Source organism: Oreochromis niloticus, linkage group LG10, assembly GCF_001858045.2.
Source record: "Oreochromis niloticus isolate F11D_XX linkage group LG10, O_niloticus_UMD_NMBU, whole genome shotgun sequence".
Classification (NCBI taxonomy): domain Eukaryota; kingdom Metazoa; phylum Chordata; class Actinopteri; order Cichliformes; family Cichlidae; genus Oreochromis; species Oreochromis niloticus.
The window spans coordinates 26,172,671-26,244,415 of NC_031975.2; the positions used below are offsets into that span (position 1 = coordinate 26,172,671).

General features: G+C 39.6%; 4 protein-coding genes across 10 annotated transcripts in view; 2 read left to right on the forward strand and 2 right to left on the reverse strand.

Moving 5' to 3' along the window:
* Positions 1-16,061: 16,061 nt before the first annotated feature.
* On the reverse strand, positions 16,062-31,488 carry elmod1 (ELMO/CED-12 domain containing 1). Its single transcript, XM_013276649.3, has 11 exons — positions 31,347-31,488; positions 30,843-30,914; positions 27,591-27,736; positions 26,481-26,509; positions 26,230-26,327; positions 25,939-26,068; positions 24,179-24,312; positions 23,901-23,969; positions 22,213-22,263; positions 21,378-21,511; positions 16,062-20,297 (listed from the first exon to the last, which is right to left on the reverse strand). Exons 2-11 carry the CDS (start codon positions 30,857-30,859, stop codon positions 20,122-20,124), a joined length of 984 nt encoding a protein of 327 aa, XP_013132103.1. The 5' UTR covers positions 30,860-30,914; positions 31,347-31,488; the 3' UTR covers positions 16,062-20,121.
* A 2,910-nt stretch (positions 31,489-34,398) lies between these two features.
* slc35f2 (solute carrier family 35 member F2) lies at positions 34,399-42,823 on the reverse strand. Of its 2 annotated transcripts, none has more exons than XM_003453735.5 (9): positions 42,672-42,823; positions 42,091-42,190; positions 41,075-41,247; positions 39,699-39,826; positions 39,077-39,236; positions 38,632-38,788; positions 37,390-37,442; positions 37,105-37,259; positions 34,399-36,064 (listed from the first exon to the last, which is right to left on the reverse strand). In XM_003453735.5, the coding sequence occupies exons 2-9, from the start codon at positions 42,177-42,179 to the stop codon at positions 35,858-35,860; spliced, it is 1,122 nt and encodes a 373-aa protein (XP_003453783.1). In that variant the 5' UTR covers positions 42,180-42,190; positions 42,672-42,823; the 3' UTR covers positions 34,399-35,857. The 2 variants fall into 2 exon arrangements, with proteins under 2 accessions (XP_003453783.1, XP_013132088.1); XM_013276634.3 differs by having other exon boundaries at positions 42,664-42,823.
* A 4,525-nt stretch (positions 42,824-47,348) lies between these two features.
* LOC100691133 (cullin-5) lies at positions 47,349-63,021 on the forward strand. Of its 2 annotated transcripts, none has more exons than XM_003453715.3 (19): positions 47,349-47,434; positions 50,782-50,891; positions 50,978-51,077; positions 53,037-53,213; positions 53,315-53,456; positions 54,684-54,829; positions 55,057-55,137; positions 55,705-55,843; positions 57,004-57,134; positions 58,083-58,190; positions 58,279-58,343; positions 58,436-58,568; positions 58,868-58,999; positions 59,237-59,360; positions 59,875-60,050; positions 60,393-60,554; positions 60,709-60,827; positions 61,678-61,801; positions 61,956-63,021. In XM_003453715.3, the coding sequence occupies exons 1-19, from the start codon at positions 47,411-47,413 to the stop codon at positions 62,148-62,150; spliced, it is 2,388 nt and encodes a 795-aa protein (XP_003453763.1). In that variant the 5' UTR covers positions 47,349-47,410; the 3' UTR covers positions 62,151-63,021. The 2 variants fall into 2 exon arrangements, with proteins under 2 accessions (XP_003453763.1, XP_003453762.1); XM_003453714.4 differs by having other exon boundaries at positions 55,705-55,798; positions 61,956-62,150.
* Positions 63,022-66,600: 3,579 nt separating this feature from the next.
* capn5b (calpain 5b) overlaps positions 66,601-71,745 on the forward strand; it is a 65,046-nt gene continuing 59,901 nt past the window's right edge. For 4 of the 5 annotated variants that reach the window (XR_003221923.1, XR_003221924.1, XR_003221925.1 and 1 more), the window contains exon 1: positions 66,998-67,247. The gene's annotated coding sequence lies outside the window, so the exon portion shown is untranslated. Of the gene's footprint in view, positions 66,617-66,997; positions 67,248-71,745 lie in introns of those variants that run through there. The other variant, XM_025910874.1, reaches the window with a different exon arrangement.

Genomic DNA, 71,745 nt, shown 5'->3' on the forward strand with positions numbered 1-71,745 from the left:
AAAGTCCAAATTAAAATCTACCGCATCAATTACATTTTCCAGCATGGAAAAGTGTCTGCCGAGGTTGCCTCGGGAGGGTCTGAAAAGCTTTTGATTTTGAAATTATAGCGTTAGCTTTGGACCTCATCATCCCTTTGCCCCTTATCTCATTATTGTGATGTCCCTCGGTTTCAAGCTTTATATTCTGCAAGCCCTCTGATCATAGCCCTCTATAGGTATTTTACCTAATGTTCTAATAGACTTGATGGATTTTTAAACAGGGGGGAAAAGTTTTTAAAAGTCTCACTATTCTGTCAAGTACTTCAAGCACATAGAGATTGAGAGTACATTCAGAGCAGTTTGAAGCCTGACATTTTAGGGTTTATAATCGACCCCTCTTTAATTATAAGTTAGTAAAAGTTCATATTTAATGAACTGTGCACCTACCCAACTAGTAATGAAAAGGTTGAGATATATTTTAAAAATAATAGAAATTCCGAAAGTGTCAAATTCTGTGCATTATAAATCACAGAAGCTCTACAAAAGCACAAAAACTTCAGATGCAGAGTTTTTCAAACTAAATAACTATATTATTTTATTCTATGTCATGAGTTTTAGAATGAGGACTCAAATACACACGTGCAGGCAGACGGGGTAACAGAAAGCAATGCTCTTACTATGGCAGCTAGAAGGTCCATCACAAACAAGTGCCTACATGTGAAAGTAAAACTTGAGCAGGCGGGGAGGTAGTACGTGTAACTTACAAGAGACATGAGCAACGGCAGGTGCACTCATACAGATTTTGTGCAGGTTTGGAAACGTGTGTACACAATTCTAATTTTTTTTAAAAATGCGTAGGTAATTAATTACCTGATTATGTATCCATGTGTATTTTGTGCCATTATGCCTATGCCTATATTTGCCATGTGACAGCGAGATGCTTAGCTGTAAGAGGTAATAGATGAAAAATATTTGTTGGCTATAGTACATGTCAAAGGCGAACAATCAGAGAAGGTTATGTCCACTGTGACTACCTGTATTGATAACTCAGATATCATCATGTTTGCTCTGCGGCAGCTGTTGTGGTTTCTGCACACCTTCACCTTCCTTTCCTCCTGGTTTGATGGAGTCATTGTTTGCTGGATGGTAAGATGACAGTATTTTACACCTGCACACTAAATCATTCTCTTCTTGGTTACAGTGCTACAGATGGCACCCTTCTCCTGCAGTCTTGAGTCAATAATCCGATCCAAAAAAATATATCTAAACAAGTTGCTGCTGTCGAATTTTGCTCTTATCTTTCTATGCATTATAACTTCTCTTCACAGTTGAACCCGAGGAGCATTTTTCTGTGAGAAGATTTAAAACCTGGCAACTACACAAGTCTCATGAATATACATTAATAATGCCATCAGAGCATGAAGTAGTCTTTTCAACATGTATTGGGTTTTAGCTGGTATAGACTATATTTCCTCAAAGAAATCCTCCAAAGTTAGCTTTCAACTCTAATGATGGTCATGATTTATGAAATGCACTTAATGTTTTATTCAATATGTCCTATAAAGCATATAAAGTCTTCAGAAAAACTGTTTCTAGAGACCACAGAGCAAAGGAGCCAATGGCTGTTTCCTCATAGACTTCTATACAGGGGAAGTCGTTTTTGCAGCCAGGGGATATGCCCCTAGTGGTTATTAAAAAGAATGCAGGTTTAAGGTGCTTCCATGGTGGCTTCCCTTTCAGACTTGAAGGCTGTGTCTATTTATGATGAGAAACACACTAAATAAACCACAAAAAACAGGGTCATGGGCACTAAAGTCTCACTGATGCACATGGAGAGTGAACGCTGGCCTTTCTGTAGTTCAAATTCATGAAAAAGTTTGGAGCTGGGTTGTTTTGTATGAGGTTACACAACTGCAGACCAGTCAGGGTGGCCATTCTGACTTCTGTCCACCTCCGAAATGCTAACAAGGACGTAAGCATCGGAGCGGGCCCATGGAGCAATGGAAGAAGGAGGCCTGGTCTGATGAGTCATATTTCCTTTTACATCACATGGATGGTCAAACACCTGGCAACAGGATGCATTATGGGAAGCATATGTCTGTGAAATGTCTTGGCTGGTGTGATCAGGTAGAGGATCAATAGGGGGTCCATGACCCTCTTATGGACACTCCCATAGGGCTTACAATCTGGGACTCTCCACCAATTGCTCTTAGAACTGAAGAAGTTTCTCAAATGAGAGGTGAAATGTCTTGAAGGAAACTTAAAGAAGTCCAGATGGTTTTCTTTCCAAGCTCCTTAGATTATGGGAAGAAGTTAAACCAGCAGAGTTAGTGCAATGCTTTTGGCAATGTTCTGCTGCGTAACGTTGGGTCCTGCAGACCATGTTCACCCTTTTGTGGAAACTGATGACTGTGACCTGTTTCAGGAGGATAACATGCCTTGCCACAAAAAGGGTTCAAGAATGGTTTGAGGAGCACAACAACGAGTTTGAAGTGTTCACTTGGCCTCCACATTCCCCAGATCTCAATCCAGTTGAGCATCTCTTGGATGTGATTGACAAACAAGTTCAATCCATGGAGGCACCACCTCTAACTTACCACAGCACACCTTCAGGGGTGTAATGGAATGCATGCCTCTATGGGTCCGGGCTATTTTGACAGCAAAAGAGGGACCACCACAATCTTAGGCAGGGGATCATATGTCATCATGTTATGCCTCATCTGTGTATGTGATATATTATTTGCTGTCTGTTAGAATCAGAAGAAGATGCTGATTCGCTTGGTAATTTGGTAGCAGTCACTTTTTTCCACAGACCATCCGGTCACTTATTACAAAAAAATCACATCAGTTAAGAATAGTGTCATGTGAGGAGGACTTTAGTGACCATATGCTGCATATGAAAAACTAATAGGATATGCTTGGTGTCCCGAAGTTTCTGTCATGGGTTCGGACCAGTGGTTGCTGACTCATGGATTACATCGAGGCAATCCCCTTCTATGGAACCACAGTGTTTTCATTTCTTCCCGTTTCATCTTTCTTCTCACAGGGAGGCTTCCTGGGATCATTATTGGGACATTTACAGCGGCTCTGTTTTCACACATCAGTTCTGCTGTGTTGTGTGAGAGCACACAGGCGCTGTGCACTGTGCTGCTTGAGCAGATAATGCAACGCAAATACAATCAGCTGCTGCTGCCAGTGAGCAGAAATTAGCATTTGTGCATGCTAATTACTTATTATGATAAGGACTGCAGAATTAACCAAGAGTGATGAGGAAGATGAGCTGTAACAATGATGACATCCTGATGGTGATAACGACAGCGATCCATTTATTCCTGATGGTACTAGTGATGAAGAACGCCGGGTTACTAGAAACGACTGGATTATTATAATGCCGATGTGCAGCTCCATCCAGCATATTAGCTCATCCTCCACTCTGATAAGCATGTACAAGTGCAGTGGTGGGATTATGCAAATGGCCAATTGAAGAAGCTGCCAGTTCCCTGGCAGTCGACTTCAAAGCGGCCAGGACCGGAGATGGAATTAGTGCTCTGCCTAATCCCACTGGAGGAGGGCGGGAGGGGGAGCTGCACTTTATTAATGCACCAGCAAGCTTAATCAGAGAGGGAGAGGAGGGGGGGGCAAAAATGTATAAAAAGCTATAAAATAGTGGCAGAATGAGAAAAGATGGGGTGTACAGGAGGTGAAGGAGGACGATGAGAACAAGAGATACAGAGTGTAGTGTGCATGATGTGTTTGTGAACAGGGAGAAAGAGAAGTGCAACATAACGAGGAGATGATCAAAGAGAATTTTTATGGCAGACCTGGAACGTTGTGATTTCCACAGTTTCCAAAACAGAGATCCTTTTCCTGCCAAACTACCACACCTGAAATTCACTCTAACAGCAGGGTGCAAACCGACCCTTAAGGGCAGATCAATACAAACACTGCAGATACTTGCATGTACACTTTTATGTGGGGAAGTTGTTCTCGGTGTACCAGCACCGACTCCCTAACACAGACTCGCAGAAACAATGTGCCTGTTCTGCCCACGAGTTTCCTGTTAAATTATGCAGCATGACTTTTATTTTTGGTGGGATAATTAGAGATTATTGTTCAGCATCTCCATGTCTTTTAGAGAATGTAGGGCGCCATTCTGTACTGAGATTTCCGAAATCTCACTGTGACCTTTACAGTCCAAATGATAAACTATGGTTAAATTTCTACTGTTCATGAGACTGCAGTCACACAGGAGGAGTTCTTTTTTCCATTTCGTATTGCTCCACACGTTATCTTGTGCGCTGCTAAAGGCATAGCAGAAAGGATCACTAAGTCAGAGATATCCCAAGAACTACAGGCTAGATCATAATGAGCTATAGACGGGATATACATGGCCCTGGGGAGATGTATCCTCGTCAATTTGGCTGTAGCCAAAGTGTCAGTTTTGCTTAAAACGGTTCTTAACTTACAGATTGTTTTACATAGCCCTACATGAAAAAGCAACTGCCTCTATTTGTTAAATCAAAGGTTACCTGTGATTAAGCACTTTTTTTGGAGTTTACTTATACTAGCCTCACCTGGGCGATTTTTGGGAGATTTGAGTCCCATTGCATCCAGAGAAAAACTAACACAGGATTTCATAAAAAGAACCTTACAGCAACAGTCAAACATGGTGGTGGTGATGGTAGTGTGATGGTCTGGGTCTGCTTTGCTGCTTTGACCTGGACAAATTCTGTTCTCTACCAGAAAATCCTGAAGGAGAATGACCAGCCATCAGTTTGTGCCCTGAAGCTCAAGCACACGACGCAGCAGGACAATGATCTAAAACACACCAGCAACTCCACCTCTGAATGGTTAAAAAAAAAACAAAATGAAGGTTTTAGAGTGGCGTAGTTAAAATCCAGACTTACATCTGATTGAGATGCTTTGACGTGACCTCAAACAGGCCATTCATGCTCGAAAACCCTCCAGTGTGGCCGAATTAAAACAATTCTGCAAAGAAGAGTGGACCAAAATTCTTCCACAGTGATGTGAAAGACTGCTTGATATTTATCACAAATTGTAGTCCCTGCTGGCACAACCAGTTTAGGGAATTTAGGCTATTATGTTTTTCAAATAGGAGCAAGTAGGTTCGGGTAGCTTTCTCCCATTAAGAAATGAAATCTTTTAAATACTGCAATTTGCATTTAGTCTTATCATATCTTTGTCTAATATTAAATTTTGTCTGATCTGAAACATGTAAGTGTGATGAATATGCAAAGAACTAAGAAATCAGGAAGGGGGCAAATACTTTTCCATTGCACTATATATCCTTTTCTTTGTATTCCAGTGATTCAGATTTAAATAGCGTGCTTAAGAGGAAGACAACTGGGGGAAACACAAGTATTACTGCCTGCTGTACTACTTCACCTTGTTTTAATGATGAATCGGGCAGATGTGAAAGTAATGGACCCCTTCGAGGACTTCTCTTATACTTCAGCATCCACCATGTTGTCCTTGGAGTGCTGTGACCTCGCTGATAAGTCACAAAAAATTAGTAGGCACATGGAGTTTGCAGGCACCCTCTGCTGATATAATTTAAGTAAGTGCGAGGAAAGTGTGCTTCAGCCTTTCTTGATTTCTTTACGATAGACAAGGCTCTTCTTTACAAACAGACAAGATATGACCTGACCGTTAATATTAGAGGATAAACAGTCCTATTTAAAGTAAGGCAGGCAGGACAGTGCTGCAGTGGCTTAAATTAGTGGACTGTGAACCAGGATATGGATGTTTGTGTCCGATAGGCAGATTAGTTTTTGTCTTTTGGTTTGACTTCAGTTTAGACACAAAAACTACTTGGTAAGGTTTAAAAAGTTGTCATGTGCGATAACCCTGGATGCTGAAAAAAAGACTTTATTTTATTTCAATGCACTGTGTACTGTGTACCCTCATTTTGAGAGCACAGGGTTAACTATTCCCCTTGGCAGCAGCATTCAAAGCAACACACAATCCACAGCCCACGTCAGCCACAGCAACATTCAAAGCACAGTCAAGTGAATATTTCAAGGTGTTTACTGAGGTCAGTGCTGGCTCTAAGGCTATTTTATGTGTAGCAGTAATAACAATGAAGTCTGTCTTTCAATAAAATAAGGCATTATTTTTATTTTAATGATATTTTTATTCAAATATTATTACTATAAATGAAATGTCCTGTGGTAGCGCTAAAACAATTATTTTCATAGCGACACACTAAGTCTGATTCATGTTGATAACTATGATTGAACAGGAAGGGGACACTGAGCAGCCATGCTCAGTGTGATAGCCAATTATCTGGTTACATATTTTCATACCACCATTGGTAATAACATAAATTGTGGAATAAGTATTTTTATTACGGAATAATTTGTGTCGTGATTCAGTTTAAAGTTTGGTCATGTTCCTTAAGGCTATGAAGTCAGCATACCCAGGATCTCTTTCTGTTGTCTTCACATACCCTAATGTGGGCAATAAGGACATTAAGCGAACTCACTAAGGTAACCCAGGGTTTCACCTGCACATGTACATTAAAGCAGCATCTGACCAATCACAATTATGGACAATTAACTGTGGGGCTGATTTTCCAAAGGAAGATAAAAACCTATACTGTGGGAAAAGTGAATGTGTATGTGTGAAATAATAACTTAATAATAAAATCTAACCCACTTGAAGCAAGGAGGGAAACCAGCAGAAGTGCCAGCTGTGTAAATTAACAGACATATCAATATATAACAACTCTGTTATTAAGACATGGGGCATCTGATGGAATATAATTTGCTTTTCATTAAAAAAATGCTTAAAAGACAGGTTTAGTTTTTTTGTTTCAGCCTCAGCCACACGTAGGCTACAAATATGTGCTTTAACCTGTTTTAGGATCATATATTATTGTTTATAGAACAACAAAATAGCTGTAAAAGTCTTTGAATTAAGAAATAAAGTAATAAAGTTGTTGGAGGAGGCACATGGGGTAAGGTTAACTGACGATTTTAAATTGACCATAGGTGTGAATGTGACCCTTCCAGGATGTACCCTGTCTCTCGCCCTATGGTAGCTGGGATAGCCTCAAGTCAGCCGCAGCACTGAACTGGATAAGCGAAAGATGAATGGATGGAATAAAGTTGTGTCTAAGAATTTATATTTCTTACTGATGCTCATCAGGGAAACACACAGATATTAGAATCTACTAGGAAAAAAAAAACTTTCGACCCACCTTGTGCTTGTTCAGCACACGGCGGACAATTAGATCTTTCAGGAATGGTGACCTTTTTTTTCCGGAAAAACTGGTCAGCAAGTGTTGAATTCTAATCTAGAGATGATTAGGTTCACAAAACAAGTTACCATGACAAAGTACCCCGGTAAGATGTGAAACACCACTGTAGTGCAGAAAATGCATATATATTTGTGGTATCCGCAATGTTATAAAATCCTTCCAAAAGTTCTTTGACTCCAAAAGTTGATCACTTCTAATTTTCTGTCCAAACCAAAATAAACGCATAATTTCGTTATTGAAGGTGGTAATAATAATAATAATAATAATAATAATAATAATAATGTATACTTTAATTTATCCCCATAGGAAAATTACTCTCTGCATTTAACCCATTCACTCTGAATGTGAAGCAATGGGCAGCCAATCCAGCGCCTGGGGAGCAGTGTGTAGGGAGGGTACCTTGCTCAGGGTAGCCATTCAGTGGATTCGAACCCCCGACCTTCCATAGGGGGACCACTCTACCTACTGAGCTATCCCTGCCCTTGTAACAACCCCTGTAATAAAGAGGGATAAAAAGCAGCTTGCAAATAATATAGTTAGTATTGTTTTATTGATATTATAAATGACTTTAAAGTAACTATATTTGTTATAAATGTGTAGCATTCAGAGGACTTTTTTTTTTTAAATCCTTAAAATTTAGGATTAACTCAGCAAATGTTCGTCATTTCATCCTTTCAGTTTCTGTGCAGCTTTAGTTTTCAGAACCATCTTTAAACGAACAGCAGCTCAAATGTATCAAATAATCATAGACAGATCGGCAAATTTTCAAACTTATGTTTAATGAACCCACTGTGCTGCTGAGTCTGACACACACACACACACACACACCCACACACACACACACACATATATGTGGGTGAATATGTGTCTGTTCAAATCAAGAGAATATAGAAAAAACAGTGTGTCAAACTGTCAGACTGTCTTTTACATTTGGCTTTACACTTTGCTTTATATGAATGAGGTGGAGGTTGGGCAGGCTGTTGCTGGCTGAAACTGAAGCAATGAATTGTTGCCCGCCAGCACCTTCACATGGACGTTTGAAGCTACTGTGGAAATAACTGTAGCCTGACATCATGCTAATGTTAAGCTGCTAAACCCAATGAATGTGTTAGTAGCCTGTGGACACAGAAGGAGGAACGTATTGACGTGCCATCCTGGAGGAGATGGTCTACCTGTACAACCTCTGCAGGGTCCAGGTATCACCTCATGCTACCAGTAGTGACACTGAGCCTCACCAAATGCAAAACTAGTGAAAAAAAACTGTCAGATTATGAGGGGAAAAAATATCAGTGCCCCCCACTTGTGTGTGATTGTTGTGTCACATTTCACCATGCTGTGATTTTAATTCAAAGTAGCCCCAAATATATTTTGTTATGTCACAAGCACTGTTAAAGCTGTGATCGTAAAGCCCAGCTGCATTTGAGCTATCACAAAACAACTGATAATGCAGCGGTCTCAGTCATCATTTTCAAAATAAGACATGACTCCTCTCTTTCTTCGTGTCTCTTCCTCACCTCCTCTGCTTGTGTCTCTGGTGGGAGGGACTAAGACATGAGTGGAGGTGTCAAGGGTGTGGCAAATGGAAACAGGGGAGTATTTACAGTGGAGAGAGTGGTTAACTAAACAGGCAGAAAATGGGTGAGGAAAGAAGCAAGGATTACAAAATGAAAAAGCATTCTGATGCTTTGTTTCTGTGTCAACACTCACCCCCTCTAAAGAAAACCAAAATGTTTCAGAAATTACTCACTGTATCCCGAGTTTGCGATTTTGTATTTGTAGCGCTGGCAGAATATATTTCACAAACAGTTACAGCCTATAGTGAACTTAAAGTATCGCACAATGCCCTGTGATTGGTAATACACAGCTGATGTAAACTGTATCACATTGCAATTATAAACTGTTTTCAAGGGAAAAGTGAGAAGGTGTTTTTTTATGTAGTATTTTGAGAAAACATGCCACTAGTGATGAATATTTATCAGACATTATGCGTGTTGGTTTTAATTTATTTAGCCACTGTTTTGTCATTTATCAGTTCTCTGATTAATGGTTCTGAGAAAAATGCCTGAGTAGTGTCGAAAAGTGCTGTTTAATTTTGCCAATTAACTCTCCTCTGCATATAAACTACCCAGGAAACACAGAGTGATGAATGAATGGGTGATTATGGATGCGACCAATGACAGCATCAAGGAAGGAAGGCATTAGTGTTGTTGCAATAAACATTTCCTCCATCCACTGTCTTTTCAATCGTTTTAATTCAGAGCATTACCAAAAGTCATTTTTTAAACCTTGATTGTGCTCATTATCTTACATCATATGTGAGAGATGTGGGATTGATTCGAAATAACAACACCTTAATTCATAAATAACATTTATTGGTTTCTTTTAGATTTAGCAGGGAGAGTAACTGATCCAGCTAAAGAGAACAATTTCTAGGTTGGATCATATTGTATTGAAATCAGTTTTAGTAAAATCTCCTTTCTTGCAACTGTAAAGTCAATTACATCACAAAGATGTCAGTCATAATGCCAAGGAAAGCTTGTAAGTGTTTCAGGCTGTGATTATTTTCTTGTTTTCTCTCTTTTACCCCCCAAAAATGTAATTTGACATCTTCTCTGGTATGCATCACACCACAGACTAAAGCTGCTATTGAATAAAACTACTGTTAAGAAACCCTCAATGTGTCTAATTGATGCCATTCCCACAAGAAGAAGGCCTACCAATAATTAATGCGTCAATCTTAAATATGATCACTCTATCTCTATTGATGGGCTAAACACTATAGGCCTTCAAGTTGGTGTTAATTGAACCATTACTTAAAAAGACCCAGACTTCTTAGCTAATTATAGAACAATCTCCAATCTTCCTTTTATCTCAAAAATTCTTGACAGAGTACTTGTAAAGCAGCTAACTTCATCAGATTTCAGAGCTCATCACAGTACAGATTTAGTGAAGGCTACAAATTATCTCCTTATGGCCTGTGACAGTTGATTAACTCTGTGCTTGTCCTGCTAGGCCTCAGTGCAGCGTTTGATACTGTTGACCATAATATTTATTAGAGAAATTAGAGAATGTATTAGAGGATTAGAACATTAAAGGTACTGCGCTGCAGTGCTTTGAATCACATCTATCTAAAAGACTCTAATTGGTTCATTTAAATGGAGAGTCCTCTTCACAGATAAAGGTTGAATATGGAGTTCCACTGGGTTCCATGCGAGGACCAGTTCTGATTATGTAATACATGTATGTCAGTATATGCATAAGCAGTGTAATTTGAGTGCATAGCATACATTTTCACTCCTATGCAGATGACACCCAGCTTTATGTATCTATCAGAATCAGAATCAGAATGAATCCAGATGACACACAGCAATTAGTTAAACTACAGGGATGGCTTAAAGACATAAAAGACTTTGATGACCGCAAAAGATAAGGATTTGTCCTACAATGTGTATATTAAACAAATGTGTAGGAGGGGGGTTTTTTTGTATCAAACATCCTGTCTCAGAGTGACGCTGAAAAACTAGGTCATGCATTGATTACTTCTAGGCGGTGTTTGAATAACAGGGTAAGTAGCAGCTATATGATAATAATCTAATGCATTTGATTAACTGAACATCAGCAAGTGTGACCACCTATAGAAAAGCAGAGGTTTTGTCAGATCTGGAGCATTCAGGTGTGTGTTAACACACAGCAAAGGAGGAAAGGCATCAGGAGTGAACTTAGATCTTAGTTAGAGGGAATGATTGTAAGGCAATTTTCCAACAAAACTGTCTGAAAAGTCCATCATTCTGCAGTGATAAAGATTGTTCACACCTTCCCAATCTTCCCAGGTTTGGAAATTGCAGCAAATTCAAAGCACAAAAAGGCTGAACAAATATGTCTCATCTGAAAAGATTACTGGGAAACTCTTTTCTGTCTAAAAGAAGATGGCAGCACGGTTCAGATTAGTAAACTTGCATCTCATCAAACCACAAGATATCCAGAACAATATCCTTTAGATAGATAAAACCAAAGTGGAATTACCAAAGTGAAAACTGGCAATAATGCTCGACCCAAACACAACACATCAGCCAGGGACTACACCTCTGCCCCAACAATATTTAATAATAATTACTGAACTAGGACACATAAAATGTGCACCAGTTACAGTACTGTCTGGTCTGCCTGCTTGTTACTAGGAACACTCTTTGTAATTCTCACTGGCATCAACACAGCCTATTCCAGCTGTCATAGGACAAAACGTTGGGTACATCCTGGAGTCTCTTACAGAACTAATTCATACTATCAGAGGGAATATTTTTTTATTAAAAATTTATATTAAACTTAATGCATCTGGACATTCACAATAATATACTCACTGCTTCTGATGTCTGACCCAGAGTGGGAGGTCAGCTGTTTGATATTCTAAGAGACTGTTGTTTTTCTTGTCCATGTGACATTTTTATTTTGATCTAGATTTTGCTGATTTAGGTTTGCTATTAACAAAAAGGTAATATAAAACAGTTCTTGAACACAACTGGAATCATTAACAAGGTTGTCCATAAAACATTGTGGAATAACATTGAGCTGACAAGTTGTGGTGACGTGGCTAAAACTATAACTTTAACTTTGGAACTATTTTTTTTTTTCAGTCGTGCATAAAAAGCCATCAAGTGCTTATTCAGTGTTAAAATATTGGCGCCGTATGCTTTCAAGTTCAGCTATGGAGGAGTGGATAAATCTTTAGCGTTTTAGGATCTTCCCATAAATTTCTATCCAGGGTGTGTGAAATGCTGTGTCTCTTTTTTTTCTTTCTGCCAGTTGGACCTGAGCTGGAAGTGTGGCTGGATCCAGAGGTCAAATCATGTTCCAAGTTAATTTAATGTCCAACCTTTTCAACTATTTCCTTGACTTTGCTAAAACTCAGCGACCACTTGTCTGTGACTGCTGCCTGGAGTTAAAGTTTGACTCTTTGGATTTACCCTCCCTCCCGGTGTCTTATGTTTGGGCCTCTCCTCCTGTGGCTCATTTCACAGTCCTCTCAGCTGGACTCCAATCAAGTCCCAAACACATCTCAAGGACAATTAAAGCAAAGAGGATGCACTTGACCAAATTAATTTCATTACAGATAACATTACCTACAATCACGTCTCCTCTGCATCCTCAGTACAAATGTAGTAAGGCTCTTAAAAGAACAGAAGCATTTTGTCTTTTACTTATCATTAACTAAGTGCCTGATCAACAAAGCTGAGACTTTCAGTCTTTTATGAGAGTAACTAAAACACATTTAAGCACTCTAGCAAACTTTCCTAACAGCTTGTCAGCGAGTGTTGGCAAATTTAGAAGTGTTTCTAGTTTGTTTCCTAACATTAGAGAGACAGACAGAGAGAGAGAGAGAAGAGGTTACAGTGTGTAATGATAATGCAAGTGGAGCTACATGTACATCACATCAAAGCGGTGGATTAGTGCGGATCAGCTCCAGACAAACTCTGATGTAATGAGAGCTAAGTCAAAACTGCAGTGCTGTGTTAGACACATTAAAAATGTGGATTGCCGACACAAATCTTAGTCAGCACTTATTAGGCTTTCTGCCGGCAGCAAACATATTTTACTGATTCAGCCGACAAAATCATGAGAGATGAAGCTGGGAGACCATCTGCTCTATTCTTATTTAAACCATTTTATTATAAGTTGTATTTAACTGCAGTAACAAAGGAGTTTCACCGCTTCTTGGACAAAGTATCTTAAACACATGCTTTTTTAGGCTTTTCTAACAAACCAAAGCACTTCTGTTAAAAATTCTGACAGCTCTTGTGATTTATAACTTGGATAGACCCTCTGCCTCAATAGACTTTTCAGCACTGGGAGACGTGGCTTTTAATGCGGAGGTCAGGTGCACCTAAAGGGTAGCCCATGCTACAAAAGAAATTCAACACAGTCAAGCTTCCTTTGTGTTAGCAAGCGTGACAAAACCTAAAACCCCAGTCTGAGATAACAGTATCACAGTGATACTTATCATCTTTCTCAGCTTCAGGCTCTATCCACGTGCACATAAAAAATATGACTCGTATGACTCTGCAAAAAATTATCCATGTGAGTGCCACCCACACCAGAAAAGTCATGAGATGATGATGAAAAAAGGATAAAAGTCTATGAAGAACATGTTAAAATATACGTAACAGTGCAACACTGATGCAAATGATAAAACAGATTAATGCTGCAGAACATTATTATCACAGAGATTTAATCAGTTTAATGAGACAGAAAACTCTTACTTGACATAGCTTGACATAGCTCACTAGCAAGAGTGACTATAGCAGGGATGCTGACAAGCTTTGAAACGTTAGTCAGCAGCCTGCCACACGCTCTAAAATAATTTAAGTGTTTCTTCACAGCTTTTTAAACTGCTTTAAAGTTCTACAAAAAACATCACTAAGCTGAAAGACAGATACCTGTGACAGAAGGAAATGGGCATAGTCAGTGACAATAAACATAAATTGGATGCCATTTAAAAAAGACATCTTTCATTTTTCATGCTGGCCAAACTTAAACTTTAGCTTTTGCCTAAACCTTTTCATTTATTTGATCCTTTTGTAAGTCTTGCCTCCTGTGCTTCAGACCAACTCTTTGTCAGAGGGCCTCCAAGCCTTTTTTATTCCAGAGACTTGTGCCAGCTCCAACCTTCACTCCTCAACATTTCCTAACCTACCAGCAGCTCTTGATTATCTGCTTCCACGGCCTCATCTTCATTCAAGCAACTTTTAATGATTCTCTGCTTTCAATAAAAAAGAGACTCAAATATTACACTGTTTCCTGCTTCTGGGTCAGATCCTGCTCATTCAAGACTGTGACTGTGGTGAGTCATCACTTGTGAGGCATGTTTTTATCATAGAGGGGTAAATATACAAAAACAACACGAAGCCACTTCTGCAGACTTTCTGCGTTTGTTTGGAGATCGTGTAACACACACAGTACATCATAGTGTCTGCATTAATCTTCTCTGCACACACAGAGCAGGAGTGTTTGGTTTCTGAGTGTCATCAGTTACTGATAAGAGATGGCTGCTTGTTCATGAGAGTGAACTGAAGGGATCAGCTAATCTTAATTACTGTTTCTAGCAATACAAACTCCATATATTGCAATTTTAGTGTACAGATTTACCTTCTTTAAAACTTTTTTTAGTGCTGCGAGCTGATCTTTTAGCAAATAAAAGAAAAATCTGAAGATAGAGAAACATAATCATTTTGCTTCCAAGCAGGGCGTGAGCGATGTGTTTTTGAGTTTTAAAACTATTATATATAATCGACACATAGTACTTAAAAGCCTTTTAAAGCAATATTGCTTTGTTTAATTTTATTTTATTCCTATTATCCATCATCAACCAGCAACTGCAAATAGCCACATGCAGAACAAAAAGTTCTCAAACAGTACAGAGCTTCAAGTAGTTTCGGTAACAAGATATTTTCACTGAGAGTCACACCAAAAAATGCAAGAGTCACACATATATACATCCAGTGTATAATTTATTCATATGCTTTAATTTCACATGAGATAAACCTGCATGTCTTATAAAGTGTTTTCATGTACATTTGGGTTCAATTTGGTCCACATGAGACTGTCAGCCGGTCAACCGAGAAGTTGATTACAGTTCACATTACAGAAATGCCTTTATTCACCCAAACTATAACAATACCTTGTTATAGTTTGGGACAAAGTACTAAAGCAAAATGCATTTTGATATGAAAAAAAAATTGAATGAATGAGCAATGCTCCTGCACATCAGTCATAACTAGCCTGTTTCAGGGGCACCCCTGAGAGTTCAAATGCACTGCAACCTATGAAAACATCAGCAAATAGAAAAATGCTGCGAGAATACAAAACACAGTGGAAGTTGGATTAAACAAAACCTCACAAAACACAAAAGAAGTGATTTAGAGGAGACAACAATGTGATGGAGCAGCTGCAGACGTCACAGAAACCAAAACATTGCACTGAAAAGAAGCGGAGGATGGAGGGAGGAGTGAGAGAGGAAGATGTAGCATCTTTCAACTTCTGTTTTGTTCAGCTTCACTTCTGTTGTGTTTTGTGTGCTGTGCTAGCATTTTCTTAGGTTGCAGTGTGTTTGACTTCTCAGGGCCAACCTCAGAGGCTGTGGCCCCTGTTTCTGATCTGGTTTTCAGGTCGTTAATTTCAATCAGAAGCGTGTTTAGGGGAAACAATCATCGGTAATCTTGTTTAGCAAATGCTTTGCAAATAGTGCATATAGTGACCCTGCAGTATCATATGTTCTAGTCTGCACCTTCTGCTTTTTTCCCCTTGTTCTCATTTCAAAGCAGCTCATTCTGCCTTCTCTTATGTTGCCTCACTGCCCTCTGCTGTTCATTGAAATTAAATGCATGAGCAGCAGAAATTCAGCAGCATATTTGTCATAACTTTGACTCCCTTGCACATTAGAAAAGAGTCCAAGTTGGAGCGATGTTTTGTTCCCAGCTTAGAAAGCAGAAGTCTGGTTATGAGCTCGTGGATGTGCAGGCGGGTCATTCATCTTCACATTCTACACTGGCCGCAGATATGGGTGTTTGTGTTAGACCTGGGCTACATGCCCATTATTTGTCCTGCCTCATGCCCATATTCAGCTAAACAGCTGAAATAATAATTTACACCACCTTCAAAACAAAAGTTCCACAGGGTTGCATTCATTCTGGCTAATCTCGTGAGTGCTCTCTATGAAACAGTAAGTCCACAGGGAGTGGCATTTCTCCACTTCATTAAAAGCTCTTTGTTTTTACTGTATCCAACCAAAAAAATAGTCAACTACACGTTTAACTCTCCTTTGATCTTTATTGTGATCTCAAAAAGTACAGCACAAACAAATGAAGCACGCTACAATATTCAAGTACTTTACTGAAGAATACACAATGTCAAAGCAGCGACCGTGAACGTATCATGCAGATCGAGGTCTCTTAGGCAGTTTCAAAGCAGAATATACAGCAGCATGTATCTAACTTCATCTACAGTATCGTTGGACACGTCGGCCCTCACACCACAAATTACTGATTTATTAACATAAAGGAAACTGCATTTATATTTTTACAGTAGTGCAAAGCTGACCACAGTAAAGCAAAGCAAATGCAAGCAGGAGATAAAATCGGCGCTGACATTCACTAAAGAAATCAGCTGCGTAATACTGACAAAAAGCTTTGACATTCACTTCAAAAGGAACAAAGGTATTCAGTACTGTTCAACACAATCAACAGTGCAAGCATGGATGTAAAATTAATGCTTGTGTTGTATTTCTTTCAGTAATGTGATGAGTACATTTGTCATAGCATGTTAAATACAGTGGTTATGTGTTCCAGGAAAGACGTGGGCTTTAACCATTTGGTGAAAAAGTGAGAGTGTGGCTCAGAGCTGAGATACAAAAATCAAAATGCTGCTCCAGAGACAATGAACTGAATATTACCCAAGTCTGTCTCTATAAAAGGACCTAAGGTAACAGCTGTGTGACAAGTAAGACAGCTGCAGTGGTCCTGGGTCCACATGCTAATTATCAAGAGGGGAAAATATTTCCTGTAAAAAGTTTTGTTCATGTTGTTTAGATCGTGTATTTTTCCCTATTTTTGAATTAGAAAACAGTTTAATAAAAAAGAAATCGTAATGAAGAATTACAGAGCAAGAATTGAAGAACGAGAGTTCAGGGCCATCAAATTTAAAATAAAGATCCCAGTATCAATTAAATGCCCTGCTGATGCTGACCCTAGGTTTGCCCTAACATCGGCCATGTCTTCTTTTGGCTAGCAGGACTTTACTAGATTAACCTGGGTGTCTTCAGGCTTAATGTTGTGTACGGGATTAGTGGACTCTATTTAAGTTAGCATTGATTAGTTCTTGTCTTTGGGAGTGAACGAGAGGTGGTAAGGGAAGGCACTCTGGAGCTAGCATAAAGGTCATGCTTTGGATTTTCAAGGACAAATCCCACTCCGTGTTTTACACAGGAATCATTTTCTAAGTTATGTTACCTGTTATCTGTTCTCACATCAGTAATAAAATAACAGTCAATTAAAAATGTTAATTAGGGTTCTCATTGAGAATGTAACCCAAATATATAACTGCATTTTTCCTGAATGCTAATTTGTGATCCACTCACTGGCCACCTCATACCAGTAACACCTGGCTAGTACCACCACATCCCAAAGTGGCTCTACTGGATTGAGCTCTGGTGACTCTGGAGTCAACATTTATGTGGAGTGAACTCGTTTTGATGCTCAAGAAACCAGTTTCAGATGATTTGAGCTTTGCAACATGACACGTTAACCTAATGGAAGCAGCCATTAGAAGATAGGTGGACTACGATCATAAAGGTATGCGCACAGTTATCAACCATATTCAGCTAGGCTGCTTGGTGGCTAAACAATGCTCAACTGACCCTACCATCTGAATGTTGCAGCAGAAATTCACAGTCGTCAGATATAATTGTCAGTCTTCTTTTTCCAATTCAATTAGTAATTTTGAGCAGGTCATCTTGACCATGTCTATATTCCTAATTACACCGAGCTGCTTCCATGTGGTTGATTTAACATTTGCATTAGCAATGAGTTGAACTGTGTACCTAATGAAGTAGCCAGTGAGTGTATTTCTCATAGTTTTCTTGTTCAGGTTATTCTTGCACATCTTAAACATGTTTTTTAAATAAAAATAGGGGTTAACTTTAAACAAAAATATGAAAAATCTGCACCATCAGCATCATATTGCTCTCACTAGGAGGCTGATGGTAGCTCCATCAGTCAGATGCTGATGGTAGCACAAAGAAAAGAAAAACATTTTTGTCAGTGTGACAGTGAGAGCTCTGCAGGTGGTGTATTGACTGGCAGGTCAACACCTCCATCGTGTTGCATTTTAAACTTTCACTGTCAGCTCTCCTCTGTTTTAGCAGCAGTCACTTAATAAACTCCCTATGGAGCAACTCTGCATTTTAATGTCTTGCCAAATTCCAGCATTGTTAAACGCAGCACAATCGCTGCCATAGCTGAGGAACCCTTTGTCTACACTAATTATACTAATGTTTCAAAGTTAATGTGGTGACATTTCACCTCTATTCAGCTCTGCATGTGGCTTGTGTAAACTGATTAGCATTCCAGCTCTGAGTCAGAAAGTTAAACAAAATACTCAGGCACGCATGGTGCAAATAAACACATTTTAAAGAAATGTGCAGTGAAATGAGTGTAAATTATTGCTTTGGCTGATACAACAGTGGACACAGTGTCACATTCAGTGAATACAAAAAGAATCAAACAATCGTGGATGTGAGAAACATTCATAACAGAATCTCTGCATGGAGTCAAATCAAAGGCAAAAAGCTTTTGCAAACCTGTAGAAAATGTTCACAACATACATATTTAGATTTCTACTATCCAAGCTGGGAGCAGGGCTGCCAAATGCCACACATCGAGTAAGGTTCATAAAATATTTAAAAACATAATTTAGCAGGTTTGCAAAAATGAAATTTAAGCAAAACTGCTGCTCCACATTTGATATTTTGGCAAGGAGAAATCTTAGGTATTGATGTCATTAGACACCATCTGTGGCAGTTCGTAAAACAGAGTTTAGAGGTGAAGTGGCCCTTTATGGTTTGACTGAAACAGCACCAGCAAAAGTTCTCTTAAACTTTGATTTGATGAGGGGGATTTTTCTCCTCTGGTCTACATATTCTCATATCTGCTGAATTATTTTTAGTCCCAATTGGGGCAGAATTTATCTACACTGCTAAGTAATTTTATGAATGCAACTTCAAAACAGTCAGAAATAGACACAGCACCACTGTGACAGAAGATCTTGTGGGAGTCCCGCTCCAATTTAACTGGATATAAAATATTTAAGTGTGGCCAAATGACATATAAAACTGGAATAAACTTTTATATTATGTTTGATTGCATCTGTCTCCACAGACAAAAACATGAGACTGAGATGCAAATTGAAATTTAAATAGAGGTTCAGAGGATTTTTTTGTAAATTCAGCAGCTCCTGAACTTAGTTGGAATTCATCCCCTCCCAAAAAGGATCAAAAACACCCCCCTGCCCCATAAATCACACCTTTTCATATATCTATATGTCTTCGTCTCTGATAGTCAGTGCACTAACCGTCAAAATATTCCAAACTGCTGATCAATACATCGCAATCTATCTAATAGCTGTTTTTGGCTGATAAAGTAAATTTGGTTTGTTATTAAATTAAACAAAAAGGGTTCATAACTGAGGTGTAACGGCTGTGATACAATCGTTATGAGTCCTTAAAGCAACAACAATGAGTGTAGTGATGGTGTGGTGCCAGCCTCCTCATGCACAGCTACAATCGCTATGGTCATCTCTGATGCTGGTGGTCTAACGCTGCAGTGAGGGCAGATAGGCAGTGTGTATGTGTGTGCACTTCTTTTTTAAATTTATTTTTTGGGGTCAAACATCTGTTTACAATGTGGGAAGTCTGAGGGAAAAGTCCCAATTTTAAATTACTAAGATCCTGTCTAAGGTTATATTCTGTTTGTGTGTATGTAGGTGTGTGTGTGTGGTTGAGTTAAGCTGTTGGCAGTGATGCGACATGACGTTAGCTGGGACGTGTTGGGCTGAGCAGACATGGAACAGAGCTTTCCCAGATGTGTCCAGCAGTTTGAGGAACCATCTCTGTGACTGTGAGGCTGTTTCTGATTTATTGATGGCCTACCAGACATCTAAGGGAGACCTCTGTGGGGTTTATGAAGAAGGGAGACCTCTGTGGGGTTTATGAAGAAGGGAGACCTCTGTGGGGGTATGAAGAAGGGAGACCTCTGTGGGGGTATGAAGGGCTCAGTGAGGGTGATGATTGGGGAGACATGGGACCAAGGGGGTGTTTAGAGGTTGACAAGGTGGAGATCGGAGGCGGAGAAGTGGGGACACAGAGCCATGTCTGGGTTCTTCAGCTGTCGCAGGATCCGTCGGTGGAACTTGGAGCGGACTCGGTTGAACTCCATGATGTCGCTGGGATCCTCCTCAATCCAGAAGCGGTGGAACTCCTGCATCAGGTAACCTACCAGGAAAGAAAGTAAATAGGCACATATGTGCAGCTAATCCACAAGTAATTATCCCCTTACTGCATTTAAGCATCTTTTTTATTTTTCCACCACACAGTTAAACTGGTTTGTTTCATTCTCACACCTCTTTTTTTACCATAGCAGGTGGAAAAAAGAGAAAAAGTTTCCAATTAAAAATCTGCACACACTGTTAAGCAAACAGCTGAAAGTTAATGGAATCTTTTTGAAACTGTATGAGGTTAAATTTTTTGCCAATACAGGCTCTCAAAGCCTGGCCAGTACTGCCTCCATTTGTTTAACACTTTTACAGTTTAAAAGATGGGCGTAGTTCTGGCTCAGAAAAGTAAATGCAATGCAGAAATAGCCACCAGGGGCGCTACCTGTGGTGGACCCCATAGACTTCTGCTGCTATAGAAGTCTATGGGGAAGTAGCTATTGACACTGACCTAAGTTTATGGGCTCATTAACCCATTTCTGGCCAAACTGATTAATTCAAATAATAATAAAATAATAGTAATCCAAAATACATTTTGTACATTTTGGATATTTTAAGTTTCAGAAGGATTATCCCAGGTATGCTCGTTGGTTAAAACTTAACAATTACAGGTCTGCAGACAGTGAACATGCGGTAACCCTCACCTTTCGCATCTGTTTTCAAAACACAAAAATGTTGACTCCAGTTACTGAACAGTTTTAAATCAAAGAGCTGATGTCTCAAATTATAAGCCTTAACAATCTGCAAAAAGATTAGTTATAAAAAGAGTTCCCAGATATACAGTTGGAATAAAGGTTGAAACTACCCAAACAGAATAAAACAGTTTTTGTCCCAGGCTTTAAACTTGTGTTATTGATGTGTATTTGGAGAATGACCTGCTTTGGAAGATGCCACTTGGCTAAAATACAATTTTATGCAAGTTCTGTATACCAACATCTCCCCAGCCTTAAACTTTAAAAGAAAACTTTTCTTAATTCTGATGCAAAAACTTACAAAAGTCTAAGCAAAATGAAAAACACATAAATCAATATACAGGAAAAATAAAGATAAAATAATGTTCATCCCAATCCAATGTACTCACAGAAGGTCTGCTGGAAGTGCAGCAGACTGGGCATCTCTGGAGCCACGTTGTACAGATGGGTCTTCAGAGCTCCACTCACCAACAGAGAGTAGGCCAAATCTGTGATGTTAATGCCCACAATGGCAAAGGAATACCTGGAGGACAAAATATTTACTAAGTCAGTAGGTGGGACCCTGTTTATCTGTTAGACTGCTGTGACAGGGGAGGAGAAGGAGACAGCAGGTTTTCCATTTCACAAAAGATTTTGTTTTTTAGAGAACAGAGATTACATTCAAACAGATGGAAAGAGAGCCTCTGTACACAAATTACCATGGACATTAAACACAAGGACTAAAATGCTGAAGGCATAGAACATGGATTAACAGGACTTCTGTCCCAACAGCACTCGGCCATAATGGTGTGCTCAACATCTTTATCGTTTCACTTCATGACAAAGTCCACACTCAGTTCAAATCGCAAACTGTCTATTTAGTAAAGACACTGCACGGTGGAGTATATCAGCAGCGATGTCGCACTTGTTTTCTCACAACAATCCTCGGCTCTATTCATCGCTAATGCAGACTGACAACAGAAGCCAGCGTAGCAGTGCAGCAGGACACACAGTGGTAAAATACTTCCTGTCCATTAGCACATAAACACAGTCTCTCCTGCTTACAGATGCACGCACTTCTACAACACACTCACATGCGTATGCTGGCTTGGTGTGAGCATCACATGCTGAGGCTGCTCTGTATTGAGGCCAAACCTCACACAGCTCCAGCAGCAGCAGCCCAGATTTCCCTGCTCCACACACACGTGCATGTCTGCATATAGTGCATGTGCATGTGAGACTTACCCAATCGCTTTGTCAAGGTTCTTCTGTTCCCATTCAGGCTTGTTTACCTCGCTGTGAAGGACACACACTTGAGTCACCGATGGTGTACATGTGAAGCAGCAGCCACAGTGCACCATAAAAGCTAAATCTTCTGAGAACGGTTTAGAAACTGTCTGTTAATGCTGATTTATGGCTCTTTTCTTTCTGCCTTTCGGCTGACAAGACGATGCTTCAGTTTGTATAAATTATCATGCTTAGTGCAGCTTTAGGTGCATGAAAAATCAACCTAAATGAGAAAGCAATGAACGCAGCAAACGGCAAGTGAATGAAAGTGAAGTTGAGTACCTTGGGTTTCTGTGTGTGCTCCTACAGTGCGTGAGACAGACAGAGAAGGAGGCATGGGCAGAAATGGAGGTGGAGGAGAAACAAAAGAAAAAGAAGAAGAATCTTCATTTTGGAAATGACACCACTCACTGGGATGCCGATGAGAAACAATACAAGCAGCAATAGTCAATAAAAGATGAGGCAGTGAATGGCATCAAGCTGTAAAAATGAATATAATCAAGCAGAGTATGATGGATGCAGTGTTATGCATGATTAAGTACAGATTAATGTAGAAGGAATACACAAAGTAGTTGTAAGTAGACGCTTTGATTTATTTTATGTTATATCTGTTTTTAAGCTTTTCTTCATACCCATCAGGTATTATGCTGGACTGGTAGCTTCATTAGAGCTTCGTTTGACATTTTAAAGCAAAAAAGGTAGAAGCAATGAGCTTAAAGAGGCTAAAAAGATTTTGTAAACTGGTCATAAACTTCAGCACTCGTGGCACTTGTAATACAAGTAGTTTAAAACTGACCTAATTGCTGTCTGCTGAATTAATAATTTAGCTACATAGGTAATAAAAAAAAAACAAATGTGGCTAGATCTGAAAAATTAAGCCAGTGCTGAATTGCCTTCACTCTTCTGAATGTCCAGCAGGGGGCGACTCCTCTGGCTGCAAAAAGACTTCCATTTGTACTGAAATATATGGTAAAAAATTCCTTGGCTCCCTAACTGTGCGACCTCAGTTAACAGTTTTCTGGTGTCTGTATGAGGTCAGTCAGCAGAGTCTGATCACATTTAGTAAAAAATAAATTTCATTTTTCATTGGTCAGTATTGGAGACAGAAGGGAGAATTGCCCAAGCTATGTACAGTGGCTAAGGGTTCAATCAAATCAATCTTAAGTTGTTAGTCAATGACAGAAAGCTGTCCTGGTTTTACCATTAGGTCCACCGTTGATCACTTTTGGTTTCAGTAGAGCACATACACTATGTTTGGCATACATATGATCTTTTCAGCGAACAGATGTGAGACGTTTTTGATTATATTTCATACACAACCAAACTCACATCCATGCTTTGTTTGAATCTGAAGGATATTATTTCCAGCACTGTGGTTATATCTAATATAATGTGTTATATTGTGACTCTGCTGTATAATTTACAAACTTTTCATTGACTAACACTTGAACTTTGTGCTATTAAAGCTCAATGTGTACATTCCTCTTTTACTGCAAGGTTACATTTTTCTGTACTTTTCTTTTTCTATGAACTATAAACTCCATAAATTCATATACAGTCTACATCTGTAATTAATGGCAGAGATGTTCTACCAATCCACTTGGTGTATTCCTTTAATATGCTTGTGAAAGGCAAAATGAACATACTTGTGCTTTGGTTGGAGGGAATCATGGAGCATCTGCAGGGCGGTAGCCTTGTCGTGTTCAGCAAAATACCTGTAGAAAGACAACAGAAGGGAAAAGGCATGTCTGAACTTCCCACTCATGTATATGCATATGTAGCCTATAAATTATAATTATTTATTTATAGTTTTGGCTTTGATTTAAAGTCTTTAAATGACATGCTGAACATGTATATGTCCATATGTAAGTGTTGCACTGCTTGGCTGGTTTTTTAATCTGTGTTTCCCAGGCCGACAGCTTACAGCAGGTTGTGCAGGCCCAGCAGTCCCATGCCCCTGAAATCAGTCTTTGGATCGCTGCCCTGGAAACCAATCTCACACCACTGTTTGGATATGCGACCCGTGAGAGGTGTGTCAGGGCGCAGCTCTTTCCATAGCTACAACAAACACACAAGCACACAACCACAGCTCAGTAGGGTAAAATTATTATTCTATAACACAGCATAGTATTCACTACAGTGTAATATTATGTCTGACAAGTGTAAGTACATGAGACTGCAACATAGTGGTACAGGGGGAATGTTTCTATAGTAAAAAATGTATTTAATTTAGTAGTGGGAGAACATCCATTTAATGAAATGAACTACGGGATAACCGATTTAACTCAAGCAAAAGTAAAGAGTAATGATTCATATAAGTGACCCCGATCTGTTCTCTAAAACCTAAAAGAGGAATTATGGATTTGATCAACTGGTCCCTGAATGCAATTGACACCCCTTTCTCAATGAGAAGTCTGGGCTCAGGTGAGCCTGACTGCTGAAGATATCTACCTATTCGGAACCATGGTAACAGGGTTCTTGCTGATCGGAGCTGGCTTGGCCCTGGCTTATCGAAGAATTAAGGAAGCGGAACCGGCTGTTCAAACCCCCACAAGGCTGCCCGCTGGGATTGAAACGATGGGACGAGGCGTGAGTTTCTCAAAATGGGCTCATTGAGTGCAGCACGGATAAGATCTTGGAGAACCGCACGGCTGCCGTGAATACTCAGAACAAGACCTCTGAGTGCAAACTGGATTACATCTGGAGGGGCTCGCTCGGAATAACACCTCTGAGCGCAAATTGGATCACATCTTGGAGAAGCTCACTGCGGTCGTGAGTTCTCAGAATCGGCTCTTTGAGCACAAGAACGACAACATCACGGAGCGTAAGTTTGATAACATCATGGAGAAGCTCGCGGCTCTCCAACGGGAGATTGAGTGACCAGTGTTGGACTGTTAGAACAGCTTTGAAATTCATATGAGTTGTTCGCAGTAAAGTTAAAACCACCATCACTTCATGCGGATACCCCTTCGGCGCCAGCTGCGGTCTCAAGGCTGGAGCTGAACAAAACACCCTGATAACGACTGTGTTGAGACTGTTCTTCCCATTCTATGCAAGGCCACCTGGGTTGGCTGGAAGACTGTTTACTTAGCCTGGCAGGGCGAAGGACACTGTCTCAGCTGAACTCTGGACACACACACACACACGCACACAGACATATATACACATGCAGATGTACACTCATCCCCCCTCCAAACGCCTTCGACGCTTATTCCCTTCCGATGCTGACGGTGGATCATGGAGACCAGCGCATAGGCTGCAGGCCCGGATGTACTGTCTACATTGGCTGTCTCTCACCCTTTACCCATCCCTGTTGCTTGTCATGTGTTTCTTTGGTGTATTAAGAGTTTTTTTCATGTGCTATGTGCAGAGGTGTTTTTTTCTGTTCTCAAACTGATCTCCCTGTTGGAGCTCAGTCTGGGGGGAGTTATTTTTTTCTCCTTATCTTTCCTCATGTTGTGCTTTTCCATGTTATACCTCTCTGACCTGTCTTCCCCATGTGATGTTTGTGTAATGTATGTATGGTCGGGAGGGTAAGATGGCGCTGGCACGGCTGGCAGCCTTAACCCAATTTCCCTCGGGATGAATAAAGTATGATCAATCAATCAATCAATCAATCTGACACTACATGAAGATAGGTACAATATTTTCTTCTCTTTAAGCAACCACAGAGAGACTGCATACCTTCATCAGCATTTCCTCATGCTCAGGATTTTCGCAGTCATAAGGCTCCCTGCGTAGCTTCTCCACCTCTGCCACCAGGCTCCTGTAGCCCACAATCTGCAGCAGGCTGGCCTGCAGAGAGATGCCGAGCCTGGAGAGACAAAGGGACAGGTAGTCTGTTTGTCTCTGATGAGTGCATTGTATAAACTCTCCGCTGTCCTTCACAGCTACTCTAGGAATTAGCTTCCTTTGCTAACCTCTAATTAACCACAACACAAAAACAGAAATGTGATATGCAGTGCAGAGTCTCACTGTGGGTTGGTGTCAGGGTTAATTTTCTTCAAGGCCATGATGTCATCGATGGTTTTCTCTACTTTATCAGGATGGACGCTGAGGGCAGACTGCAGCAGCTGGAGAGGATAAGAGCAGAGAAGATGGCAGGAATATAAAGAGAGAGGCAAGGACAGAGTGGGAACACATGTTAAGGACTGAGGCAAGAAGACTGAGCAATAAACCCGGATTATGTTGCACGTGCATAACGACAGATTGAAAGAGCCCCATACCTCATTCTTGGAGTACCTCAGAGATGACTCTGCAAGGAAATGTTGCAAAGAGTAAGACAAATGCGTACAGTAACAGTGAACAAAGCTCTGTCCAAAGCCTCAGACTGCTGATATGGTACACTGAATTTAAATCATGAATCTCTGAGCTAACCTAATACTGAATAAGTAAGAGGCAGAAGAAAAGTGGATGAATGAATTCATGTGTTGGTTTGAGTATATTCTGTTCTTCTCTGTGTTCTCGTCTCGGCCTCGCTCTGTTCAATTACTGTGTTTAAGCTTTGGATCTTTTGTGTTTCCTTCTCTTGCACAACCTGTGTTAGTATTCATGTATGTATTGGTTATTTCCTGTTTTACTTTAAGCGTTTTTTTCTTTTGGTTTCTACATGTGTTCTGTTCCCCTGACTGGCGCTCTGTGCATATATAGCCCTGTTTTTCTCTCCTAATTCTTTAGTTGCCCCGTTTGTGATCCTGTGACTCACCTTTGCTTATTGATCATGTTTATTCCAGTAGAATTTGTGCCATGAGCCTATTAACAGCATGACCCTTATTACTTTGTCTGGCTACTGTCTTGCATATGAGTCCTCCTCATCATTATAAAACCCAGAATGAGATTCATCCTCATATTGTAGGAACTTGACAACCACAAGGTATTATTGTAGGCTTTTTACTTTACAATATAAAGTGCATGTTGATTTGGCACTATATAAAACTAAATTGAAGGTAGCCATGCCCCAAAGAAAACTCTTATTTATCATCTGTTTTGCTCAAAATGTGACCAAAATTTACAAAAATGAACACAATCCTGTATTGATGAAGACTGAAAACTAGACATTTATACCACAAATACAGGCAGAAAGGTGTTTACTGGGGTCATAAATCAAGTGAAAAACATTATTCAGATAGACTCCTATACATGAAGTCTAATTGGTCCCCCACTGGCCATTACACAAAATGCAGACTTAAGTCATTTCCACATTGGCTTCAGAACCGGAGTCTACGTCTATTTCAAAATGCAACTAGAATCAAAAATAAATATGACCAAATCATATACAAATATGAACATAGATGCAGGAGTGCGAAACATTTTTACAAATAAGATGAAACTCGTACCTATCTTGAGGGTCCTGCGGGCTCCATGTTTGTTGTTGTAGCAGATTCGTTGTAGCTCGCAGCGTCCCGTAAACTTCCTGACAACAAACTTTAGGCCCCGCCAAAGACACTTGCAGTAGAGGAACACAAAGAACTGGGTCACAACTCTGCAGGGGAGAAAACAAGGGGATTATACTCCTAAATATATACACAGATATTATATACAGCGGGTAAAATAAGTATTGAACACATAACCAATTTCCTAAGTAATATATTTCTAAAGGTGCTATTGCCATGAACTTCTCACCTTCATTTCTCAATATTACACATAATTTATGGGCATCTGTGGTTTGATTTCTTTGCCTGTGTGGATTGGATGTGTTGTTACCGACATCAGGTAAGTAATGAAATAATAAATAACTGTAGGTATGATTTTTTCTTCCTGTTTGCTTTTTTACAGTTCAGCATATTAAACAAATATGCCTATATAAATTTAATTTTGACCAATTTTGTTTCACATTAAGTTTGAGACAAAGACACTGAAGTGAAAATGCAGAAGCAGAGAGGAAGACACAAAGAGAAGAAAGTCAGAAGAGTGTGCTTCACTTCGTGTCTACCAGGGGAGACTTGCAGCAGATCAAAGTGTGCTATTTTTTTGCAGGGGACGCTGAGAATGAAAATGGAAATGTCCTGGGAAATGCATAGTGACCCATTAAGAGAATAAATGATTTCCGGCCTTCGTCCGCCTCGGTCTGCAGAGAATGCTGAACATCACCCTGAATGCAATCCTTTTTTTCCTCTCAATGTTTTTCCCATCGGTTGTCTCACTTAAGATTGAAAATTGTATTTTCCACTATTACTACTTTTTTTTTAATTTCCAATGTATATATGGATTGGAAGCATTAGTAGGTAAGCTAACAGTAGCAAGAAAGCAGATTTTGTGTAGCGACTGGGAGGACTCACAGTACTTTAACTTAAAACACTTGAAAACTTTTCTTTTATATACACTATCCAGCTGCAAAACCTCTATCTTTGTTCAGCATTTACAATTTTTCCAGACAGAAATAAATCCAGCTTGTGCACAAAGATCACAGTGGGACATGATCTTCAGTGTCAACAACAAAAGATAGAAGGTAAGAAAGGTCCAGGGGGATTAATCTCTCATTCTGAGCCCGTGGATGAGACTGGCATGTTGAACAGCTTGCACTGACACTCAGCTTTTTAACCTTCAAGGAAGCGAACACTGAGCAAAGGGGGAGTGAAGGAGGCATTTAAGGTTATATAGCAACCCACAATTACAGGCTTAATACAAAGAACTGTCTAATAAAATGTCCTTGAACAACACACTTGCCACCTGCTAATCTATTTTAAAGGGTTACCCTACTGAGTCATACACATAAAGGTCAGTTTGCTGGTTATTGCGAGACCTGCTCATCCTGTGAAAACAGTCAAAACAATGGAGACAACCTCCCACCATCATTTTATTAAACTTCACTTTGATTTAATTACACACACACAAAAAAACCTAACTGATGTCCCCAGCTGCTAAAATGATTAAAGTGTTGCTGTCTTCTTTAATTCCTTCAAAATACTCTGATCAGCCAAAAGCATGAATCATATTTCCATCGCTAAACTATTGGTAGAGTCATTGTAGCACATTAGAATAATTACTGTAAGCAAACACGGCCATCAGTGAAAAACATTGGCAGCCTCTACTGGCTTCTACTGTTCATTAAAAGTTAATTAAGCTAAATGTTCTCCAACACATTTATTCATTCACTTGGGAAATCAGTTGGGATTTATGGGAAATTTGGTATGAACTGGGGCAAAGGGGGAAAAAAGTACTGGTGGGTGAAGCCAATTTAAAGGTTGATGACTACAGATGTGGAAAAAGCACAGTTATGAATACTGCTGGCTTTGCTAAATGCAAAACATTTAAGAATCTAGCTCCAAAATACTGCCAAGTTATTTTTTTCTCTGCTGCTCTGGTGCTTTACGTTAAAGGTGTTTTATTTCACCTGTGGTTTTTTTTTTGTTGTTTTGTCTTTCTCTTTGTCGAGATGTTACACAGTTTCACAGCAGCTTGTGAAATGTTCACAGCTTCTAATCATAGAAAACAGCAGAAAATATGCTACAGATACATGCATGTCTGACTGCCTAAGAACTTCAATTTAAGACAAACAAAATCTGATCTGCTGCTAAGCTATCAATCATCTAGACCAATTTAGAACCACCAGTTAGAGTGGTAGACATAGTCTTTGGACTATGGAAATAAGCCAGAGAATCAGGAGAAAACACACAAAAAACTTAACACAGAAAACTAACCAGGCCATTTAAATCTTCTTGCTGCAAGGTGACAGTGCTAACCACTTCTGCATCACACTATCAGAAAGCTCTTCCTCGGTGACCTTAGTAAACACTTTCCTGAAGACTTATAGGCTCAGGTGCTAATTTCACCCACATTGATTAAACTTTTGCTTTTTAATTTTATGTTCTCCCAATTTTGGTCAATAATAAGCCTAAAATAGAAAAAAAAACAAACACCATAATTAACACGCATTAAAAAGCCAACACAACGAGACATGCAACTTTCGAAATTCTGTTATCCGACCACCATTAAAACAAGAAAGCAGAGAAGGCCAGCTATGCTGTTATGCAGAATGATTTAAACTACCTCAAATAAATGGGAAATGGCAGCTAAAATAATGCTTAACAGTTTTAACAATTAATGCACGTTCCTTTCTGTATGCTGTGTACTTAGGGAGATCGGAAAGTTGCATTCAACCTTATTCGCTGTCCCACGTTTAGTTTGCTGGGATCTGGTCACTATGTACACAGTGGATTTAAATAAAAGCCTCACAAATGTGCAGCATTAGAGTCTCGACATTAAAGTTTTGGGGGGGGGTAGACAGAGCTAAACAAACCCATTAATATGTTAAGGCAGAAAGCAGAACTATTAATAGAAACACCTCTGGAGTGCTCCATAATTAAGAGGCCTCCTTACAAAGGGACTCATTCAAAGCCATTCACACCATAACAGCCACTTACTGCTACACAATGTCATAATGGACTGGAAAGAGCTTAAATTGGAGAACTGGGAATAAAGGGACCGCGGTGCTTGTTATTAATAATTAATTATAGCAGGTAGAAGGCGAACATGGATAAACAGGCTGAGAGGAGAAGGAGGAGAGTGACGATGAATTCCTTCACGTTTCCATGCAAAATGTAAATCCACAGCACAGCCTCCATCTTAATCTCGGAGATTCGCCTTACCTCAGGAAATGCTTCATCTCGGCCGCTGTCACCCCTCGGGTGTCTCCGGTGCTGGTGTAGTTGAGTGGTCACCTGGAAACGGAGGAGATGGTGAGTGTTTGAGGCTTGCGGACACGGAGCCGTCAGACAGGCCTGAGCTCCGGAGCTGTCCGCGGTGCTGAGGAATTAACGCGCATGCAAATCTGCGGCTTTCCGCCGCAACAGCGCTTGATTCCTGCGAGCCGCAGAGGTTCTGTTTGGGCTATATTTGGCGCTGTAAAAACCACAGCCACCCACAGAAGCTATTCTGGAGGACTGAGTGGGGGTTTTTTCACGTTTTCAGAGCGGAAAAATACAGATAAATTTAGTTTTTATTCCTCGTTCGTCTCTGGTGTGATTAGCAAACCGAGGCGCAAACACTGAGTAATCTGTAGCTGAAGACGCTACAGGAAATCAAACAGCGTCTGTAAAAGCTTTACCTGTAATATAACCGGTAAAACCAAAAGAAAAACACCCTTTTCTTACCGATTTGGGATAATAAGGAGGCGAAACGGAAGGCGGGAGGCGGCAGGGTGCAGCGTTTTTGTCCTCTTCGCTGGGCTACAATCGCCTGCTTTCCTTCATGATGACTGACACTGAGTCTAAAAGCTACAGCAACAGCAACGCAGTGCAGAATAACAGCACTCATAAAGTCCCAGCAACATTTTCTATCAATATAATTTATTGATAAAACTGGATACGTTCTTGTTTTTGTACCTTAAAAAGTGTAGTTGCACGTTTCCATCTCCTTGTTTTCATTGTTCAACTCTCAAACAAAACAGCTTTGCATGATTTATAGTTTAAAATCATCCTTATTTGGTTTATACTTGCCCTTGGGGCCTCGGTTTGTCCATTAGAACAAACCAGTTTAGCTCCTTTCCTGTCTTCTTTAATACGCTTTCTTCTAATTGGCTGCCCCTCAAAAACAGACGGTTTGAATAGCAGGTGGGTGGGGCTACTGGACCTGAGATAGCCGTATTAAAAATAGCTCCCTAATGCCATATAGATCCAAAAGTAGACAAATAATAAACTGAAGCCTTACGTTTTGGTTCACAGAATTTTGGTTCTTCATTATTTGAAACTTTTATCACTATGAACACCATAAATGTTGTAGTATAGATATTAAAGGGAAAGTGTAATAGGGGCACTTTAATATCTTGTAGTGTAGAGATTCATTAACCTTCGGTGGTCAGAGTAATCATTGGTCACTACCCTAAAACGGCACTATGTTTTGGATAAAAGCAAAAAAGGCTTTTTTAAAGACTTGTACGAACAATTAAAAAAAAAAAAAACATATTGTGATAACATAGGGTTAGGGGTAGGGTTATTGCCAATGGTGGCTTCACAGGATTCATTTCATCTCTAAGCTGCATGATCCTGTGATGATTCAGCTTGGCATTTGCCATGAGTTTGCCTCCCCACTGATCCACTGCCAGACCAATCACACTGGATGACACTGCATGCAGCATGATGTTCACCACGGTGTTTCCAGACTCTTCTATGTCTGTCACATGTGCTCAGTGTGAACCTGCTCTCATCGGTGAAGGGAATGCAACATCGATGATGGACCTGAAGGTTCTGGTGCTCTCTGGATAATGCCAGTCAAGGTCTTCAGTGGTGGGCTATGAACACTAAGTCCAACTGATGATGTCAGGCCCTCATTTCATCCTAATAGAGTGACAATCTGATCAGAGACATACACATGAGCATATCACTGGAAGTCATTTTGTAGGGCTCCAGCAGTACTACCCCTCTTCCTCCTTGCACAAAGCAGCAGATTGATTGATAGTTGATGTCCTTCTGCAGCCCTTTTGTCTCCTTGTGTGACAGCCTATCTCCTGCTGCAGGTACCTCATGCTATAATCAGTCATGACCAAAACAGGAAAAAGCTAAATTATAGATAAACAAGTTTTTTAATTATGTAATTTTTTTCTAATAAATTAATTAACAATAACATCTCAATGCATTTGCTGTTTTTATTCAAACAGAATACATAATAGACCAAAATATTTTTGATTGTTTGCTGTGCTCTGTATCTTTACATCTGTTTCTGTCTTGGACTGAGAACCACCACAGTACAATATCATTTGGGTTTCATATTGCTAAGTCTTGTTTAAGTCCTGTAAGTTGTGAGGTGGGGCTTCCATGGGTTGGACTTCTTTGTCCCACATATCCCTTATTGGATTTTGATCTGGGGAATTTGGAGGTCAAGTCAACACCTCAAACTGGATACTGCCGTTGCCTTCAAACTATTCCTGAACCATTTCACTTTGTGGCAGGGTGCATTATGCTCCTGAAAGAGGCCACAGCCATCAGGGAGTACAGGTTCCATGAAGAGGTGTACGTGGTCTGGAACAATGCTTAGGTGGGAGGTACATGTCAAAGTAACATCCACATATAGGTGCAATGGTGACGAGATAATCAGTGTTGTTCACATCACCTGTCAGTGGTCATAATGTTATGCCTGATCAGTATGTTTCCATGTTACTGTTTACTAATTAAGGTCATGATGTAGTTAAGGACTCTTGTTCTGGTTAAACTCAATACATAACCAGATCAACTTTCCTATATCATGTGCAAAACTATAGCATGTGTCATATTTCCACATCATCATATTTCACACACACACATTCTTGTTAAATTACATTCACCAGCCACTTTATTAGGTACACTTTGCTAGAACCCAACTGAACTCCCCTTTGCTTTCAGAATTCAAGGTAGAAACATTCCTTAAAGACTTTGGGTCATATTGACATGATTAGCATCACAGAGTTGCTGCAAATTTTTTGGCTGCATATCCCTAATGCAAATCTCCGGTTCTACCACATCCCAAAGGTGCTTTATCAATTGAGATTTGATGACTGAATTCTGACCCTACCAGTCTTCTATTCTTCCATTTTTGTGAGCCTATATGAACTCCAGCCTCCAGTGGCACAGTGCTGTCTTCTACTGCTGTACCCCATCTGCTTCAAGGTCTGATGTGCTTTGCTCTTCTGTATACCTTGGTTGTAACAAGAGGTTATTTGAGTTACTGTTCTTATCATCTGGAAGCAGTCTAGTGTCCGATCTCTGATATCAGTGGGGCATTTTCTCCCACTGAGGTTCCACTCACTGAATATTTGTTATCTGTTTTTTGGACTACTCTCTGTAAACCCTTTGCTGGTTGTGTGGAAAAAAATCTCAGGAGATCAGCATTTCCTGAAATACTCAGACCAGCCCATGAGAGACAAACAACCATGTGGTGTTTAACGTCCCTTAAATCACCCTTCTTCCCTATTCTGATGCTGGGTTTGAACTGGGTTGTCTTGACCCTGTCTACATCCCTAAATGGGTTGAGCTGCTGTCATGTGCTTGGCTGATTGGATACTTCCGCAGATGTGAACGAATATACCTAATTAAGAGGGCAGTGAGTGCATAATTAAGAGATAGAATATCCACACATCTTTTCTCTAATGCAGGACCGAGATAGACTTACTTGTTTTCATTTCTGTAAAATAACCATTTTAAAGTAAAGTAACTGAGAAAAGACAAGAACAAAGAGAATTAAAAAAATATTTTAATAGTAAAAAAGTAAAACTCTGGGTGCATTATAACATACTATACATTTGGCAATGCAAGACAAAAAGAAAAGAAAGCCATGATGTAGTTTGTAGATTGGCAAATGACATGAGTATAAAAACTGTAACAGCACCAGAGGAGACAACAAAATGAGCTAAGGCATTTGTCTGCATGCGACCATGTAACTCAGAGGACTGTAAAACTGTAGACTGTAGAGGTGATGTTTTTTTTTAAAAATCAACAACAAAAACAAAACATGAAATACGGTGATATTTTATAAAACAAAAAAGAAAACAAACAAAAAAAGGATAAAGAAGTCAATAATCAAACAATAAACAGCAGCGGGAGTGAAAGTTGATGTCAACTGACCCACCCTCTTTAACCCCTTTTCTCTTTTTATTAAATAAAGGAGAAAAGGCCCAAAATAAATCTTACAGGGGACCTATTATGTTTTTCCTTTTGTCTGTGATGATATTCTGTTAATATGCTCAAATTAAAAATAGCCAAAGTCTAAATTAAGGCTCTGTTTATCAGCGGAGGTGCTCCTAACATGGTCATCCCAGGTACACTACAATGACTCTGAATATAGAAGCTCCACCTACCAGTTGTTACAACTTTGTTTCTGAGGGGCAGCCAATCAGAAGAAAACTGGCTTAAATGGGGAGGAGCCTAAACACTTTGTTTTAGACAGTGGATGAAGTGAAGGGCTGTGCTATTCAATTCAATCCAATTTCATTTATACAGCATTGTGCTAACGCCCATAAAAAGATTAAAACAAAGGATGATTCTGAACTGTGGATCACACCAAGCTAAAGAATAAAAACATGGAACTGAAAATAGACACAATAGGTCCATTTTGTAAAACTCTGACAACTTCAAGGGAAGCAACAGGCAATATTCTATAAAAATGCTACAGCATTAATGAAAATGTGGCAATACAACTGTAGGAGCCTAGAGGCAGTTTGATTTGTTGTGCTTAAAATGTATACTTTTATTCTAATAGTCTGGCGCAGACAGGAAGTTAGGCGAGAAGAGAGTGGAGCCATGCGGTTTTTAGACCTCTCAATCTCTCTTCATCTGTTTTGAAGTGAGCTTTGTAAGTTTTGATCATTCTGAATTCAGTTACTGTGTACCTGTTTGGACATTTGGAAGTAAATATTGAAAAACTATATCAAGGACTGTTGTCAATTTTTGGATAAGGAAAAGAGGGACTAACTGGAGCGTTGAGCTAAGGCTTCATTTATAGGAAATCTACAACAACAATATTCTTTCAAGTCTTTTTCTGGATACACAAAATGCAAAGTGCCACACACAGGTAGTCTCTGGCTTAGTGCATAAAAGCTCAACTTCTGTAACAATACTGAAGTAAAAAGAGTAAAACTGGCCTTTATCCACTGACCTACAGTAGGAAAAAAAAAACAAAACATGTCACTCTTCAGTCATGGTGTATCGTTGGCTGTGAGTGTCTCAGTTCTCTGAGTGTCACTGTCTGCAGACAGCAGCAGGTGGTCTGAGGAGCTTTGAGCCATGGGGTCATCAGATGCTTCGGCAGGCTCTTCGGGTAAAGCTGAGTACGTCGGGACAGCGTTGAACATGATAAAACCCACGGTGATGACGACAAATGAGATGATGTACAGGGCTGAAAACTGAGACACACGACAGGGACACAGATTGACAATGAGGAATTTGTACATGTGTGAGGCCTTTTTTGCTTATACCTCCACTGTCATTAATCAAATGGAGTTGTTGTGGGCAGTGTAGTATTTCAGGTGTACGTCCTCTCCTGTTGTAATCCACCTGCTACAGTTAAACAACTATGATCTAACCTTGTGTACTTTGTGGTTGGGTTTTGACTTCTTTTTCAGGCCGTTTCTGCATTGTTCTGACCTAAAAACAGTTCTAGGAGGTCAAAATTTTCCAAAAGGAAAAAAAAACATTTAAAAGACAAGTAACAGTAACAAGAATACAAAATTCTTCTTCTGTCAAATCCTAGCCAACCTTCACATATCCATTAACCCTCCCCGGGTTGACTGGCAGCCTATAATCATGTGATAAAGTCAATTTTTGCTGTTTATTGTTTTTTATGCAAGTTGAAATGCCTTCTTTTTTTGCAAGTCTTGTCAAGTCAGCTTTAGAATAAATCTTACAGAAAATCTTCAGCAGCTGATCACACTTCTACTACCCTGTGTAAGGTATCGAATCATTAAGGAGCTATGGGGATGACGGGGTTTGGATTCCTCCATCAGCTGATGCAGAGTTCATACATATGACTGTGCTGATGCATAATGGATGATAGAGGGATCTTGACCATCCTCTGCATCATTTACTGGGCATACTGCTTGAACATTTTCTCTAACACCTGCTTTAGATCTACTGCCACAAGGTCATATACAGGAAATCATTACCCCCTTATTTAAATGCACTCCTAGTATTTATTTTACTGAACAATATACCTATTTGATTTTCTAAATATTTCTCAAAAGGACAAATTTTCTCACTGGTCATGTGTATATCATCTTGTTTTTCATGCTCTAGTAGGAACCAACTGGTTCAGCACAAAATAACTCTTTTAACTAACCAGTTAAATCATTTGCATTTCCTGCTGCTGCTGCGAGACAAGGCAGAGCTATCGCTCATTTCTATCGTTGAGGACTGACATGCATACATACAGACATCACAAACTCACCTTGTACATGAAGAGGAAGAGGCCACAGAAGAGGCTGAAGAGGTCAGCGGTGAGCAGAGAGAGGTTCACTGCTGTGGCGCTCGTCATCTTCACCACTATAGGCATGAAGCTGTATAAAGCGTACATGCACAAGGTGTAGACTACAAACAGCATGGCTGCAGAACACAATGAACAGATTTGAGTGAGATTTGAGTGAGAGGCTGTGGAGCGATATTAAAATCAGACACACTTCTATAAATGTGATTATGTTGCAGTTTAATATGACAGTACAGAAAGTGAACTCACAGATGTGAACGTCCCACTTGATTTCTCCTATTGCACGAGTTTCCAGCACAACGCTGCAACAATAACCAACACCAAGTTAAAATGATGAGGGAACATCATTAATAAAGGGTAATAAATCACAATTAGGTATTATTAGGTGTTACATCATTATAAATCTTTGTTTGCATGTGAACTCCTTATACATAAGTAAAAGTTGAGCAACCAAAATTGGCTCCTGAAGGTCCTTATATGTAAGATATTATATCATCATGTTGCCTAGCAACCACTTACCAGCAGCCTAAAATGACCCGTTTGTAGCTTTGTATATTAAGGACAGGATCAGTTTGATTTCTGTTTAACTTTCATAACACTTAATATATATCCACAAAATCATTAGTATGTGTAGTATATTATGACATCATTGTGTTACCTAGCAACCACTTATCGACTGACTAAAACCACCAAAAACCCACATTTTTCCTGTTTCTTTGTTTGTTTTATTAATTTGTTTTATTCCCATCAACACTGGTGCTTGCCTTGGTCCTCCTCAAATCCTCCATATTCATACATATATATACAACCTAAATTTAAATAAAGCTCAACAAGCAAGGTCTTCTCACACAGATATCACTGAAATTCATAGAAAGTATAAAAAAAACCAGGATGCTAAAGTCATAATCTCAAAATTTTCCAACTATTCTTGTTAACATTTTCTATAGTGTCCATCATGGTCTCATCTATGTGTTTTTGCTCTCGCCTTCTTATTGTTCTGAAACCAGATTTAACTTTTAAAACACAAGTTGCTAGCAAATAAGCAAACAGTGGGTAATTCTCATTTCTGACTCTTGGAATGACTTAAATTAATTATTCGTTGATTTAATGTTTTAAATGAGTGACACAGTCCAAATAGAAAAATAATCAAAATGCTTATGACAGTCAGGTCCTTTGCTTGATTGAGACCTCAGGAGAAACCAACGATTTTGAAACCACAGCTATCGCCCCCTGCTGGCTGTTAAAAGGAATTCAGGTTTAAGACACTTGGCATTGGCTTTCAAACTCAGAAGCTAGGTTCATCTATTAAAGATGTGGGCTGCCAGAGAGCTGTGATGTATATTATCTGACAGCAAAAATGTGACATTATTCAAATTATATTAACGGTATTAGCACATTAATACTGGCTCAACAATAGTCATTACTCTATAACAACAGTACAGAACAAAACTACCTGCTCTGTCAGTGGTGCAGAAAAACACAATATCTTACAGTTGTACGCCGCTGATGAGAGTCCCAAACAGGCCCATCATGCCCAGGAATTCAACTCTGCTCAAGTTCTTCACTGTGTGCTCCTGGCACATGTTGGATATGGCATAGAGGACGGCGCTGAGCAGGACCAACCCATCGCCCAACAGTACATCACTGGCTGCACAGAGAAAAAGTGGCAGATAGTATAAAACACAGGCACAATTCCAATTTAATTCAGTTCAATTCATACCAACATCTGCCTCTCAGATGCTGAGTAATTATTTAATATGGACCAACACTGACTGCGTTACGAATCTTTTACAGTGATAAATGTATTTTTGCCTGTTTGTTTGTTTTTCGTTAGATGAGGATACTGTCTGTCTGAACGCCTTCATGCATCAAGAGGATAAACAAAAAAGTCTGGCATTAACTTTGACTGAGGATAAACAATTGAAAATGTACTTACTGGATCCCTGGTCTCTTCCAGCCAGAATGTCAGCTCCCACCATGGCCCCCACCCCCAACAAACACACTGCTACAGCTACAAAGTGGACCACCCGATATCGAGTCTTCAGGAAAAACCAAGAAAGTAACATCAGCACCGGGATCACAAAGCAGTCCAGCAGCTGAAACACACACAGTGACATACAGGGGTTAACATGAGGGGGAGGGCAAAAGACATGTTGCACTTCATGCAAGCCAGCTTGTTCCTCACAAACAGACCTCTTTAGTATAAGCACCTACCAAGTAATGTCACTCATTTGTTAGTCAAGTTTGGCTGTAAACCCAGAGTTTTTATTAAACACCAAGGCGGGAGAATTTTACTGAGAAAGTGAGAAACACCACACATTCATATAGCAGCTTAGCCTGCTTTATGTCCATCTTTGAGTCTATAGAGGATCATTACATACAAAATAAACATTGCACCTATTTCAACAAGACTTCAAACTAGCAACTAAGACAATAAACTCATCAGGAAAGTAGCATCAAGCCCTGCTGGCCAGTGAAGTGTTTTTGTTAATCAAACAGTACATGTGTTCAAAGCAAAGTCAGGAGAAAAGTCTTTACTGACGACACTCTTTTGTTACCTGTATACTTGTCAGCGTGGTAAACTGGTACGCCTTCACTACTGCGTAGTTCGCCTCAACGTCTGCTATAGCCATCCCCAAATACTTCCACCAGTTGGTTTTTAAAATCTGTAGGATGTTCCTGTCACCTGCAGAAACACATCAGACTGAATTCAAATGGTCCATAAGACCCTCTAAACATCTAAACACTGCTTTGCACATACATTTGGTGATCTGAACAAACTGTGAAGCATTAACTCCTTTGTGCTATTTTCTGCTCATTTGATCTTATTTCACTCACTGTTCAAAGGATATTATAAACAAAGGCAATTAAATTAAGCTTCATTTTAGAGGAGTTGATGCTGTGTTGTGTAATAACCTGGATAATGTTCATTTATTTGCATTCAAATAGTGGTTATGTGATAAGATTATGATGTCAATGTGATTCTGCTCCATTGCTGAATATTTTGTATCCATTTGTAATTAATTAATTTGGATATGCAAACAGTTTATGTTTACGATAAAAGGTGGAATTTCAGAATAAGAGCTTTAGTACTAATATTTGTTTCTGTCCGCTAATATGCTTATAGAGAGCAAGATGAGGACAATTAATCATCACAAAACACTGCAGCTTCTGTGAGCTCTGCACAGCATTTTATTTTATTGCCTATTGTTCTTTTACCTTGTTTTGTGCTATATTACAGTGATGGAAGCTCGGATGAACCAAGTCTTAAATAATGAGGCGATCTCTGTGAGCCAGACTCTCAGACTTAAGCTTGTTTTTTCTGCTCTTTATGAGATCAGTGAGAGCAGATAATATGATACTATAGATACTTCAGGCACAGAAGTCACAATCATCTGTGGTTCTTACCTTCTGCTTGCGATAGGCAGACAATCAGAAGAAAGTTGTGTTGAAGGGGGAGGAGCTTAAACAGCTTCTTACAGACAGAGGATGATCTAAGAGGTGGCACCAAGTACCTTATAAACTCTTTTTTTTTTTCTTTTGGCTGCTCCCTTTAGGGGTCATCACAGTAGATCATCTGCCTCCATCTCATCCTATCCTAAACGCCTCCTCTGTCACATCAACCCTCTGTATGCAAAAAGGAAGAGGACATGAGGGCTGATGTGAGAGAGAAGGATTATTTTTAAGAGTGAATCAGGCAAAGCTACTCCAAAAATAAAAGCATAGAGCTGGAAATTAGGTTAATACTGTACATCCCCTTTAAAGTTCACTCTTGTGGTCTCACCACTCTCCCCACTTTCCCCCTAAATCAGCTTACTTTACCATAAATTTGCAGGTTCATCAGTATGATTGATGCTACAGAGAAACATTTACTTTTTGTGACTCGCTGGGAGCAGCCAGAATGTCAAATATCCTGAGAGCATGACAGTCTGACCTGTGCGAGTGCTAAGGTGTGTCGTGTAGGTGAACAGCAGGAGGCCGTAGTTGAGGAAGCTCTGCAGCATGGGCGTCTCCACTTTGGCACGAGTCAGGTACTCACAGCTGACTGCAGTCCCACATATCAGCAGGGAGAGGACCTGACCCATGAGTATAGTCTTCAGCAGACTCCTGGTGAGTGAAGAACATGAATCATGTAGTTTCAAGTTTTATTGTCATGTACAGATAAACAGTGTAGCCACATTTATCCATAATGAAATTCTTTGGCTCGTGCTCCTCAGCTTTACATGAGCATATAGAGGGTGTGCAGTTATATTCAGAAGAAAATAACAGAAAATAACAGAAATTAGCAGTGGTAGTAATTATAATAATTATAATAATAATAATAATAATAATTGTCTATCAAATTATCATTATTATTATTATTATTATGTATCAAAAGAAAAACACTGTAGTCCCTAGAGCGGGGTTTCCTGGCTCAAAACTGACCTCTGGTCAGGTATTTAGTTAAGGCGATTAGCTTGTGTCACCTTCCTTAACACAGTTGTATGCACTGTACTGTCATTAAATTAAAAAAATTACTGTATGCATGATAATATTAAACTCTGCAATAAAAGACTAGTGATCATAACTTACAGTTGTGATCTGAAGTTTACATGCACTCATGGTCGTGAATGTCATGATGATATTGCAACTTGCAATTTGCTAAGGGACATCTAACCGAATATTGGTGGGGGTGGATGCATATATTTGTATAGTTGGCTGTATGTATACTCTTGACACTGGGTGGTTTAGAGATAATCCAAAATAAATAAAAACTTGTGCACCTGATTTTTTTGTTTTTACAGTTATTAAAGATGTATGCTGTACAACCATTCAACTCTTGAAAAAGATGTGGATGTAAGTTCTCTAGTTCTTTTACAACCCTGGTGATTCCACACCTGTTACATTCACTGATACAACATACAGTACAGTAGCTAAAAACGAGATTTACACATCTAGATTTGTGCTCACCATGTGAAAACATCTCTCAGGTTGTATCTGTGCAAACCACAGCCAATCTTCATTTTCCCACACAATCTCTCCTCCACGGGCCCCTCCATCTCTCTAAGAGCTAAAGACATAAAGGCATGGACACCGAGCAAGATTAAAAGCTGGAAGAAAAATAATTGGGAATTAGTGTCCTTCGCTTTCAGTATCTTCATCAGACTGCCCAAGCAGCGCATGACACCTAATCCCCAAAGGACTGAGGTTAATGTACAAACACACTGAATGAAGTGATTAAAACCGGTTAGATATATATTTCGTTACGAGCTTTGTGTACACTGGAGGCGTTGACCCTGATAGGTTAACTATTACAAGCTTTGGTTAGAAAATAAATATCCCGAATTGTAGTGTAGCTCGTAATGAATCGTAATACGTAATTAGTTACGTTAAAGCAGGTATAAATAATTAGTAGCAAGTACAAAAATATTAAACTTCCACTTTTCAAATGGAGTTTGGTGAACCTTGCGTCATTCATCACACTCCATTAGCTAAACAGCAAACAAAACAGAAAATTAATCAATGAATGTAAATAAAACATACGTTTTGACCTTCAGTTATGTGGTGGCATCCTCTAGCTGTGATGATTTCATGTTTATTCAGAAAAAAAACAAAAAATCTTCGTCCACGCGGAGACACCTCTCAACCAGGATGAACAGGACTAACCTCGTGCTCGCGTAGGACCGCCCCTTACGCTCTGATTGGTTGCAACGAATTCTAGGTGACGTGTACACAGTGCAGTCAAACTTTATGAAGCTGATAAAGAGGATATTTACAGTTAGTTTAGTAATTTAAGAAAAAAAATAACACAAAATTTATTTTATTAGGGATGAATTGTTGTTATTAGTATATTTGTACAAATTGTACATTGATGCTTTGGCAGTGTTGTTTACGGAAACTTTCATGCTTATAAAGTCCTACTTGCTGATCGCATACTTGTGGTATGCGGTGTTGAGATCTGCCTTTCCGATTTTTCTGATGGTCTAGCACTGCATCTCTATGCCTTGTTCCCGAGTTCCACATAATGTTCCACATTTTTTGCAGAAGTCAGCATGTGAGTCTAACAACACGCACTTTATGTTTTAAAAAAGTTGCTGATCCGAAACCCAAACAAAACAAATTTCCCACGTGTGGGACTAATAAAGGTTATCTTATCTTATCTTATCTTATCTTAAACAGGAAATAACCAGACAGAGGGGCAGACAGGGTGACAGTTATCAACAAAAGTAGGCTACTAGCAGAGGCTAGAAACAGAGATTATATTTCTTCCATGTTAGCCTCTCTTCATTTGCTTCCCGTTAAAACCCTTTTTAAATCCTTCTCCTCACATAAAAGCCCCGAATGGGTCCATCATACCCTAAAGACCTTATAGTATCATTTTATCCCAATAGAGCACTTTACTCTCAGCCTGAAGGCTTACTTGTGGTTTCTAGCGTTTGTAAAAGTAGAATGGGAGGCAGAGTCTTCAGCTGTCAGGCTCCTCTGGTGTGGAAGGAGATCCCCATTTGGATTCTGGAGACAGACACTCTTCCCATGGCTTCCTAAGTCCCCCGGCCGTTCCCCTGCTGCATGGCATTATCCCTCATCCTGAAAGACTTGGGGTATTGTTATCAGAGGAAAAGTCTTGTGAATGCAAGACGTGTTTAACTAGACCTTTGACAAGTAGCAAGCAATCTAGTATAATCACTGGTTATGTATGCTGTCATGGCAGTGCAAGCAAGAATACATTGTGATTAAGAAAGCATTCATCCATCGATTTTTAATTAAATTATGTTCATTTTAGGTGACTTGGGTACAATAGGGGAGACCCATAAGGCAGGTTTTCTAGAACTTGTACTTCCAGGGGATTTGTCCAACCTAAAGATTCTACTGCCAGGAGGGCTAGCACTGCATTACACCAGTAGTTTTAAACGTTTGCCTTTTCTCCCCATCTCTAGTATTTGATTTGGCTATGGTCTCCCTATGCTCTCCTTTTCTCCCTTCTCAACCAGTATATGTTTGCCCCTCGCTAAGCTGGTCCTGCAAGATATGTCTTCTGGCAAGGACAGGACAGGACAGGACAGGAAAGGAAAGGAAAGGAAAGGAAAGGAAAGGAGCTCTTCCTCCCCACTGTCACCAAATGCTGCTGAAAAGTTCAAGCTTTAAGTTTCAAGTTTTATTGTCATGTACAGATAAGCAGTGTAGCCACATTTACCCATAATGAAATACTTTGGCTCGTGCTCCTCAGCTGTACATGACCATATAGAAAGTGTGCAGTTATATTCAGAAGAAAATAACAAGAAAATAGCAGTAATAATAATAATAATAATAAAAGAGAGAAAAAGTATTAATAGTTAGAGAGTTTAAGACAAGTTGGTATTTACAGTTTGTGCAAAACTTGTGCAATGAGCATTTAAGTGGCATTTTTTTGAAGTGACAGTGTGCAGAGCCCTGTAATTGTAGTGAGTATGTAATGGTGTGTATAGAGTGTCAGCAGTTCAAAAGCCTGATGGCTTGTGGGTAAAAACTGTTTCTGTGTCTGGTAGTGTGGGTCTGGATGCTCCTGAACTGCCTGCCAGACGGCAGAAGTGTGAAAAGTCTGTGGCTGGCGTGGCTGGGATCAGAGAGGATCTGCTGTGTCTTCCTCATGCAGCGCTGTCTGTAGAGATCCGGCATGGCTGGCAGTTCAGTCCTGGTGATGCGCTGTGCTAATCTCACCCCCCTCTGCAGAGCTTTGCGGTCCAGAGCATTACAGCTGCCATACCAGGTGGTGATGCAGCCAGTCAGAATACTTTCAATGGTACTGGTTTCGATAGAAGTTTGTTAGTATTCTGGAGTTCATGCTGAATCTTCTCAGGCGCCGCAGGAAGAAGCGCTGCTGTCTTGCTGCTTTTGTGATCACACCAACATTGTGTGACCAACTCAGATCCAAATGAAGGGATTGATTTTAGGGTTTTCACTTTGTAATATAAAGTAACTCCAGGCAGTTGTTGCAAATTGGAATTTTGGAATTGAAATACATTTGAAGTGAACAGAAATACACTAACCCCAAAGTTTCTATCTATTTACCAAAGAGTTACCAAAAGAGGATTTAATGGGAATGTTGGCTCAGGAGGGTAGAGCAGGTCCTCTATCAATCAGAAGGTAGGTGGATTGATCCCTAGCTTTTCTCGTCTGCATGCAGAAATCCTTTTGAGTGCTCAAATAGAGTAAATAAACACAATTTAATTACCAGTCCATTTACCATTTTGCTTTCCACACCACCTCCAGTATATGCAGCAATGTGTTTATTAGAGTGGTGAACATTTCGCCTGTGATTTTTCCTGTTTTCTCATTGTTTTCCTGCTTCATTTGTAGGCTATAATTAATATAAAACATTTGTAGACAACACAGAAGTTTGTATAAAAAGTAATGTTTTATCACTATTAGTGGGTTTGTTTATTCATGAGGTATGCAGCAAATGTTTCATTTGTCATATTTCCTATAGGGTCACCAGAGTGGAGAAAGTATTATACAGTACAGTATAATGTGTCTACGTACAGGACAGGAAATGTCCCCAGCACTTCACTTTATAAATCAAACCTACATTCTTGCTCAAAGAATGTAGGTTTGATTTCTCCAAGCTTTTTTTTCCCTCAGGATGAACTTGTCATGGAAAAAGCCCAGCAGTGACTGAGCAAAATTCCCTTTGTTATTAATGTTGTTGTACTTCTCTCCTCTCTCCCTCATGTCACGCAGGGAAGGAATGATAATAAAGACCATGCTGACAGTGAAACAATAACTGGCCCTGAGACTGTACAAATATTTTCCTATCTCCAGTTCTGCTCTCAGTGTGATATGTGGCAAATGTTTCCTTTTACTTTCCCTACATATCATTTACAAGGCAGTGAGAGTGAACTAAAACAGCAGAGGTAGTGCTATGTGTTTCAGTATGGCAGAAAATACCTTCTAATGTCTCTGATTAGCTTTATTTGTTATACATTATTGTGCAGGAACCATTTTTTGTGGTTTATTAGTCCTTAATGCCTAAATGCTGTAAAGCTAAAAAGGTTTAGAGAACTTTAAAAAAAAACTTTAGTTAGTTGCAGATGATGAACTTCAAAAAAAATTTTCACAAACGTGATTATACACCGTACCTGATTTTTTTGATTGAAGTTAACTTAAAGTAATTATTAAGCATAACTAAAAGATTTTGATTTACTTTGACTTTGTTTTTTAGACTCTTTATTTATTTTTTTATGAACTTGCAAAAGCAATGTTTTGTGGAGGTATGGTACAGACGACACAGGAGCTCTATGGCCGCCACAGTTTCACTACAATCCCGTTACAGTTGGCAAAAGTAGTGCAGTATACCTGCTCAAATTACACTTTGCTCATGTTGTTTGTGAACATAAATAAATAATATTCAGCCTGAGAATATTTTAGCTAATGTCTATAATCTGTTTATTCTACAATGTTGTGATGTCATTAATATTTAAAACTCATTTTATGTTAAAACAAAACAAAACAGACAAATCATTTAAAATAATTCAAATATTTTGGTCAGGTACAAACTATGATTAAGTCTCACAGACAGTGCCTTTTTTCGTTCAATGTGACCTTACAAATTTCTGAACACACAATAACACTCCAAAAATTACTTGTACCTTTTAAAATGAGATGCTCACTGTGGATTAATTCCCAGCAATTTACAAATGACAATAAAATCAAAGCCTCCATTACACTTACCATACTAATGTTGCTGTAATAAAAAACAACAACAACACACACACACAAAAAAAATCTAAAACATAAAAATAAAGAAAAAAGTTTTAGGAGAAGCAGAGTGCAGGAAACATGAAAACCATAACATATACTTCAACAAGTAATACTTCTTAATGGCTACATTATAAACTAACTGTAACTAAAAATAAACCTTTTATATGATACTATAAACGTTCCACTACAGAGCGTTGTTAAATATTGTTATTAATAAAGGTGAGAATAAACTATTAAAAAAAACGTAAAATGAGCACAACAAAAAGACATTCTGACATAGGCTGAGCCTAAAGGAACAACAAAAAACGTAAATAAATGCACGTAAATAATAACAAATAAAACTATTTTTACTTTACTAATACATATTAATAAAGTACATCTATATGTAAAAGAAAGTAGTTAAAATGATACTTTTGTCCTTAAAATATTTAAAAAATACTTAAAAAATATATTTAAAAATAACTTCCCTAACAACAGCGATATTTCGATAAGGTTAATGTTCGTAGGTCTTGTTGTTCGCGCGAGATTTTACGAGAGGATAAGTTGAGGGAACATGGCGACGTCTAATTTGCTAAAGGTAGGATCCACTTCGATTCAATTATTTGTACTCAGCGTCCGTGGAATTGCTTGTCATGTGTGCAGTGTGCTGTGGGCGTTTAGCTCCGGTGTTAACGAACAGTACGCTGCACCCGTTTACGGCCGTCCCGTCGGTGTTTACTTCAGCGTGGAGCAGTTAAGTTGCATCTGGCTAACATTAGCCACTTATCAGTGATTTAGCTGGCTACACAGAAAAGCTACAACACTGCTAAATGTGAAGGGAAACGTCAGACACGGGGGAGCTGCAGAGTCACAGGGATGTATTCTCAGCTGAGCCTGCGTTAAAATATGACCACAGTCTGTGTGTGTGCGCGCTGGGTGCAGGTCTCATATCCTCTACCTGTCAGTGGCTCAGGAATCTGCAGCCAAGCTAAAGGCTGCCTGGAGCTGCTCTGTGTGCTCTGGTGGTTCCTGTAATCCTCCTCTGCTGCTGTTTCGCTAACAAAGCTTCGCTTGTCAGACACCTATGGATGCTTAATTTAGTGATGATTAATATCGTCTGTGAGCAGGCACAGGCTAGAGCTGAAGGCTAGGTATAGTTAAGTGACAGTAGAAAGCAGTCTATGCAACAACTGTCTATTCAGCAGGGAAATAACTCAGTGATTCTCAACAGTTACTGTCAGATGAACATTCTTTGACCAAAATAGAATCTGTGTGGATCTTTATTATGAAGGCCTTCACACGCAAGGTTAATGATAGGTGTAAATAATTAAATCTGCTACAGATTTCACTCTGCAGTGAGCTGTTTATGATTATCTGGTACTTTAGCTTTCTACTTCTTTAGCATAGTGCCATGTTTTCTTGCATTTATGAAATAATCTAATAAAAAGTAAGAAAATTCGTTGTTTTCCTCTTATTTTATTGCTGACAAAATGTCATAAAAATACAGAAGGTGAAAGGTAAAAAGAGAAATGGGACACCAGAGGGTGAAAAGCTATGCAGACTATTTTGAGATCAACCCGTGTTTGTGCATATTAATCAAATTAAAAGCAAGAAATAGGCCACATACAGTTGCGTGATAAAGTATTTGTCAAACATGGTGGTGTTAGCCTGATGGTCTGGGGCTGCTTTGCTGCTTCAGGAAGTTGTACAGGTGGAACCATGAATTCTGCTCTCTACCAGAAAATCCTAAAAGAGAATGACCAGCCATCAGTTTTTGCCCTAAAACTCAAGCTCACTTGGGTTATGCAGCAGGACAATGATCCAAAACATACCAGCAAGTCCACCTCTGAATGGCTCAAAAAATAAATAAAATGAAGGTTTTGCAGTGGCCTAATCAAAGTCCAGACCTAAATTATTGAGATGCTTTGAACTCACTTTAAACAAGCTGTTCAAGCTTGAAAACTCCCCAATGCAGCCTAATTAAAACAATTCTGCGAAGAAGTGTGGCCAGAATTCCTCCACAGTAATGTGAAAGACTCATTGCCAGGTATCACAAATGCTTGATTACAGTTTTTGCTGCCAAGCATGGAACAACCAGTTATTAGCTTTAAGAGGCAGTTACTGTTTCATATAGGGCCAGGTAGGTTTTGATGTTATATCAAATATCTTTCTCTAATATTAAAATATGTTTGATAATCTGAAACATTGAAGTGTGACAAATATGCAAAAAAGTAAGAAACCGTAATAGCCTGTATGTACCTATGGTGGTTGTTCCAGCTGGAGGGAATTTTTAAAATAACCTTGTCAAAAATTACAAGATTATTAAAAGGCCAAAACTTTTCTGATGATTTCCAGAGAAACGGTGACATATTGGTGATTGATGTCTGCTAATAATGTCATTTACTGATGTCAGTGGCAGATATTTATTTCTTGTCACATCAGTTATTTTTCTTTGTTTCCTTGGCACAAGAGGTTAAAACAAAAACAGTAAAACGCTAGCATAGTTGATCAGCCGCATTATTTTAAATATTAGGGTTGTTATGACCGTAGGATTTGAGGCCAACTACACTAAAATCATAAAGGTATTTAAACTAGTTTGACGCAGAGAACTTGCACAAGGTAATCAACAAGTAATAAAATGTTATATAGCCACAAATTAAACTGTGCAACTAGATGGTAGATCACTTTGTTGTTTTGGTAGTCTAACCTTAGTCTATCTCATCTGCACTGTTATCAAGTCATTGTGCAATAATTATCACTCTAAAGTATTTTTTTTAATGTTTTTAATATTTAACAAAAAAGAAACAAAAAAGCTAACACACTGCAGACTGAAGCAATATCAGCACTGTAATTATCTGGCATTAATAATATCAGACATATCAAAAGTCCATCAGCACTGCAGCGCTCCTTGAATGAGTCACTAAATGACCCATCAAAATGAAAAACAGCTGAGATTAAATTAAGATCCAAATGTTTTTATTTTGACTTTTTGTACAAATCTTAACCCTGTGAATTCAACAAGCATCCAGTCCTTTAAGCTTCCCGGGGTTTCCACTGCAAAGCAAGTTCAACACATCTGAGATATCTTTTCCTTATCTGGCTTCACTTCACCTAACATCATCAATCAGGCTGAGTGGTCACACAAAACTGCTTAACAACTCGATAAGTCAATACAGAGTTTATCACTCTAGTTATGAGGTGAAGTTGGCAGCATCTGACCAATCAGAAGAGAGGGGAAGAGCACTGCATGAACGTCAGTAAAACTGAAAAGCATATAAGAATAAAGCCGATTTAAATCAGAGTGTGTACCGTAAGTTAAGAGACTTCACAGTTTTGTCGTTAAGAAACAGGGAGGATCTGATATGCAGATTTAGCCTACTTGCAGATTTTATATGTGGTACAGAAGTACAAGGTTCAGACTTCCTGTTTTTGGATCATCTATATTAAGGCTTATTTTGCTCACCAGGGAAAGACAAAGACTCTGTCACTGAAAACTCTTATTGTTGGCACACTGAGGTCAGAGCAGTTTTCCAGGAATGGTGGTGGTGTTTTCCAATTCCTAAATCAGGCTTTATGGTCGGCCCGTGAAGTCAAGTTCACGTGGCTGAGGAGGGGCAGCTTTGTCCATTTTGATAAATCATCACAAGTGATTGTTCTCTGTGGGGAAGATTCTGCATTTCTGCTTCTCCTCTCACTGCCTCCTATTCCCTTTCATCTGTATTGTCAAAAAGAAACCTCCATCTCAAAATTTTGCCATTGTACAGAGAAAAACAGAAAGCTGAGAAAGTGAAACTTTCTCAGTATAGTTTTTAAAAAAAAATAATTAATCTTATCTTAAATTGCCAGGTGTTTGAAAGCAAATTAACATTGACTTGTAGCTCACCTTAAAGTTTTGTTTTAGTGATTCATATAATTTGACTCTTCTCCTCTCCTGCTTGTTTCCAGAACAAAGGCTCCCTTCAGTTTGAAGATAAATGGGACCTGATGCGCCCCATAGTACTGAAGCTCCTGCGGCAGGAGTCTGTCACGAAACAACAGTGGTTTGACCTGTTCTCGTAAGTTTTCGGTGACTCTACCTCTCTTTCACCTTAGGCTTTGGTTTTTAGATGTGATGATGTGTCTCCTTTTTTTGCTTCTACAGAGACGTCCACGCTGTGTGCCTGTGGGACGACAAAGGTCCAGCTAAGATCCACCAGGCCCTCAAAGAGGACATCTTAGATTTCATCAAACAAGCACAAGCAGTAAGCTTTTTGTCTTCCAGTTCATTTAAACGTGTTTTTATAATCACTAGTGTTTCCTACACATACATGTTGCTTGGACAGCATATACAAGCATCTTACCCACCACTCAAGTATATTTTGTGACTTATTTTAGCGTTTTTTAAATGTTTTTATATCTATCTGAGTGGATGAGAAAGCCTTCCTGTTTAACGTCTTTGTATCTTTCTAATATTGTAGTTTATCTTCCTTTATTATGGCTATGCGACCAGGAAGAATGGGCAGTTTCCCATTGATTGCACAGAATTTTTCTAGACAGAGGTTGAATGAGCAAATATCCTCGATCCCAGGCAATCACTTTTGATCTCAAGGTGATTGCACAGGTTGCCTAGGGGAGGCAACATGTCTTTAAACAGTCACAGTTTGACTTATATTGACTGTAGTCACTCTCACACAGATTGGGAAAGGTTTGGTGTCTAATTTGTAAATGCAGACAGATGCCTTCACATTACCATCAATCTGAGTCTGCAACAGGTCTCTTTGCAGTAGTGGACTCCACTCAGCTTGTTGTATTCTGGGTATATTCCTGTATAAAAGCAACATTGTCATTTCACAATAAATCGCTGTATTGGAGAAACTGCTTCACTATTTGTGGAACAATTTCTGTTTCGTATCTACGGGGTTCTGGCTGAACACTGAATGTAAGTAGTTGACATGAATTTCTGTGGATGCAGACAGCAACAAATTTGCACTTTTTGTCAATTTATTACAGTTAATCACTTTATCTTCGTAAACAGATTGCATATAATTGCAAACGTAACCTCATTCAGTCACAGACTGGTAGCAGACCAACTGCGTCTTATTGGTGTTTTAACTCTGTTGTGACACACCTAAGATGCTTTGAAGAAGACAACTGACAGCAAATGATCCCTTCTTCAAAGCAGCCATTGCAAACCTCTCATCTCAAACCACTGTTTTGTGTGACTGTAGCATAAAATATGGTCCTCTGCGGCCAGCACACCTGTCCATGGTTGTGATTGTTGACATGCTGCCACTGTTGCATCTTTGACGTCTGTCTGCTTGTAGCTAGTATGATTGCTGTTGTTGGAATAAATGAAGCCAGATATGGAAGAAATACCTTTTATAATTATTTAAGCTTTCTTTGTAGTACAGCCCCTGTTTCAATGAACAGAATAGATTCATGTCATGAGTTCCTCTTTTGATCATTTTTGCAGCACACATAGACTTTCAGTTATTTGTGAGGTTGCTTCTACTTTACAGTAGCAGAAAAACCTGGCCAGACTGCCTTAGCTTACACTTTCACACAGTCCTCTGAAGATCAATTGCTCCTTTCTTCTCTCAGAAGGGACATTTGGGTTTTGAGAGTCCCCTTTATGCTTAATTGGCAGCATCATTGCCCAACATTAGCCAACTTCCCCTGACAGATGACCCGGTCAGGCCAGACGGCACTCTGCTCTCTAGTACTCAGAGCTTTAAAGTCATGCTGAAATAAGTCCAGCGTTTAAAGAGTAGGTTTCCCTTTGACAGATGTTTTTTTTCTCTAATATGGTATGGCATTTGTAATAAAAATGCTTAAAAGAACTACAGAACTTTAGTAATATCTAGCCTAGTCTCAATTTCAAACTGAGATTTGTCAACTTCTTCCCCAAAGTTTTGTCTAATTCTTCTTTTTTTTTTTTTACCAGTTAGCTCACCGTTTTGGGAACTGCTCCATTAATTGTTGGCTGAATGTTATGACAGACATTTAAAATTATCTGTGTCTGTTACTGTTAGATACAGGCTCTGTTTTTTTTTTTTCTTCTCCAGACATTTAAAAAATATTTTCTGTTCTGACATCAGTTTAAATTTCTCATCAGTGTTCGTGCTTATTCTTTAATGTGTATCTTAACTTTAAATATCAGCTGCCAATTTATTTCTGCAGGTTCAAACTGACCCTAACTTGTGTCCCTCTCCTTTTCTTAGCGGGTGCTGAGTCACCAGGATGACACGGCGTTGCTGAAGGCGTACATTGTGGAGTGGAGGAAGTTCTTCACACAGTGTGACATTCTGCCCAAACCTTTCTGCCAGCTGGAGATCACTTTGATGGGTAAGCAAGGAAGCAACAAGAAGTCCAACATGGAGGACAGCATCGTCCGCAAGGTGAGTGGGTTTGTTTGTTTGTGTCTTTTTACTGTGACCCAAAGAAGCATTCGTCAGTGTGCGTGTTTGTGTTTAACACTTTTTCTCTGTGCTCACTGCAGCTCATGCTTGACACATGGAACGAGTCCATTTTCTCCAACATTAAAAACAGGCTACAAGACAGTGCCATGAAGCTCGTCCACGCCGAGAGGCTGGGGGAGGCCTTTGACTCACAGCTGGTCATCGGAGTGCGGGAGTCGTACGGTGAGAAAAACCGAGACACACCTGTTTCAAGCTTTTATTTGGATCCTGCAGGCGAAGTCTGAAGGTTCTGTTTGTCCAGTCATAGATCAGAAAGGGTAGAAAATATGACTGCTCATGAATGACAGCGTAGTAGCTTTTGGTTTCAGCAGCTTGGTATTGAGGCTGAGGCCTCCTGTTCTACATGGCAGTCATTGTTTATGAATGCACAACAACTGGAGATGGTCTGCTTCACACTTTTTGGACTACTGGAAATACTCTTTGAGTTATACATACTAAAGTCTCGAGTCACCCCTCATTTCTTCGTATTTCTTTGCTTTTGCAATCAGAACAATGATCTGAATGCACCAAACATACAAACTCTTTAAAGCAATGTCTACACCTACACGGGTATTTTTGAAAACGCAGCTTTTTCTGTGCGTTTGGGCCTTTCGTCTACACGGAAACAACATTTTTGATCACTGAAAACTGAGATTTTTAAAAACTCCTGCCAGGGTGGAGATTTTCGAAAACTCAGTTTTCAGTTTCTTTCTTTCTTTCTTTTTTGAATAAACTCCGGCCAAGAGACCAAGTGGGACAAAATACTGTCTTTAGTTATTAACATTTGAAATGATGAAGGCACTTGAAAAGTAACACAAAATTAGCTGCCACAAAAACTTTTCAGAAGTACTTAAGGGTTTGTGAGGGCACAAAACCCTGTTTACTCTTTCCCTACCAAACTTCTAGACTTCTGATTGGCCAACATTTCTACACAGTTAGGATTTGGAATGTTCTTGACAGCATTTGACTTTGTTTTCTGCATTTACATCACACTGGATTTTATTTCTTTTTTTAAACGAAAATGGAAAATCTCAGTTTTCAAAAATACCCGTGGACGTGTGGACGTAGCCTAAATTCTCTATAGGCTCCTCTTGTTCATGTTTTTCATTTTCTTTTTCTTTGTTTATTTATTCATTTCTATTAATATTCTGTCCACATTAACAGAAAGGAAAAAAGAGAAAATTGGAGGAAATATATTAAAAAAATGGAGCACAGTATAAAATGTAATGCGTCAGGACTTGGAAGTGAAAAATATGAAAAAGCACCGATACGCAAATCAACAGTCTGTTGTGTCTAGCCTTTGTACTACTTTTTTAAAATTTGATCTACTTAATACTAACATATGAGTCACTCAAGCTTGAAAAATTGTATTGTATCTCATTGTGTGATGATTTTTATTGTCCTGAGCAGTAAACCTGTGCTCCAACCCCGACGACAAGCTGCAGATCTACAGGGATAACTTTGAAAAAGCGTATATGGATTCTACTGAGAGGTTTTACAGAACACAAGCACCAGCCTACCTCCAGCAGAACGGCGTCCAAAACTACATGAAATATGTGAGTAACACTTCTGGCCAGAAAACTGATTTCCCAGTTTCTCTGTTTATTTTAATGGAACTGCTGCTCACTGTTTACTTGCTGTTATTACTACCTTTATTTATCCCATATTTGGGAAATACCAGATATAAGCATTTAAAACTTACAGGGTTTTCGTCTTTAAATGTTTACTTTTAGCTTTTTATAACATGCATAAATATTGCATATATATGTTTTATTTTCATCAGGCTGATTCGAAGCTGAGGGAAGAGGAGAAACGTGCCCTGCGGTACCTAGAGACGAGACGTGACTGCAACTCTGTACAAGCAGTTAGTATAAGCTCCATTGTTTTAGTTTGAAATTTTGTAAACATGAACATCAATTTCTGTGGTCTCTAAATGTTTATATTCTATTTAATGTATTATATTTTTAAGCTTTTTCTTCTTTTTCAAGTTACAGTAAAAATCATTGTGCCAGTTTCTGCCATATGTCATGATTTTCACCCAGATTTCTACAAATCAAGGACAAAAAAGCAACTTTTTAAAATATCGTTGTTTACTTTGTGAGATGAAAAGATTGCAAATAAATATTCAAAGTATGTAAATTTCCCTTAAACTGCTGTTTTTACTGTTTTTACAAACTGCTGTTTGTAGTGTAGTGAGTATACAGATGTGGCCAGGTGTTCCTTTCACATATTTGCTTTTACTTTAATCTTTGGGTTATTTCATGCAAAGCCTATTTCACGTTTCCTCTTATTTTTATTCTTTGATGGGCTTATTCCAAGTTTGGACTTCTCCTCTTACTCATGGAAAGAAAACGCTGAAGGATCGTCCCAAAAATGCTGATTTCTGATATCTGCACGTGTGTTGTGTCTGAGTGTCTGCTTATCTTTGCAGTTAATGGAGTGTTGCGTCAATGCGCTAGTAACATCGTTCAAGGAGACCATCTTAGCCGAATGTCCAGGCATGATCAAACGAAATGAGACAGAGAGTGAGTACGGCAGGACTGTTCCCAACAAAGGCTCAGCCAGCTCAGGTTTGCACTAGAAAATAGCCTGAACAAATCTCTCTGCATCTGTACAACATCCCTGTGTGATAGTATGACCAGCCTCGTTAATCTAAAACCAAGTCGGTGGTTTACACAGAGGGAGACGTGTGAGGTGGAAGCTCGTTGTGGTAGATCTGTCACAGCACTCGATGCTCTTACCTGAGTGTCCTGTGGGATCCAAAGCTTTTACTTCAGGGGGAAAAAAATTGGTTTAGTATTATACACCAAATTTCATAACGTTAATAACAAGAGGTATTCAGTGGATCAGAACTGAACCTCCTGCTGGTTTGAAAACACACAGACTGAGTGCAGGAAGTGCAGAAGTTGTTCAGATTAAAGTAAAACCAAAAAAATAAGGATTTGAAACTCGTTACTCAGACATGAATTTGTTGTTTGTTTGTTTTTTAATAATAAGAGGCTTTCAAGTCTTGTATCTGTGCCCAAGCTTTGAGACGTTTTCATGAGGTTTTATATCAAAATAATAATTTTATACATTAAAGGTAGTCTGTGCTCGTTACCACAGATGCATTTAGTTTTGACTTTGATATTTTAGCTGCTGGTATCACATCTTCTTCTTTTCTTTTGCTCAAATTGCTGTTCATTTTAGATGAACACATCCTAGTGTATTAAACCTACCCAGAGATTATGCAACATTTTTCTTCCAGACATTTTTCACGATTTCAATGTAAATGACCAAAATGGAAAATCTTAAGAATACATTAAAGTTTGTATTGAAGAATTGTTTTGTGATTAAGACCTCGGTCCAGGTTCTGGGCTACATTAACCACCCGTCAGTATTATTAATGCATCTGTGTGTGTGTGGTTTAATTCATGAAATGGACAAAGGCCTTCCACAGTAATGGATTTTAAAGTAGCTCAAAATGAAAAAATAGCTACAAAATGGACATTAGAGACATGTCACTAGTACAGAAATGCTCATTTAGGGATTTAGTTCAGTCTTAATTTTTTAAGATATATTGATTCTGGTAAAGACTGGGGCATCACAGAGTTATTTCTTGCAGTATATCATCTGTTTTAGGGTCTCTCTGCAGCAATAATACTGCCCACCTCCTTGCTGTTGACTGCTCCATAACTCTGAGTCATAGTCTTTCTAAAAAGCACGGATGATGCCTTTGCTTTCACCACAGAGTTGCACCTGATGTTTTCCCTCATGGACAAAGTGCCCAACGGCATCGAGCCCATGCTGAAGGACCTGGAGGAGCACATCATGAGTGCTGGGCTGGCCGATATGGTAGCGTCGGCGGAGACGATCACCTCTGTGAGTGTCGCACAGACAAACATGCCAAACTGGTGATGGTGGGAGGTTTGCAAGAATAGACTGCAGGTTATTACAGTTTGTATTAACATCGAGATGCATTTCAATGACAGCAGTAACTGTCGAGGTGCTGTCATTCTTATTAATCACAATGCCAGCTTGGTAATGATCCAGAGGTGTGTGGCAAATGATGGGTTAATCTTATGATGGGATAATCTAGATGGGGGAGGGGGTATATCAGCTACCACAGTCTGTCACAGGGCTAACAAAGAACATGTTAGATTTTTTTTTTTTTTTACAAAACATTTTCCTCACTTTACACCTCCACACTTTTATGATAATAACTCAATTTAGATGTGACTCCTTAGATACCCCATCGGGGGCTATTGTTGTCACCCTGCCGGGCGGGCAGGTGGGCACCCTGGACATCAAAGTTTGTGAATGCGATAACTCGAGATTGAAGCGATGTAGGAATTTGAAATTACCATAGGTGTATCTACTAAAAACCCCAGAGGTCAAGTTGTTGGAAAAGCTTGTGAATGCAATAAGTCGAGAAGGATGTGTCTGCTCGAAGGCTGAGGGGTACTACTGGCCTCAAAGTGTATGTCCCTTCTCTTTTAAGAAACACTATAAGGGTGTTGTCAGGGAGTAAGTTTATTGCTTCTACATAGTTTGTGTAGTGTGAAAATGAACCAGATGGGGGGCTTTTATAAATGTTTTTAATTTTAAGAATAGTGGAATTGTACCTGTTTGTAACTGGTATTACAGATTATCCTTATGGCCCCTTTTTTAACGGTTTAGTTTTTTAATGCCTAAATTATAAAATTCAGAGAGGCCATTAGATAAAATTTCAACGTACTGTAAGTTTGTGGACCTTGAGCTTGGTTAATGTAAATCTGAACTTTTATCCTGATCTCAGTGAGTGGTTGCACCATCGGGTCTTTGTTGCAGGACTCAGAGAAATACGTGGAGCAGCTGCTCACCCTGTTTAACCGCTTCAGTCGACTGGTGAAGGAGGCCTTTCAGGATGATCCACGCTTCCTGACTGCTAGAGACAAAGTGAGTCACACTTCTGCTAAGTTCCATTGTAACTGTTGGATGCCTGTCTCAGAATATCCTCAGAACTTTTTTTCAATCCTCTTTGCAGGCATATAAAGCGGTTGTGAATGATGCCACGATATTTAAATTAGAACTTCCCATGAAACAGAAAGGGTAAGAGAGTTGCCTGCATGAACTTCAGTGCCGAATGATAAAAGCAGCCTGACAGCTTGATTGCACTTGTCTCTCCTCACCTGCGTTTACAGGGTAGGGTTGAAAACTCAGCCTGAGTCCAAGTGTCCAGAGCTGCTAGCCAACTACTGTGACATGCTCCTGAGGAAGACTCCACTCAGCAAGAAGCTCACCTCTGAAGAGATCGAGGCCAAGCTCAAGGAAGTGGTAAGTTTAGTGTCCTTTTTAGTTTATCAAACTGCCGTTACTGCGTCTGACACATGATCTACTGTTAGTTATTGCTCTGGAAGTCTTGCGAGAACATGCAGGAAGAACATGAAACAGGCAAGCTCTGACTTTATTGTAATGTTAAGAAGTAAAGAGCAATAACCTCAACGAAGTTGTGCCAACTCAGAAAAATATTCATACGTGTTTGAATTCTCAAGAAACTGCAACAAACACCAAAAGTATCTGCTGAGTCCTTTCCAACCGGTGTTTATTTAAATTTTTTTTTTTTTTTCCTGCAGCTTTTAGTCCTGAAGTATGTCCAGAACAAAGATGTTTTCATGCGCTACCACAAAGCCCACCTGACCCGTCGGCTCATCCTGGACATCTCAGCCGACAGCGAGATAGAGGAGAACATGGTGGAGTGGCTCAGGGTAGGAGCTGATGGGGAACATTTACTTTTTATTTTACCTTCTATGAATCTCACCTTACTCTGTTTACTAAATGTTTTCATCAGGGAGACATCTGGGGCTGTCTCCTTTTCATTTATCATCACAAGTATCACAGACAGAACATCATAATGAGACACTGCTCGCAAATTAACACAGACACAATTAGTAACACGATTAGAATCAGATTAATCTTTACTGTGATGTCATTTGTCCAAACAGGAAGTAGGAATGCCAGCCGACTATGTCAACAAGCTAGCGAGGATGTTCCAAGACATCAAGGTGTCAGAGGACCTCAACCAGTCCTTCAAAGAAATGCATAAACACAACAAGCTTGCTTTACCAGGTAAAGTCAGAAAATGTTTTATTTAATAAAATGATGTCGAAGTTTGATAGTTTGGGGAAGCAAGTACATTTACTTTCTTGCTTTTCTCCACTGAGATGAGCAGATTGATGTCACTCATGTATAATCTAAACACAAAGACCAATGAGCAGCAGATTAGCTTAGCATAGAGGCTAGAAATGGAGGAAACGGCTAACCCCTACGACTTTATCTTCTGGGTAGAATAAAAAAGTAACATAACATGTAAAAGCACCTGGGAGGAGACAAACCTCAAAGGGGATTTCTCTTACAGTTCAATACACTGCAATCTACATCCTCCACGAGAACAGTGAGCACAGCGTTCGAATAGACAGACATCAAATACTGTTTTAACTTTAGATAACACAAAAGCCTAAAGACTTTCTTTATGCTAAGCTAACTAGTAGCTGGTTTTAGCCAGCAAGGTGCAATAATGTGTCCTTTGGGCTGGGATGTGCTATAACTCTAAACTTTCTCATCTTGGTGCGCTCCCTTGCAGCTGACTCGGTCAACATAAAGATCCTGAATGCTGGAGCGTGGTCGAGGAGCAGCGAGAAGGTTTTTGTGTCTCTCCCTACGGAGCTGGAGGATTTGATACCTGAGGTAGAAGACTTCTATAAGAAGAACCACAGTGGCAGGAAGCTTCACTGGCATCACCTCATGTCCAACGGCATCGTGAGTCTAACATGTCTGCACAGGAACACACACAAGCAACTTAACTGTGAAATCGCACCATTACAGTTACTGTAATGGCCAAAGCAATTTACTGGAAGACTTTCACTGGTGCAGCTTTGCATTTTTCACAGATTAGAATAATCCTTTTTTTATCTAATACTGAGCTCAGCAGCTTCTCCACTTAACCACTGTCTGAAATAAGCTAGTCAGCTCCTCTCCCTTCAAACCAGCATCATTCTGATTATTTACCCAAGGTTAGAAAAGCAACCATGCACATGTAGTCCTCTCGTGATTATTTGAACTTAGTAATCAAACTAAATAAAATGTCCTTCACTTCTCCAGATAACGTTTAAGAACGAGGTGGGCCAGTATGACCTGGAGGTGACCACCTTCCAGCTGGCGGTGCTGTTTGCCTGGAACCAGCGACCGAGGGAGCGGATCAGCTTCGAAAACCTCAAATTAGCCACTGAGCTGCCCGATGCAGAGCTGCGACGCACTCTCTGGGTAAACGACGAGGACAAAAGTGCCTGTGAACTGTAGATGAGTGTCTCTATCACGTCTTAGACAAACAAGTTTGTTTTTCTATGAGAAACACCTTGTTTTATTTGATTAATACAAAATTTTCTGTTTCCCTCCTCAAACCTCTCTGTTCGCCCAGTCTCTGGTAGCTTTTCCCAAACTCAAGAGGCAGGTGTTGCTCTATGACCCGCCGGTGTCTTCGCCAAAAGACTTTGCAGAAGGAACATTATTCTATGTCAACCAGGAATTTTCTCTCATGTAAGTGATCACGTTCACCCTGTTCCTCTCTTCATCGTCTTCTTCTTCTTCACAACTTTGTCTCTTTAGTGCTTTCTGTGAAGTTTTAATGCACAGTCTGGTCTTAGTGAGGAAGAAATATAATTTTGCACACTCTGTTGTTTCCAAATTACTCATAAAATCCAATACATAACTTTTGAGTGTTTGGAAGTGTAGCTCTGTGCATGTTTCAACTGTTACCAAATTTATAGCATCAGATGTACTCGAGGGGACACGAGAGATGCTGAGAGGTTATTGAATGAAATGATCATATTCCAAAAATAGGAACATTTCACACTCAAAATCACTTCATTCTCTTTTTAATTTGAAAACACTTTTGTTTTTAAGAACAGGATTTTAGATGTGCTTTAAATCTGCAGCGCTATGCAAAATATTTTGTTTTTTTATGAAGTTTTTCTAGGAACGCGAGAAATGGTTGCAGTGATAAATGAGAATGCATTATATAAAGGAGTTTTTGTATTTACTCATGTTATCTTTGTGTAATAACATTTTTGTGATTTGAAACTAGTAATAGTAAGTAATATAAAAATAAAAATATATGCAAATGTAATACAAATAATATTATTATAAATAAAAACCTATTAAATAAATAATAGCTTAGGTAAGCAGGGTTAGACAACATGGCGGTGTGCAGAGGTGCAGCGGCTTCTTCCAGGTCTCTCTGAGTCACTGCTGTTAATGCGAACAGACCAGTGATGCTGGTGGTAATAACTGGTGATTAAATGGTCACACTGCAGACCAGATATCTTAGTAGAGACCACAGGTCCAAACGCTGACCGAGGGCATTTCTTTTTCAAATTCAACTTTACAGAAAAAATTCCAAGGTTCAGAAAAGGGGGAAGATCAACCTGATCGGTCGGCTGCAGCTCACCACGGAGCGAATGAGAGAGGAGGAGAACGAGGGCATTGTCCAGCTCAGGATACTAAGAACACAGGTACGGAGATGAGCTCACAGCAGGCAGGTGGAGAGGCTGGTGCTCCTTCATTTGCTTTGAACACCACCTACTGTGAATAAAGAGCCTCACAGTGCAGTTTCTTGACCTGCTTTGTTATTTTTCCACCCTCTTCTTTTCCATTTCTCACGTCCAGGAGGCCATCATCCAAATAATGAAGATGAGGAAGCGCATCAACAACGCTCAGCTGCAGACGGAGCTGGTGGAAATCCTAAAGAACATGTTTTTACCACAGAAGAAGATGATCAAGGAGCAGATTGAGTGGCTGATAGACCATAAGTACATAAAGCGGGATGAGACGGATATAAACACCTTCATCTACATGGCATAGCAGAGCACATTAGGACGACTTGTTCTGACTTTGGTTTCAGTGGATCAGGCCTGATGGACACTAGAATACTTCCAGGCTCCCCGTCCTTTATTTAAAAAAACAAAAATCCTGTGCAGGGAGGCATGAATTTAAGACTGAGACCTATTTAAAAAAATTCAACTTCCTGCCTTAAAGTTGTACAGACATAAGACAAAAACAAAAAACAAAGACCAGTTGCAGTGGGAGTCTGCACCAAGTGATCATAAGTATTTTTAGTTACGGCGGGGTTCCTCTGCCGTCCAGATGAGGCTGTTAATCTTTAATGGTCTGCTTGTGATGCAGTGGTGCATCATCGGGGCAGCCACTATAACACTCCTGCTCAGTGCTTGCACACTTCTGAAGGCATGCTGACAGGAAACAGCCGAGGAACTCAAAATACCGGCAGTCCACTTTTAATCCACGCCAAATCCACATCATCTGAACGTTGAATAAAGCGCCGCCCGCGTCCCTCAAAGGCTGCTATAACCTGTTTATGGCGGCGGCTCTCTGCAGTTAAAGTGATCAAACACTTAATCTGGACTTTGTGTGAATAAATAAACGAAACAAGATAAACACTTCACAGTTTGCAGGACTGAACCAGACAGCAATCTAAAGCCAGCTCCAGACTCCCTCAAGCCTCTGGCCCTGGGTAACAAGCTAGAATCCAAGTCCCTGCGACCAAATGTACCCAGGAACAGAGGTGGGGGTGCCGGAGTGACGCCAGGAAGCCTGGGAGAGGAGGCTGAGGTCAGTATTACACATGGTAAAAACTACAATTCAAAGCTATAAGAGAGTGTACTGTGAGATGTGAATAATGAAATGATGAAATAAACAGCACCTTATTATAAAACAACATGTAGGCTTGTCTTTCATCACATGAACAGTTTAGGTGATTTCTTTTTTTTTAAAGGGAAGCCCTACCAATCCTCTTAATTGCCCTCAACTGAGGTATATTTGGAGTCATTTACAAGCCTGTTTCCAGGCAGAGCCAAGAGCGGCGTACGCTTCCTTCAGTCAAATATGTTGTTCATAGAAGTTTTAAAGAGATCGAAGCTCCAGCAACACTAAACTAGTATAAAAACTGCTTTATTACTTGACCAGCACCACAGGCCAAAACGTGTTAGTCAAGTAATAAAGCTGCTGTTTATACTACAAGTGTTACTAGAGCCTCGACCTCTTCAGACCCTTGGTTCTTCTCCATGAACCTTGGAAGTAGGTGAAGTTATGCTAGAAACCTCCATTCTGTGCAAATAGGCTTCCAATGAATCATTTTTTCCCCAAAGCTACACCTTGTAACCAAGCAGGAAGAGACTGGAGGATGCGGTGTAGGTTTATAATAGACTGCCAGTTGTTTTGTTTTCACACAAAGTGTCTCTTATAATTTGGCACTACAGAAAGTTTACTTTATCCCAGAGGTACCCAGACTTTCCTGGGATCATTTGCTAGTTTGGAATAAAACAAGAAGCCCACTGTTTAAAAATGTGCTCATTAGAAGCATCACAAAAAAGGACGATGAGCCAGTCGCCGTGCCGTGCTCCTCGGTTTCTCCGTCAGATTGTCTCCTCGCTCGTCACCACTGGTTTTCAGTCATACATATACTCCTTTTCGATTTTTAGCCATGTACAAGTAATCCCTGTGAGCTGAAATCTCAAGATTCAGACTCCTATAAACACCCATGGTATGATCATCTCAGGTATACGGCTCTGGATGTGAGCACAAAAACCCCACCCACCCCTTGTGTCAGACAGAGTGGAACTGATGGGTGGATCAAGCATGAACAAAGTAAGACTTATTTTGAACCATTAATCATGAAAGGCTTCCTTCGGCCTCCATTTATAGGCCATAAGGGCTGTTACAGTTTCTTGTGTTAATAAACACTCAAGTTTCCCCTATCAGATAACACTCTGGTATGGTAGTTAATTTAATAGTGAGTAAATCTAACATGTTACAGCTAAGTGCTGGTATAATGAGTACAACTTCGAACTCATCTAAAATGTTCTCTTTTTTTTTTTTCATTAATTTGCAGGATTTTGGTCCAGAACCAACAGTAAATACTGATGCAAGGTGAAAAGTTATTAAGCGACCATAATACATCATCTGCATGAGCTTTAGTAATAATTCAATCAGTTGTGTTGTAAAACTACCCTCTTGTAGTCCAGGGCCAATCAGAGATCACCAATAATTCTGGCACAGATTCTCCTGGGACAACAACTGTCCCAGGTTTTTCTGCCTACACATCACGCTGATTTTAACATGCACTATATAGACAAAAGTGTTTATCTCTTTGAATTGCTGCAGATGCGCCTGGCCATGCAGTCTCCCTTTACAAATATTTGTGAATGAACAGGTTGTTCTAAAGCGCTCATAGAATTCGAGTGTGGTGCTGTAATAGGATCCAATCATTGCAACAAGTCCTCCCTCCGAGATATTACAGTATTGAAGTAGCCTTATTGCAAAGTGGAAGCAACAGCAACTGGTCTCCAACCACGTAGTTGGAGAGCAGAGTCACCAGGGCTGAGGTGCATAGTGCCTAACAATCGCCAATGCTCTGCAGAGCGCCAGACTTCCTCCTATCATTAACATCAGCACAAAAACAGTGCACTGGGAGCTTCATGGTATGTGTTTCCATGGCCAAGAAGCTCCTATGTAGCTGGCCCAATGCTTTTGTCCATATAGTGTACTTCACTGGATTAGTGAATACTTTGACCAACTAGTGATGCTAGAGGAAAGGCCAGTTGGCTCTCTTAAAGTAAGTGACACTCATCCTCTGGGGACCATGAAGTTTTCTTTTCATTAAACATGGAGATATTTTGAGCATTGAAATTTAAATGAAAATTAGATTTTGTTTAAAAAAATGGTGGTTTTTCTTCCCATCATTAAATCTGAGGCAGTTTGTTCACCTGTAGATAAATGATATTCCCAGTAGCGTTATAAAGGTGGTCACTGAACAGCAGATGGTGCCAGAGCTTCAGCAAATAATCTGGAATCTACGCAGCAGTGAGTGTGCATATGAAAATCCATCACCTTAAAAAAAACTCATTTACACGCACTTGTGGAGGTATAATTCACCTCAGTTTCTCACTGGTAAGGTAAGCTTGCACGGGCTTGATGTAACTAAGTACTGTACTCTCAGGAAAACTTAGGGAAAAATAAAGCAACTATTAAGCTCCAACGTTTTTGCTCATATGTTAATTCATCAAGAGTGAAATATTTTTAACAGGTTTTTTGTTTTTTGAAATCCAGTGATGCTTTTGTCATGCAAAAAGCTCCAAAACTCCTGAAACGTGAGGCGGTTCCGTTTTAGTTTTAAATAGTTATTACTTATAATTTTTAAGATTTGGTTTTAAAACACAAATGATGCACAAGTGTCACTTTTGGCTCTGGGTCACGTATCACTATTTTTCTGTTTTTCAAAAATCAGTCAGTTAATTAGGAAATTAAATGAGCAATGGCAGAGTTCGTGAAGACTATTAATATCTCATCATCTGCTGCTTTTTAATACTTGGTACTTGTTATATTAAATTTCCTCGCCAATACTTTTGCTTTACATTTTAAATTGAGGGCTTACTGCGTAAATTTTGTTGCTTTTTTGATGAAACGACTCATTTTTTGGCAGTAAATGCGCAGTCGCAGTCGGTCCCGTTCATTTAAGAAATGCACGGTATTATTTTATTGCACTTTGCAAAGCACAGATCTTGTGTTTTAATTTGTAAAGAGGAATATCAAATAAACCTAGCTGTGTTTATTTTTGTTTTAATGACCTTAACTGTTACATAAGTGGAAACCTGTAATTGGGCGGATAGGTTTCCTTAATTACAGCAGATTGCGTCCTCTTGTTATTTGTGACAAAGGGGATTACAGCAGGCCCGTTAACCGAGCGCATGCGCACTGTGTACAGCCCAATATTGAGGATTCCTGTTACGAGGACGCAAAGGAGATATACAATTTCCCATTTGTACCTTCAAAATAAAACACCCTGAAGAACGGTGTTAACAAATCCTCTTTATAATTAGTGGTAGATCTAACTAATCAGGTGCTATTTCTTCCCGAGTAAAAGTCGGCTAAATGTACTGGAGTACACGGAAAATGAGGAAGAAAAGGAAATTCAGCTTAAAATATGGTGTTTTACAGAAGTGAGTATGGAGTGTAACCAAAGTTGTCAGTTCAAGATAAACATTTTAAAAGATTCTAAATATATATATATATATATATATATATATATATATATATATATAGAGAGAGAGAGAGAGAGATATCTATATATATATATAATAAAAAGTTAAAATATCAATAACTAAGCCTACAATAGGGAAGTAAAAATACCCTCTATGGACGTCACAGTATCCGCCATTTTGATTTCAGGCATGAAGCTGGCACCTGTCCAGGATTTTTTATCATTACCGTCTTGATAACAGTCGCCTTCGACCACCGTAATCAGCTTCTACTCAGTTAGTAGTTAATGTTATGGTTCAACTGCTCTTTGAGTCGAGTTATGGCTTGGAAATGGCACCATGTACCAATTAGCATGCACTTGCTAGCGATTTATGGGCAAAATTTGCTTTGGTGAAAGAAAGACTAAAGGACAAGGGACTAAATACTAAGTGTCCTTTTATTTAAATCAAACACAATATAATGCACAATATAACGTGCGAAAAATGTGCGAAAAATTAGAGATTTCTATTTTGTAAATAATTCATTTTTTAGAAGTAAAGTTTAAGCTCCCGGTCATTTTTATTAGAGGCTGGGGGTTGTTTTATGGCGCCCCCTGCTGCTCCGCTGGCTATATTACAGGTCATGTGTGTACATATTTTTTTTAATTTTGAAATCAGGAGAGCGGAAGTTCCCGTTTTACATCCGCAGCTTGACGCTGCTTGGGTAAGGAGAGGAGAGGAGAGGAGGAGAGAGGAGCTCCGTCGGCGGACCAGGGAGAGCGTGGAGAGGAATCCCAGCAGCCCCCACCCCCCTAGCCCCGGAGAGCGAGAGCCGGACCGGCTGGATCCCCCTCCTCCCTCGCCCGCTCCCCCCGCGGAGGAGGACCCGAGAGAGACCCACGTTGCCACGGGAGAGGCCTCGGTTCAGGTGAGGGTGCTGTTTTAAGCTGCTTCACGCTGCTCTCCCCCGGGCAGGCAGGTGCTGTGTGAAGGGCTGCCGGAGATGGAAAGTCGGCGATCAGCGAGTTAAATCTCGGTAGATTCGACATCCTGTTACTTACTTACCCTATGATTTACACGGCCTCTGTGTCCAGGGTTGCGGAGCCGATAACGGGAGGTGATTGTCGGGGGGTGAACTCGTATTGCACCGGTATGAAAGCAGCTTTTACTTGGCGCAAAAAGAGCGCTATATATTGTGCATCTTGGACGGGAGAGCCGCTCTTCCAGGCTTTACTGGTCTTACCTGTGCATTTCAGGGCTTGCAGCATATCCACTGTGTTACAAAGGTGCTTAGTCTTTTACATTATCATTTCATATTTACAATGCACAGCCACAGTTGCATTAAATCTGTGTGGGAGCCATATCTGAGCGAGCTGCTGTTACCCTCACCAAATATCACTCACATCAGTAATAATGGCTCCTGCTGGAAAAATAAAGCCTTTCTCAGTAAGTTTTCCTCTCAAGCAGAGACTTTCTGCGTGACTCTGTGCTGCCTGTTTTTCTCCCCCACTCCACTCGGAGTAATAAATTAGTAATTGCACAACTATATTGTTCTGCAGAGAACCCAGAGGGGAGTGGATGCACATTAATAGTCTATGTTTGGACCACTTGCCAGCTTTCAGGGTCTAAAAGTGGAGACTCTCAGCATGTTTTTACTGACATTTAACCTTAATCCGATTCATGCCAGGTAAATTGTGTAAACCTAATAATCGCTACTTCATATGTGCCATTATTGTTCATTAAAGAGAAGATAATGCTCAAAAATGTCAGCTTTTTGTCGGGTTTAACTAACACCTTATAATATTCCTAAACCACATAATGTAACATTTATCTATCCCATCATATAAGTGTCGTATGAGCAGCTAAAAGTGAAACAGTCCAGCCTGGGTGGACTTTGGGCATAAGTGTTGTGTCTTACGGCCAAGCCCACAGAAGCACAAGGAGGTACTGCAGAGGGGAGATCACGATGCTGGGAGGATGGGGGAAGCTGGGATAGCCCTCCTCCGTGATGCAGGAGAGAGGTGGGGGCGGTGGATGAAGGATGGTCTGGCTCACCCTTCCCTCTCCTCTCTCTCCCTCTCTTTCCGTGGTGTTCTGGTGCATTACTCCTCCCTGTTCACTACAGAGCATAATCAGTCTGTCAGCAGAAGCAGACTCAATCAGTCACTCCCTGACCACCACCACCACCACCACCACATCCAGTTCCACCTGAACACACTCTGATATCTGACCACACATTCACCACATCCTTCCTGTGGGGTGCCTCGGCTTTAAGCTCAAATCGCTTCAATAATCTTTATTGTCCGTTGTTGTTGTTTTTTTGTTTTTGTGACTCAAAGTGTCGTCTATCTGTACAAAACCAGATGGAAACGTGCAATACTCACATCACTCTTTAAGTTAACTACGCTACAGCCCACCTACACTGCATTTCTGCTCTACATACACCCTTATCATCTCCAGTGTGTGAATTTCCTGCATGCATCGTGAGCAACAGCTAAAAGAACAGCCTCTTACTGTGATTCCAGGGCGTGTGTGGACTCATTTGCACATCATTATTCAGTGATGTCTTCTCCCCCCAGATCTGATTAGATACGTGTTTTTCTGACTAGCTTAGAAGACTCGTTGCCATTCAGTGCTGTGTCCCAGGAGCTGTCCGTGGTCCTTAGATTAATGTGCGTAAATGCTAGCAGGGTGTGAATGGGTGAATGAGACATTTTGCAGAAAGCGCTTTCAGTGTAGAGTAGAAAAGCTTTATATAAAAACCAGTCCATTTAACATTAACCATTAATGCTCTTAAAGGAACTCTCTGTCTCTTTGCTGGTATAATATGGAGGTAATTTCATTGGCTCCTCTATCAAGAATCCACAGAAGAAGGTAGGAGTGCCCCAAGCTCCTAATTTGCTAACAGATTAAATGGAAATATACCTACAGACGAAGCAGCTTACCTAAAAGTAAGAAGAACCTGAGTGTGGGTAAGGTTAAGCAAAACTTACGGTAGAGTCGTTGTTTGTGAGTTTACTCTGACACACAGAAAAACTGCTCATTTGGAAGTTGTAGGAGTGCAAAGACTGCATTTCAGATCTACACATGACTTAATTTGAATTATTTTAGCACAGACTTGTAGCAAAGCATGAAGTGGTAATAAAAAAAACATTTTTTTATATCATTGAGCATGAATGTGTAAGTAATTTTTGCTTTATAAGACCTGGTAACCACTTTATAACCGTGTTGTAACCCAAACCTTTATCTTTTCCTAAACCTGACCGTGTAGTTTTTCATTCCTCACCTTGTCACTGATACTTGAATTTGGTCCAGCTCTTCCATTTCTCTCAGTCTCAGTCTTATCAGACTCATCAGTCAGTCGCTCCAAAACGACTATTCCACTCACTATTTTCAGCCATTCATCTTGCCTTTGTGGATCTGGTTTGTGGCATCGCTTTGTGATGGCTTTCTTACAGGCTACTAACAAGATTTTAAACAACTGTCTGTCTTCTCTTCTTCTGACACAGTATTTCCTTCCATATTACCGAAATATGGTACCTTGTTAAATGAAAGCCGAGTATTTGGCAATCACCAAAAAAAACACTCCCAGAGATGTTCAATACCAGGGCACAGACAAAAGACAAGAGACTGGTTCACATTTACTCCGACATGGCCGTGTTACAGATAAAGACGTAATAATTTCAGAAATTTCAAAAAATTGTACTGAATTCTTGAAAACCGCATTCTCTCGAAGAACGTGATGATGTAGTGGATTGTTGTGTCTCCGTATTTGCAACCGTTCATCCTCAGAAATACTCAGACGTACATTGTACATTGTAAAGCTTTGTTTTATCTCCTGAAACCAAATGAAATCCTTTTAATTAATAAGCTATCAAAAAATAAACTTTTGTCTCTGGCATGAGCGTCAAAGCGATTCACTCCATCACCAACCCATCCAACCTCCAAATGCATTTTTTTTTTTTTCCTATACAAGTGGAAAATGTGCATTCTGTAGATATGAGGGCGGACTGCTGAAGAAAATATTTTCAAGGACTCAAAAATCATGTAAAACCTAACTTGACTTCACTTTATTGTCCCAAGTAGGGAAACTTGTTGCGCAACAGCTTGTGTGATTAAAACCAACAATGCACAAAAATGTTAATTTATTTCATTCAAATGAAATGAATTTACTTATAGCAGATGGGACAAATGAGTTTTATATCTCTTAGTTTTAAATCTTTGGAAGTTTTGACTTTCTTCTCAAGCAGAAGTCCTGAAATTCTTCTGGTGAAGGATATTTCTTTCTTGCTTAATGCATCTGCCACAAAACTGAAATTAGTAAAGTAAAGAATGTGAGTCTGCATTGATTATTTTTAATATGTTATTAACTTAATATAGGTTGCTGTGATTATTAAAAAATTAGGTTAGGTTTATGGATTAAAACACTACTGGGTGAGTGTTTAGAAATGTCATGGTTTGGGTTAAAATCTTTGAAAGCTCAGATTTCTTGGTTGACATGGTGTCGCAGCCCCCAATTTGTGTGGACAAAATACATGCTGCAGACAGAAAATATACCAGACTTTCTGCTAAAAATACATTACCCACAAATCCCTGTCGGCTATCAAGAAAAACACGTGACATTTTGTGTCCAGGTACGCGAACAAAGATTGACTCTTTTGTGATTGTTTCACCTTCTGCTCATCTCCAGTGTGGTCCCACCCAGTGCTGTGTCACAGGAGCTCTCCGTGGTCCTTAGATGAATACTCTTCATGGTGCTGCAGAAGAAGCTTGACAGAAGGAGGCTCGAGTTGGAAAACAAAATAATGCGATATTACTCTTTGCATTAATTTTTCACTAGAGGGCTCTCAGTTTTTTCTCATTATAAATCCAGTACACCTGCTTCTTTAACAGCGGTGCTTTTTCACCCCCTCCTAAAAGGTTAAACTTGCTTAATGTTTTGGTTGACGTAGACAAAAGAGAGGATTCCTACAATAAGATCAATCTGGAGGAAGCCTAACAGTGTATCTGATTAATGAAGTTTAAGGAAATTACTGCAAAACAAAGCATGTTGTTGAATTCATTTATCTGCATGATGTTGGTAACTTAATGAATAATCAATAAGTGTGGATTACAATAATACCCAACCACAGATTTATTTTCTCAATTAGTGTGGGATTCACATATGTCAAAATCTTGCCATTTCGCCATCATCGATGCTCTGCGATCCCTCGGCCAGCACTGGGCAGCACCAGTTGAGTGAGATCAATGTTGACATCTGCTGACCAGCAGCTCTTCCTGCTCAGTAATGCAGGCATAGCACAATGAAGCAAGGGCAGCTGGCAGTCTGGGCCTTTGCTCGTATTCAGCCATTTGTTCATGTGTGTTGTTCACTTACAGCGAAGATCATTCCTGGACTGCGATTGGTTTATTATCACTGCCGCGGC

Coding starts and splice junctions, on each gene's coding strand:
- elmod1 (XM_013276649.3), bottom strand. Junction 26,510..27,590: donor CCGCAGGACCCTCAAGATAG/GTACGAGTTTCA, acceptor ATTTCCTTGCAG/AGTCATCTCTGAGGTACTCC. Junction 26,069..26,229: donor AACCCTGACACCAACCCACA/GTGAGACTCTGC, acceptor TTGTCTCTCCAG/GCTCGGCATCTCTCTGCAGG.
- slc35f2 (XM_003453735.5), bottom strand. CDS start 42,179: ATGGAGGGGCCCGTGGAGGAGAGATTGTGTGGGAAAATGAAGATTGGC. Junction 41,248..42,090: donor CTGAGAGATGTTTTCACATG/GTGAGCACAAAT, acceptor TTCACTCACCAG/GAGTCTGCTGAAGACTATAC. Junction 39,827..41,074: donor ACACCTTAGCACTCGCACAG/GTCAGACTGTCA, acceptor GTGTTTCTGCAG/GTGACAGGAACATCCTACAG.
- LOC100691133 (XM_003453715.3), top strand. CDS start 47,411: ATGGCGACGTCTAATTTGCTAAAG. Junction 57,135..58,082: donor CGGCGGAGACGATCACCTCT/GTGAGTGTCGCA, acceptor TCTTTGTTGCAG/GACTCAGAGAAATACGTGGA. Junction 60,051..60,392: donor ACCTCATGTCCAACGGCATC/GTGAGTCTAACA, acceptor TCACTTCTCCAG/ATAACGTTTAAGAACGAGGT.